This window comes from Dendrobium catenatum, unplaced genomic scaffold, assembly GCF_001605985.2.
Source record: "Dendrobium catenatum unplaced genomic scaffold, ASM160598v2 fragScaff_scaffold_1117, whole genome shotgun sequence".
Classification (NCBI taxonomy): Eukaryota; Viridiplantae; Streptophyta; class Magnoliopsida; order Asparagales; family Orchidaceae; genus Dendrobium; species Dendrobium catenatum.
In genome coordinates, this window is record NW_021319579.1 from 533,166 (window position 1) to 605,254 (window position 72,089).

Sequence of the window (72,089 nt, forward strand, 5' to 3'; positions counted from 1 at the left end):
CTAGCACAACATCGTAGCATTGCCACAATGACACCTCAACACCGCAATACCAAACTTTGTTTCTAAAATTCTAGAGAGCTCAATGTCTCAACACTTCAATTCATTGTTAGCCTTATTGGCCAAAAATTAGGTCATTCCAACGAGCAATTGCAATTGATCCCACTTAATCAAATTATGTTTTTTTAGATATCTTAATAATGTAATGACACTACCAAAAATTATGTCCATCGCAGCACAATTTTTGGCCTATCCCCGCGGTTATAACTGCTACAATTTTCTTTGCAGCGGTTTTAAAACTGCTGGACCTCCGCTGTAATTGTAATGCTCTACAACGACATTCCGCAGCGATTTAAGGACCGGTAGGATAGATCTGATATCATAATTGATATATCCTAGGGTTGTTGGATTTGTCCTATTGAGATGCTTATTTCGATTATAAGCACGTAATATTTGATCACGTAAATGGCATTGTGAACTTTTCAATTATGCTTCAGAGCACTAGATCGATTTAGGTTCATTTGAACATGAATTGAGTTGTTCGTAGTTTTGTTAAGTTCATTTTATCAAAATATTATTTTTAACAATATATAAGTTTACTAATAATGAAATTTGTGTAGTTCTACAGTTAAATATGAAAGTTTATTATTTAAATATTTAAGCATTTTGAGATCTAACAATTATATCAAGATCCTTATATACGTGATTAAATCACATATGATATATTTTTAAATAATTTTAAAATTAAAATATATCCATAAAAATATACTAACAATTAATATTCTGATTCATCACAATATTTATGTATAATAATTTAAACATTTCATATAATTTTCATGAAATAAAGGTGTGATTAATTTATATTTGAATGGATCTTAGTAGAAATATTCCATTCATTAACAAAACATCCACATAGATTAAGCCAATCTAATAATCTATGCCAATACTAACCTAATTGTCTAGTATTGATAAAAAATAATTAGCCTGATTTAACTTGGCACTTGGACCATCTCTTTTTCAAAGGTGCACACCACCCCTCATGTGTTCAGTTCATAGAGCTGTAACCCTTGGGGTAGCTTTAGAGGTTATATAGCTCATTTATTTAGAAAATAGAAACAAATCATATAAAATATCTATGATAAAAATATTAATTTTTTTATACTTATTAAATGTCTTTTATTTTTCTAAGTTTAAACTTGTATTTCATAATTCGGTTTATTTCATAGTTTTTATTTTTTAACAAAGTAGTTTATAATATTTTAATAAGACATTCATTGCTCATTTAGCAAATTATAATATAATTTTTGAGTAAAAATACAACATCCCACAAATAACATTAATACACTAGCCGTGCGGACTAACGGTGGGCTTGTGTTGACCAGTTGAGCGGATTGGCGCTTGGCTGTGGACACTGCTCTTAGTGTCGACAGCGAAACAACACGGTTGTAACGTCGTTGAAGGATGTGTTGGACGACGGACCGGTGCGCGGGACGGTGAGGCGAGGCAGAGCTGATAACCGCAGTCACTCGATCAATAATTTTTATTACGTCCGGTGTCCTGATGTAGCTCTACGTTCGGACGCCAATAACATGTAGCCGACGACCCAACTCAGACAGGAACCCGATATTGCTATGTTCTTGTATTGCTAGGTATTGCTCGATATTGCTATATATTGATCTTGGCATAATGATATTTCTCGTTACCGAGCAATATATCGGTTTGCACAAATCAGCAAATACATAGCAATGCCGGGTCCGTATCCGGGTCGGGTCGTCGGGCCGCGCGGTAAAGAGTATGAGCAGGTGGCATCATTTTACCGACGTCCGAAAGTAGAGCTATGTCAGGACACCGGACGTAATAAAAATTCCTCGATCAGGACGTTATGCAGGCAAACATACCAGCACGGATATGGACGAGACAACATGCATTTGACACATACGAGAATCGACGCGGACAAGCACTCGATGCAAACGTTTTTCCCAAGTTAACCCAGGTTGAGTTCGGGTTATTAGGTCAACCCAAACCTGACATGTTTTTTCAAACATGTCGAATCTGAGAACCTAAACCCAACCCGTTTTTTCAAACGGGTCAAATCTGGGAACCTGAACCCTACCAATTTTAAAATTGGGTTGAGTTTCAGTCATAGTTTAATGTCGTGTCAGATATTGACACCCCTAATTACATATACTTGACAATTAGAGATGACCCTCATCTCATAATGAAGATAGTGCATATGATTTTAGGGTGATTTTTGCTTATTCTAGTATTTCTTTAGAAATGTCCCGCCTCTATTTGTTTTTATTTTTTTATAACTTTGTGGTTTGAGCTTTGCTACTTTTTTTATTTGCAAAGTTTCCATTTGTGTATTTTGCAATTAAACCTATAGTTAATAGAACCGGACTACACCTCTGAATTAAAAAAATAAATAAATTCCCACAAATTAGACTTATTTACATCTTTAATTATGATTATGACGAAACAACAAATACTTTTCTAATTTTTTTATTAGAAAAATTTTCCGCGCCCGTAATTCTAAACGACAATTCGCCGTTGTAAACGAAATATCTGCTGTAGATCCGTCATACTCTCCACGCCGATAAATAGACGATAAATCGGTGCCGGAGCCGATACGTTACCAATATCCGGCATTCCTACCTATTTATGGAGACAGTCACCAACCCTCTGTTTCTCTTCTCTAGCGCAGCCTCGAGCTCTGTGGTTCCTCTCATTCTCAGTTCCTACGCGTTAGGTGTCTGCTTTCCAATTTTTCTTGATTTCTTGTTGCATTTCGTCGATCTTGCTCTGAACTTTTCCTTGTCAGGAACGATAGGATCCGCGAGAGTTAGGGGCTCTTTTTTAGAATCTTTTTGACAAGTCTTGATATATTAAATCATCATCCACGGCGAGGAGCATGATCAACGGAGCTATGAATCTGAGCGAAAAGGTGGAGCCGCTACCGGAGGAATTCGATCCCAAGGAGATCGTCCCTCCCGTGGCACTGGAGTTAAGTGGAGTTTTGAAAGAGTGCACCAATAAGAGCAGGGAGATCGTTCTTGGGAGAAATGTTCACACAATGTGCTACACGATCAATGAGCCGGAAGCGGACGATGATATTACCGGGGAAAGGGAAGCCTACATGGCCAGCGTCCTGGCAAGATATCGTAAATCTCTTATTGAAAGGACCAAGCATCATTTAGGTATGCATTTTCATCTATTTCAATCAGATAATGCTCAAGCAAGTATTGTTTATTAATATGTATGCCGCGGCCTTTGCGGATAATATGTCAGTAAGCTTGGTGATTAAGTTTAGAAGCCAGAAAAATGAATTCTTGGATTGGATAATAACTTAGACCGATATCTAGCATGATTAGGCAGTGTCAACCTAAAATAATATTTAATTATATTTTTTAAATAGTAACCTTTAAGTTTATTTTGTTTATAAAAATTCTATCCACTACTCCATGTTGTTCGGGACTTCTTAAACAGCGAAAGCGAATAAAGCTTGAGGCAAGCTCACAATTCCCTTACTTCATGGTTGTAGGAAGACTGTCTAGTCACAATGAGTTCTCTGGTTACCTCGAAAGCCAGTTAAATGGGTTTGGTGAACTTATTTAAGGTTAAATTATGGCAATGAAGGTTGACTAAGGGCTGATTTGGTTCGTACATGGGAAAAATGTTTTGAAAGTGATGATTTTGTTTTTATTTTGAGTGTAAAAAAATAAATCCTCAATTTTGAGGAATTTTAAAGGTGTTTTTTTTTAACTTCAAAAGACATATTGGCTTTTAATTACATACAATCAAAAGATGGAATGGAAATAATTTTTTCTCGAACATGTTTACCAGCTTCAAGCAACCAAATGATCCCCAAGTGGCATGCTAGCAAGAAGATACAAATTGAGATGGTGCACTTGAATTATTAAGCTTAGCAATATGAAATTTTAGTTGGCATGAAATTAATACTTAGGACTTAATATTATTAGAAGATAGAATCTTGTTCTAATATGATAGTTTTAAGTATCTTAAATCTACTATAAAAAAAGAATGAGAATATGGATGAATATGATTTACAGATTTAAACATGTGTGGTTAACATGGAGAAGTTGATGCAACAACACAAAAACCAAAGATAATGTTGAAAATTAAGGTAATGCGAGATTTTGGGCTGTTCTTTATGCACAACTCTCCAAGCGAGTACATGGATGACCTGTCACCCTTCCAAAATTATTGAGGAATAATTAAAAGCTTAATGTGAGGTCCCTTGATGGTTAGGTTGGCCACAACAATCATGTAGGTGAAGATCTTCAAGGATCATTTGATTTCAAGGCCACTCCCACATGCCTTATTTGGCTTGTCTTAATTTTCATGTTTTAGAAGCTTAAAATTTTGTAATATTTTACCTATTTTATTTTTCATAGCATTAAGACAAATCATCAATCTTGTTGCGAACTAGAATATACGCGGTGGTAGAGTTAAGAAATTTTCGTCTTAGCGTTGTACAGATATCTAACACACAAACAGAGAATGAACAATAACACAAGAATTTTTACGTGGACACCTTGAAAGGGGAAAAATCACGGGGCCTCGTCCAGTTGAAATAGTTCCACTAGTGTTTTATTTGAAATACACTTTGTGGACGATCAGATTACAATGAATCTCTTCTAAGTTGAGATTTAATTACAAAGTTGAGCAGAGTGCCGACGTCACTAAGGAGATTGGGCAGAATTTAAGTGTCGTCCGAAAGTTGGACTGAATTCCAGCGTCGAACAGAACTTTGATGTTGCTTAGGAAGAATTCTGGCGTAGCCCGGATGTCCGACCGAATTCCGGCATTACTCAGGCGGCGGGAAGAACTCCGGCAGTGGTCGAGGAGGAGTTATTCCCTCCTATCCTTCTCTTCTCTCTTCTCTTCTTCTTTTCTCTTTCTTGCTTCTTCTTGCTTGGGGTCCACTCTCATGAGAAATGAGGGGTCTATTTATAAATTTTATGGAGTGGCATAGCTTGTAAATAGGTGTGAGATCAATGGAAAATAGGGAGTGGTCGAATGGACGGTTGATATTGAATCCCTTGATCGTGCACCGTTCGTCAGACATTTGAAGGTCTTAATGATGTCGGAATTCGACGATCTTAGGCTCGTTTGATTCGTCTCGTCGAGCCGTTCGATTCGACTATAAGCTCGTCAAAATCGGAGACCGTTTGGTAACTCAAATTGCGGTATGAACTTTCCAACAACACTTTTGGGTGCTTGATTTGGGCTCTTTTGGGTTCGGATTGAGTTGAATTTGGTGTCGTTGGGTTCGTGTTTCCGATACGCTCAGTTCGACTTTAAGTTTGCTGAAATCGGAGTTTAGGTGACCCCAGATTTAATTTTTGAAGTTTCCGGGTTGATTTTGCCTTGAGATTCGTGCTCGATCAAGATAATTTTTTGATGATATATCAAATCTATATAATAGAATTTTATTGGCTCTTAAGACTTCTTCAAACTTGACTAGGCTTGAAAAAAATTTATAAATAGAATCTTACTTTGTATGTTTTATTTTATTTAATAAAATTACTTTATATTTTTGCAAATTTAGTGTGGAAAGATTTAGTGGAAGCTCCACTTTTTGGCAAAGCTTGCTAGCTTGTTTTCTAAAGCGTTTGTGAGTTCTTAGTTATCCTTTGCCCCTCATAGTCCTCTCTCCTAACAAAATTCCCACTTTACATGAGGCTCAACCAACCCAAAGATACATCCAACCTATTCAAAATTGTCATACACATTCCCTTATCATCACTATAAACTTCTTTAATCCTCAAATTGCCATTAACGTCAAGACATCCTAGCCAAAAAAGTCAATACATAGAGGCAATTTCTTGCTGCGAGTATATATAAAATCCTTAACCATCAATAAAAAATTGTTAAAAACACAATCTTTTGTTTTCTATTTTCTCAAATTTTTGATATGGAGTTTCTTATCCTTTTTCTTCATGAAAAAATTATATTTTAAGGGCCTAAAAGCTTTAGCCTCAAATATGTCAAAATCTTGAACACTTTTTCATTACCATTATAACCCTTCCATCATCGCCTCTAAGGGACATCAATTAAGTTGCCGCCTCATAAAAATCTTATAAACCCCATATCATAAGTATTTTAATATTGTGTAATGGAGAAAATCATAGAAACTTAAGGGTAATTTAATAAAATTGATATTATACCAAATATTTTATAGGAAGCAAAGTGTTAAGTAGTAAAGAATTCATTGACTTGGGGTGCGATATAAATGAGAATGTTATGTTGGATATTTGAAAAAAGTGGGAAATTGACAAATGATTATGGGGCTATTTATTTTGATATACTATGAGTATAGAGTAAACCAAATATGGGGGTTTTGAATTTTTTATATCTAATTGGAAAAGAAATGAATCCAACATAATTTGTTGATGGATTTGTAACTCCCTCATATTTTATTTTTGGTGTATTCAAAATTCACATGAGTAATGAAAATTTGAAAAACATTACCCGTAAGAAAGCATTAATAACCTCCTTGCACGTGAAGAATCATTCACACTGCACTCGTCATATGATTTCGTAGGATCTAATAGAAGGATTAAAATCCTATATTTTAATAACTCAATCATCAAGAAAGATAATCAGAGATACTAAAAGTTCAAATAATAAAATAAACATCTTTCATTTCATTTAAAAAAAAATCACATACACGATAATTCAAGTTGAGAATTTTTATACATCAAAATAGGAAACAATAATTTTATTCATTCATTCCATAAGTCTTTCATTACAATAGGAGAGGTATTATACTACTTTTTTTTTTTTTACTGCTTGGGTAGACCAAGTGTTCAACATAGAACCAATCTACCTAAAACAAGGAAAACCAATATTAGACTAATGCATTACATATTTATAGACTAATTGCTATTGTATAACATCTTGCCTCTATCCTTAATCTACTCCGTTGTGCATTTTCCTTTCCCTGAAATATCAAAAAGAATAGAATGAGTACACCAGCCAAGTAGACTTTTTTCCTGACATCACATATATTAATATCCAAATTAAACTTGGAAAATTCAATATAATTAAAAATGTTAAATAATAAAAGAAGTACTAATATAAAACAATTTTTTGGATTTTCAGTGTATACTTAAAGTTGTCACTTATACTTGTAAATCCACTTTCATAGAAGTTCTCAAATACACCATTTAATACTAGCTATTAGAGGTTCATTTGTACTTGACTTTCATATTTCGTCAGGGTTTGTACATAAATTCAAAAATTTTTAACATTCAATTCAGAATATTATTTATACTTAATTCATTAATACATATGCAATGCAATGATTATAATGCACATGTCATGATGCCTACTTATAACTCCACTTTCACTTATGTCTCCATTTGACCTCCAACACCTATATATAGCTAGTGAGGCCAGAAGCAGAACATAATAGTGTCACATAACCTCTCACCCCAGCTTTCAATAAGTGGGGCTAGAATCCCTCCCACATTCACACTAAACAAATTGTGTCAGAACATAACATCTAGAACCCTTATAACATATTAGAGAGTGGGCTTTTTCACATGTCACAACATCTCCAATATCATGTCATGAATAATATAAATGTAAATGCAACGTAATTAAATTATGAATTCAATGTAATATTCAGATAATGCATTAATTGTCAGTAAAAGCCACATTGCATATATAACATTATACTCACTAAACCTTTTATGTTAAATTTTCAACTTAGAGGGATATTCACATGGGCATTTTAAGACTTTTATATAACTATTGCAATTGTTAGAAAAGCCTCAATCAAATCATATATTCATAAATTTGCATAAAAAAATCAACCAATGAAAATATTATTTCTTATTTCCAAAACATTTAGAATAAAATGTACAATAACATATTATAAGTTATGCAATGAAAATGTCATAGAATTCAAGAAAAATATGTTTTTTATTTCATAACATTTTATAAAATTGTTGTAATTGAAATCATAGATAGGAGTTCAGAAGTTTATCTTATGCTTTATAATATCTGAACAAGCCCGACGGACAAAACCCAAGCTTTAGCCTCCAAAATGTCTCTCCTCCTCTTCCGCTTCTTCTCTTCTCTTCTCTGGCAATGGTTGTGATGTTCAATATTTGAGCAAAGTCTCTACAAAAACATGAGGGTTTCTTCTTTGGAAAAGCTTGAGAGCTTGTTCCATTTCTCTCTTCCTCTTCTCTATTTCATCTTGGGCTTCTAACCTCTTCTTTATTTCGACTCCAATTGTATCTTTCTTCTTGAGCTATTGGAACAACGGAGTTGTTCCGCCTCCTGCGTATGCCGATGTGGTGTTTGTTGGCTGATTTGGTGACATTTGCCGGAGGAGTTTTGTTGGACGTTGGACCTTGTAGATGTGGTGGACCCTTGGTTTGCAAGCCCTTAAGCAATTATTTTACTTTGCCTACTTTTTCGTTGCATGTGAGGAAAACTGCTTGCCGGTTGTTCTGAGGATAGTGTTTTTTAATTTTAATTTTGTTTCTTTTGATTGGCTTTCGTTTGTCTTGGTGTTTGTTTGGATGTTTGCATTCTAGTTTGAATCGAGTTTTGTTCTGCCAGTCCTAGTGTTCTCCTCATTTTGGCTCTTTCTTTCTAGTTTGCTTGCATCAATTACCCTGGAATTTAACCCTATTACACTCCCCCTCTGAAGGCTCACTACTTTGCGTAGCTTGGCTGGACCAGGATATGCAAGTGAAGATAAATATAGGCGAAAGGCTAGAATTTACAGAATAAAATGACCGATGAAGGATTTAGAGAGATCTTGTTGAGAAGATCTGATAGATGACAAGTAAACCAATGTTCAGATTATAGTTAATTGGCACTATGAATGGCAGATTTGTGAATAATTAAGCCATGAAGAAGCATTAATGTTAGGACTTATTCATGGATGCATCTTTATTTTGGCGTCCACCAATTTTCCTTGATCGGTTAGCGTGAAGATGCTTATCAGACCAATGACACATTAGCCACAGGGGGACATAGTTTCCTAAACCTATATAGAACATTGTCTGGTGGACTTTTGTTCTCCAAGGAGGATAATGCACTTTCTTCTCCCTTCAAAATTTTCAAATGAATGGCCTTCATTTGTAAGATTAAAATCATTAGTTTTCTTTAACATAAGCGAATCTACTGAAAACATGATTTCATATGTTTTTATGCGAGTTTTATCGTTCATCAGATACATCAAAATTTCTATATAAATGTCTTATATCATATAGAAGAAATTTATGATTTTCACAAGACAATCTCGCATATTGATGCAAATCTCAAAATTTAGACTCATCGGAACACATGTTGAGACAAACAAATCAACGGACTAATGTCACTGAGCTTGGATTTTTCTTTGTTGATGTTTATTTATTTCAGTAGTTAGGTGTTTTTCTTGATAAATATGTAGACTAGTCCACTGGACCGGTCCAATCGATCCAGTAGGGACCGGCTTACGGGCAAAACAACGGAGTTGTTCCGCCTCCTGCGTATGCCGCGCGAGTCGCAAGCTTTGCGGGAGCCGAATATGAAAGTTTTTTGGGGGAATTAAGAGGGAAATTTGAATGTAGGGACTGTTTAGGGATTTCCTTTTGATTTGTATGTATTAAATAATTTATTTTCCTAGGGTTAGAGCATCTTGAATTTAGCTGAAATTTGAGATTTCCTAGATTTAGGTTTTTCTTTGGGCTCTAGCGGCGTCTAGATATTCGGGAGAGATCGATCCTCATCTCGAATAGAAGATCAGTTGTATATTGTTATTTTTTGTTTCCCTTTCATCAAGTAATACAAATTATCTAATGTTTTCGTGATTTTGTGCGGATTTTTGTGGAGATTTCTAGCTATTTTCCGAAGATTGATAGGAAATACTTGAGATCTACAAGTACTTCATATCAAATTGGTATCAGAGCACGTCGATCAAAGGGGAATCAATTGTCGGAAAGAAAGTGGAAGTTTTGGAGGGAGAACTTGGGCAAATCAAAGCAGATTTTGAGGAAAAGATGGCTGATTTTCAAAATCATATTGCATCCGTCAATGAAAAGTTGGAGGAAAAGTTTGCCATGGTGGAAGACAGTTGAAGAAATTACTTGAAGCCAAAACCAAACCTGTGACATCGGAAGCCAAGGAAACTACCGGCGGCCATGGAAGAGATGGGAACCCTAACATGTCTAGGAGAAGGGAAAAGCTAGAAGTGGAGATCCTAGAGGGAGAAGACGGAATGCCTCCTCTAGAACCACTTTCTAAGGAGGAGATGAGCATTGGATACGCAATAAGGGGTGCTGAATTTGTAAGGATAGAGGATGATTTCGATTGCCGGAGTGCTGATTTTGAAAGAAGAAGAGGGGATTTTGATGAATGGTTTGGGTATGATCACTGGAAGAAAGATTGTGACAATTGGAGAGCACCTCCGCTTCGAGGAATGGGAGGTTATGGAGGATTTATGAGAAATGGGTGTGACCCGAGGGTGAGGAAATTGAAGATGCCAATCTTTGAGGGGGAGGATGAATAACTTCTGGCCTTTTTTTGCCCCTTACCTGATTGGTTCGGTTGGAGGTGGAATGGCTGTTTGGCTGTCCCCTTTTCTCTTATAAATTGGAGATGTTTTGAAGCATAAAAGGTTGTTGAATATTTGAGCAAAGTCTCTACAAAAACATGAGGGTTTCTTCTTTGGAAAAGCTTGAGAGCTTGTTCCATTTCTCTCTTCCTCTTCTCTATTTCATCTTGGGCTTCTAACCTCTTCTTTATTTCGACTCCAATTGTATCTTTCTTCTTGAGCTATTGGAACAACGGAGTTGTTCCGCCTCCTGCGTATGCCGATGTGGTGTTTGTTGGCTGATTTGGTGACATTTGACGGAGGAGTTTTGTTGGACGTTCGACCTTGTAGATGTGGTGGACCCTTGGTTTGCAAGCCCTTAAGCAATTATTTTACTTTGCCTACTTTTTCGTTGCATGTGAGGAAAACTGCTTGCCGGTTGTTCTGAGGATAGTGTTTTTTAATTTTAATTTTGTTTCTTTTGATTGGCTTTCGTTTGTCTTGGTGTTTGTTTGGATGTTTGCATTCTAGTTTGAATCGAGTTTTGTTCTGCCAGTCCTAGTGTTCTCCTCATTTTGGCTCTTTCTTTCTAGTTTGCTTGCATCAATTACCCTGGAATTTAACCCTATTACACTCCCCCTCTGAAGGCTCACTACTTTGCGTAGCTTGGCTGGACCAGGATATGCAAGTGAAGATAAATATAGGCGAAAGGCTATAATTTACAGAATAAAATGACCGATGAAGGATTTAGAGAGATCTTGTTGAGAAGATCTGATAGATGACAAGTAAACCAATGTTCAGATTATAGTTAATTGGCACTATGAATGGCAGATTTGTGAATAATGAAGCCATGAAGAAGCATTAATGGTAGGACTTATTCATGGATGCATCTTTATTTTGGCGTCCACCAATTTTCCTTGATCGGTTAGCATGAAGATGCTTATGAGACCAATGAAACATTAGCCACAGGGGGACATAGTTTCCTAAACCTATATAGAACATTGTCTGGTGGACTTCTGTCCTCCAAGGAGGATAATGCACTTTCTTATCCCTTCAAAATTTTCAAATGAATGGCCTTCATTTGTAAGATTAAAATCATCAGTTTTCTTTAACATAAGCGAATCTACTGAAAACATGATTTCATATGTTTTTATGTAAGTTTTATCATTCATCAGATACATCAAAATTTATATATAAATGTCTTATATCATATAGATGAAATTTATGATTTTCACAAGACAATCTCACATATTGATGCAAATATCAAAATTTAGACTCATCGGAACACATGTTGAGCAAGCAAACAAATCAATGGACTGATGTCACTGAGCTTTGATTTTTCTTTGTTGATGTTTATTTATTTTAGTAGTTTGGTGTTTTTTCTTGATAAATATGTTAGACTGGTCCACTTGACCGGTCCAGCTGGTCCAGGAGGAACTGGCTTACGGGCGAAACAGCGGAGCTGTTCCGCCTCCTGCGGATGCCGCGCGAGCCGCAAGCTTTGCGGGAGCCAAATAGGAAAGTTTTTTTGGGGGAATTAAGAGGGAAATTTGAATGCAGGGACTGTTTAGAAAATTTCTTTTGATTTGTATGCATTAAATAATTTGTTTTCCTAGGGTTAGAGCATCTTGAATTTGGTTGAAATTTGAGATATCCTAGATTTAGGTTTTTCTTTGGGCTCTAGCGGCGTCTAGAGATTTGGGCGAGATCGATCCTCATCTCGAATAGAGGATCAGTTGTATATTGCTATTTTCCGTTTCCCTTTCATCAAGTAATACAAATTATCTAATGTTTTTGTGATTTTGTGCATATTTTTGTGGAGAATTCTTGCTGTTATATGAAGATTGATAGGAAATACTTGAGATCTACAAGTACTTCCTATTAAATTGGTATCATAGCACGTCGATCAAAGGGGAATCAATGGCCGGAAAGAGAGTGGAACTTTTGGAGGGAGAACTTGGGCAACTCAAAGCAGATTTTGAGGAAAAGATGGCTGATTTTCAAAATCATATTGCATACGTCAATGAAAAGTTGGAGGAAAAATTTTCTGTGGTGGAAGACATGTTGAAGAAATTACTTGAAGCCAAAACCAAATCAGTGACATCAGAAGCGAAGGAAACTACCGACAGCCATGGAAGAGATGGGAACCACGTCTAGGAGAAGGGAAAAGCTAAAAGTGGATATCCTGGAGGGAGAAGACGGAATACCTCCTCTATAACCATTTTCTAGGGAGGAGATGAGCATTGGCTATGCAAGAAGGGGTGCTGAATTTGTAAGGAGAGAGGATGATTTCGATCGCCGGAATGTTGATTTTGAAAGAAGAAGAGGGGATTTTGATAAATGGTTTGGGTATGATCGTCGGAGGAAAGATCGTGACAATTGGGGAGCACCTTCGCTTCGAGGAATGGGAGATTATGGAGGATTTAGGGGAAATGGGTGTAACCCGAGGGTGAGGAAATTGAAGATGCCAATCTTCGAGGGGGAGGATGCTCACGAGTGAATCTACATGGTAGAAAGATATTTCGCTGTTAATGAGCTGACAGAGGAGGAGAGACTGACGGTGAAGGGCCTATATTTAGAAGTGAAGGCTTGGTCTTGGTATCAGTGGAAGGACATACGACGACCCATACGAAGTTGGAGAGAGTTCAAGGATTGTTTGGTATAACGTTTTCGAACTGGCAGGGGAGGAGACTTCTATTAGCAGTTCTTTTCCTTGACACAGAAGGGTTCAATGACGGAGTATCGGGAGAGATTCGAGTACTTTACTAGCCGATTGGACCGCCTTTCTGAGACAGTGCTAAAGGAAAACTTCATGAAGGGATTGACACCAAAGATTCGAGCAGCAGTTAGAGTAATGAGGTCTCGTGACTTGGGAGAGACTATGGAGCTAGCTCAATTGGTAGAAGATCAGCTGCATCTGGAGGGAGAGACAAGAGGCTGCAGCTCAGGAGGCTCGTACAAGATGACCACCACCTTATTGAAATCCAAGGAGCCAACACCGGATACTCTTCGGCGGACTTCGAAGGAAAAGAGTGCAGGAGGAAGATTTGGGGACAACTTCAAGAAACTCACAAAGACAAAATTACAGGAGAAGAGGGCGAAGGGGCTCTGTTTCAGATGTGATGAGAGGTATACACCGGGGCGCAAGTATAAGGACCGAACTCTTCAGGTTTTTACCGTTTGTGATGAAGAAGGAATGGAGGGTGTCATCTTTCCACCTTGTGGACAAGGTGGATCTTTGAGAAGGGAGTATTGTTAGACTGGTCCAGCCGGTCCAGGCGGGATCGGCTTACGGGCGAAACAGCGGAGCTGTTCCGCCTCCTGCGGATGACGCGCTAGCCGCAAGCTTTGCGGGAGCCGAATAGGAAAGTTTTTTGGGGGAATTAAGAGGGAAATTTGAATGTATGGACTGTTTAGGGATTTTCTTTTGATTTGTATGCATTAAGGGGCTGTTTGGTTGCCTGAAAAATAAATGCAGTGTAAAGTAAATGCAATTTAAAGTAAATGTAATGCATTCCGAATATTTTGAGACTGTTTGGTTGTATGAAAAATAAACGCAGAAGAATTGTTTCCCTTGTTTGGTTAGGTAGAACCAGAGTAAAGTAAAAAACAAATTTTTTATAATAATTTATTTTGACATTATAAATAGTATATTTATAAAAGAATTAGCTACATTCTTCCTAACTCTGAGAATAGTTCTCAACTGAGTGCTCAATGAGTTGATTTTATTAATCAAGGAAATAAAAAGATACAGGCTTAAAATCGGTTGAACTAGTTAACAACATCCTGACTTGTATCAAACAGACGTGTATCGACGGGGGGTTCATTCATTCAAGATTTATATATCTCTATTCTCATATCATTCATCTTAATAAAATCTCCTTTGGGACTTAATTAATTAATATAAAATTGGAGACAATTGATAATTTTATAGATTTGCTTGGAAGTCAACATCATAAGGACTCTGCCCACCATCTCATCGAGTGACAAAGCAGTGGTAGGCAGTGCGCCAGTCCTGTATCGTTTCTGCTTTTTCATCTTTACAGCTACACTGAAAAAGCTTTACCATTACAGCTATCTGGAAAAGCTTTACCTCTGTCCTCAAAACAAACATGAAAGACAATCCTTACAAAGAACTACCAAGTGAAAGCAATTCCAAAACACTGAGCCATGACTATTTACTCAAAGCGGCAGAAGTAGTCCTCTATCCCGACATTCTCAAGCTTGGTGTAGTTCTTGAAGGAGTGAACAACGCATTTTCCTTCAATAGTGTGAGTGCTCTGGATGTCATAGTGATCGGAAAGAAAGAGCTCTTTGGCCCCGTGGAACTGCCGTCGACCACCGATCGTCTCCTCCGGTCGGTAATACCATCGAACCTTTACCTTCACGTTGTTACGGTGATCCGCCTCGATCTTCTCCACTCGCGCGACGTAGGGTGGCTTGTCGGAGTCCGAGGTCCTCATCAACACGCAATCAACCGCTGCAGAGACATCCATCATCACTATCTAAGAACATGAAAACCCTATAATCCATCATCTCAAGACAAGAGAGCAGAAGCGGGCAAGGTATACATACAGTGCACGATCTTATTGGTTCCCTTGATGGTGTAGGAATCGAGGTCCTTCTTCCCCGGCTTCGTCTTCGCCATCGATTACTGCTGACGTCGAAACTCTTCTTCTCCAGCAAGACCAGCTCCAAGTCAAATCTCACGCACTCTGTTTGCTAGCGACCTCACTGGATGCGCACTTTTATCACTCTTCCCTCGTCCAACTTTCTCTGCGAATCGGCAAAGTTCTACCGCAGCAGGGCGTGTTTTTGAAACCCGCTCAATTTGAGCGGGTTTTGAAGTCACCCAAAACGCCGGTCGTAATACACCTCTAATACTTCGGGGGAATTTTTTATGTTCCCCTCCAAATTAACCAAACGTCTAAATCTAATAAATGCAGGTAAATTATTTACTTTACACTCCTAATTTAGCAAACCAAACAGCCCCTAAATAGTTTGTTTTCCTAGGGTTAGGGCATCTTGGATTTGGCTGAAATTTGAGATCTCCTAGATTTAAGTTTTTCTTTGGGCTCTAGCGGCATCTAGAGATTTGGGAGAGATCGATCCTCCTCTCAAATAGAGGATCAGTTGTATCTTGCTATTTTCCGTTTCCCTTTCATCAAGTAATACAAATTATCTACTGTTTTTTTGATTTTGTGCGGATTTTTGTGGAGAATTCTCGCTGTTTTCCGAAGATTGATAGGAAATACTTGAGATCTACAAGTACTTCCTATCACAAAATATTACTATGGTGATCCTTACAAAGAACAAAATTGGTTCTCTCCCCTTGATTTGGATCTTGATTTTGTTCTTTGTTTGGTCTAGTCATTGGTTCTCAATTGATTCAAGCTCTGTAAGTGTTATTTTGGGCCTTCAGTTGAGCTGGGAAATGAGGTTTTTGTTGGGTTGTTTAAACTGACGATCTTGATGATTTGGTTCCTTGGGTTTTATAGCAAGTTAATATCTGTGGCTCTTGTGTGCTTTGTGTTGGTGGCTATGTTTGAGTTTTTTTTTTGTTAGCAAGCTACGACTTGCTTTAATTGTGGGCATTCTACTTAGTTTTGATCAACAGCTGCTGTGTGATGTCTGTCGTAGTGGATTGTGCCGTTGATACATTATTTTCTTTCTCATTAGTGACTACTGCCGTTCCTAGGTTTGGAACGGGACTATTTATTTTTCTATTATTTGAGGGATTTTGTGACTAAATGAGAGGCAACTGAAGCATATGAAAGACTGTTCCATTAATATTCTTTCGTGTAATTTTATTTTCTTTGTGTGCTTGAGTGTTGGTTAGATGCAGTTCTTTCTAATCTGGTGCAAATGGTGACTAAACACTTTCAGGGAAGCTATCTCCTCGGTACCAGTGTGAGACATGGATTGGTACTTTAGTAATATCTTTTTTTGCACTTTTCCTTTCATATAATTTTAGTTGTGGTCTACTTGTATAAGTGCATTTATTCAAAATTCATTGATGCAAAGATGACTACGGGTTAGGTTTCCTAATGCAATTAATATGGTGTATAATATTAAGCCTCATATCTGTATAAGAAGATAATTTCTGTAGTTGCTTGTACTACACTCTAAAGAGTCATATCTTAAACTTTTACTCAAAAGATTTAAACTAGAAAGATATTTTTTCGAAGTTCTTTTTTTAACATGCCTTGGAACACTTTTTTATAGCATAGTAATAACTTAGTCTAATAGATATTGTAGACATTAAATCAATCAAACTTTGTTATAGAAATTCTCAAACTTTTATCTTCAAATCTCCCGATCATCTGGATTTTAAAATTGCTTGAAACAGTTACTAAATTGTGACCGCATAAGGAAAAACTGCAGCTTCCACGCACGCCAACAGAAGCCGCTGCCACTTTAGGATAAAAACAGATCAAGCCAGCAGAAGCCGCCACCACCTTCGAATAGAAATATATAAATCCAAACATGCACCGCTGCAATATGGCCAACAATTCCAAATTCCGCCTGTAACAACCTCTAAATCATGAATTGCATAATACCAAAGTCCGCTGTATTAGCCAATGTATTAGGAGCCGATGATAACCTAACAACTACATTTTCAGGAAATTGCAGAACAAAAACTGCTGCAGCACTTCACCATCGGCCACATAATATTAAGCTTCGAAACATAAAATAAATTCGAATTGTAAGTGTGAACTTGAGAATAATCACCCTCATGCTAACTTTAATTTAGGCCAAACTATATAAGCTAACCTAAAGCTATGAAATAAAATGCATCTCTCTTAAGGCCATCATCATTGCCATGTTTTTAATTACAAAAATAGCAAATTAAAATAAACCAACTAGTACAACAACAACATCAATCCTTTATCCCACTATGTGGGGTCGGCTACATGAATATTTTTTCTCCACTGTGTCATGTTAAGAGTCAAATTCTCATTTAAATCTAATAAAGAAATGTCATTTCTAAAATTTTCTAACCAGGTCTTTTTAGGTCTACCTCTACCTTTCTTAACATAAGTTAAATCTAATACATTCATAACCGGATTATCAGGTCGCCGTTTTATGTGACCAAAGCATCTTAGGTGACTCTCTCTGGTCTTATCTTCCACTGAAGCTTCTCCAACCTTTTCACGTATATGCTCATATCGTATCCTGTCTCTAAGAGTAGACCCACTCATTTACCTGAGCATCCTCATCTCTGCAACACTTAATATTATGCTTCTTTTTTAATGGCCAACATTTTGCCCCATAAAGCATTGCAGGTCTCACCACCATCTTATAAAATTTTCCCTTAAATGCGACGGAGAATTTTCTATTAAAATAAACCAATTAATGAAAAAAAAAACAAATAAGCTTCATTGAAATCAATGCTTAATGTATTGATTACGATAAGAAAAAAATGTGAAGATTTTATTAATCATACAATCAAAATTTTTTTCGTAAGATGTGAGTTACACTCAACAGGTGATTCTTATGAATTTGAATGTCTATACAAAATTTCTATCGGACAATCATTAAATTATCCTCTAGGTGGATTTTATTTATTTTGTATTTTCATTACAAGAGATGAGTATTTGTTTAAGTTGATAATTTTTTTATCTACATTTTAAATTTGTGTGCTTGATTTTGTTCATTATATAATATAGTTGCATTAAAAATCTTAGATCCTATGAAGTCTTGCATCACATATGATTTTAAATTTAAGATATGGTTGTTCATAATCGGGCAAATTATGTGGTTTTGATTCGTAATCTGCATGGATAAAAATGAGTTTTCTAGGGATATATCTATATGTTGTTGATCATCCTTTTTGACATGAGGTGAATGGTTAAATTTTTATAAATATTAATATAGTTTGATCCTAAGTAATTTTCATATTATAGATTAAATTCTATCATGTTATCATCAGCATAGATATCAACAATAGCCTTATCACAGCTATTTTGATTTGGATTTATGAATCCTAAACTCCAATCATTTCTATTAAGTGTTGCAAGAGGTGTTAAACATGTTTGTATAAATCTTTGTATATAATTTTTATATATATTGTCTTTTGTTCTATTGATTTTCCCACCAATAAGTAGGTTTATCTATCCTTAATGTGGTTGAAAATTTTTACCTTCGATCTAATCGTCCTTATCATATAATTCTATTTTCGACTATCATATTTTTAATAGATGTTTCTTTTGTTGTCCCTATAGCATACACATCACTTTGTCTATCATTCATAGTTTTATTACACATTCATCTTAACATCTTTTATATTATTAGACTCAAGTTGGTTATCATAGATTTTTTTTTTACTGCTCAATATTCAGATTCATACAAAGCACTCGGGTAAATGAAAATTTTATGAAATATATCATCTAGTCTTCATGACATGCCCTAATTGCAACATACTCTTTAAGCAATATTGCAAATATCTGTTTGACGTGTGGGCGGGCTTATGCGCACGTGTGTGTGGAGTGATAAAGTCGTTTCCTGTTACAATAAAGTGGTCAAAGAGTTTCCATTTACAATAGAATCATATGAAGTATCAACATTGAGTGCATATTTTATTTGTATTGCTTATGACAGTGCTTTGAAAGGATATTCAAAATTTGTTATCGTGCTATGTGCTTTTTATATATATCATAATTCTAGCTAATGTGATATCTATTAAAACCAAGTGTGAATAAAATATGTGGAAGATAGAGATATTAAAATTAATAAATTCAAGTCTAAGTATATAATTATATAATTTTAATAGGTGTGATGTTAACAAGTATCCGACAATATTATTAAATGACAAAGTAATACCTAAGTGGGATATATTTACATATTTGGAATCTATTGTACAGAAAAATAAGGATATAAAAAGAGAAAATGATCAAAATGGCCCCTCAACTCCTTAAAAAGAGTCTTTTTGGTACTAACATCAAATTTTGGGGTTAATTGTGTTAAATCAAAAGGTGTTTTAGTCATATTAAATTATTTATTAAATATAATTTTCAAGTCATAGTAATTAAAAAAAATTATTAAACATTTCTTTAATAAAAAAATTATTAATAATTTTAGTTTTAATTTCAAAAGTTATTAATTATTATAGTTTTAATTTAGGATCATTATAGACTTCAGCTCACAAAGAGCTAATATCTAGTCTAGAATATCATTATGATCCATTCTTAATCTCTCGTGCCACTAAGGACGTGGCACATGTCCTCTAACCGGTAGTTTCGCCGCCAAATGGTATGACACCGTGGAATATGCCATCAAATGGTGCCATAAGTAAACGATTATAACCGGGACCCTTTGAACCGGATGGTTCGTCGTGAAATGACACTATTATATTACGGTCATGGTCAGAGCTTGTATGCTCACCAATGAAATTAAAACCTTGAGATATGAATCAATGGAATATGCTTGATATGACACAAAGCCCTCTATCAGCTATGGTGGATTTAAATTTGACGTGAAACATGTATGAAAACAAGAATTGCTTTGGAAATTAATAATAATTTGAAAAAAAACTTTGCCAATTGTAAACCTTATGTTTCACCAAGTTATATTACTGAATTTTCAATTAGAAGCTATGTAATAGCATACGGTTACAAATGATATTAAAAGGATACTTGCAAATAACAACAAAATAAATAAGTAAAACTAACGGCATTGAATAACAAAAATCCATGGCTTAACAATTAGAAATGTTCACCTTGAGTTCCCTAACCCTCGCTCATGAAAGTAGTGTCTTAGCGGAGGTAGAATATAAGTAACCCTAGTGATGCCACTAAGAGACAAGTGACGCTTATGGTATAGCTCGCCAGAGAAGTAGCCAGAGTAGAAGAAGTCGGTGGACGGTGACCAATATCCCAACGGATTGATGCAAGGCGTTGATCGGTGGTGGCGGATAGTTAGTACTTAGTAGAGAATTCTGTTCACGTATTTTTCCACGGATTTGTCAAACTCCAAATTGAAATCAAAGAAAGTTAATCGTGGGATGTCGACGAAGCCTTCTTGATCGTAACGAAGCCGGAATCAAACTCTCGATCTGCCATCCATGGGCAAAGATATCTCCTCCTGCAGTCCTGCTTGGGGACCCTTGAAGGCTGGCGGCTTATGGAGGAGGGAGAGGGGAAGCCGGCGGTTTGGAGGGGCTCGGATAGGGGAAAGGGGCTTTGGTTGTGGGTTGAAGCTCCTTGGACTTAGGTTAGTAAATAGAAAGGAGAATAGTTTTGAAAATCTGAAATTTAATTTCAAATTTCCTAAAAGGAGGGAAGGATTAATTTTGAAATTCAAAATCATCCCAATTAGGGTTGGGGGGGGGGGCATATGAGGAGGAAAAATAAGTGTCTAGGTTCAATTTATGTGGGTCATATGCATTAATTGGAGATTGGAATTAAATTTGAATTTAATTTCAAATTTAATGTAATTGGGAGGCTTCCTAATTAAGGATTATCAAAGAGGAAAGCATTTGAAATTCAAATGGAGAATTGATCTCAAATAAAAACACTTTCCAAATTGATATGAGCTATTAGAAAGGTAATTAATGGAGGTTTGAATTTTGAAATTCAAAATTTATGGAGGGAATTTGGAGGGGCGGCCGAATGACTAGAGGAGCCAATGGGATGCTAGCGGCTATGGGGTTTGGAGGGTCGGTCGGCTGCTAGGGGAGCCAAGGGAGGCCGGTGGCTATGGAGTAGGTAGGGGTTCGATTAGGGAAGAAGAGAGGGGAAAGGTGGTGGTAGGGGAAATCAAGAGGAGGCCGACGATATGGGGGAAGAAAGAAGAAAAAAATTAGGAAGAGAATAGAAGAAAGGTAGAACCGAGAGCCCAAACCTTTCGGTGGCTGTCGGGTATTACGTTGGCCCTCTCTTAGGGTTCTCTCTTCTCTCCGAAGCACACAAGCACAAGAGCAAAGAAAAGCTGAATTTTTTTATTGATTCATCATTAACCTCATACAAAGCAAAGACCTCTATATATAAACCTCAATAATAAATAAAAGAAGAAAGACTCAAATGCCCTCGATGCTACAACAATAACTCACTATTCATAGGGGTAAAATAGGAAAATTGAAATGCAAATTAAACAAAACATAAAATACATCAAAAGTAAAGGCTCTGAATCATAGCCGTCGATTTACAATTTCTCCGATGATACACATGTCGAAACCTCTGGCTGATGTCCTCATCAAAATTTGTCCCCTTAGACAAACATCCATCCCAAGTCTACAAGGTACCTTGGACGACACAACCCATAGCTGCTGATAAGGATCCTTCTGTTAGGTTGGGTCGACTACCTCCTCTAACTAAGTAGACCAGGGACCACGATGACCCATAACGACTGAACCATGGGATCTTGATCAGGCTCATCATCACCCCCCACCAGCAGTTTTAAGTGCAAGATGTTGAAATTTCTAATTTTAAATAGTAAATCTTCAAACACCTAAACCAATGCTGCTACTATATGTCATATATTGTATCCATGGGTACGACGTATTCATCGACGACTACCCTTAATCGAAAGTTCTCTCTCTTTATCGGGAGGGGTAATTAACTATAGGGGCTTGAGCCTATAGGAAACCAGAACTCGAATCATAAAGTCCTTGCAAAATGAGGTCGAAATCTCTGGGTAGTGTCTTATCTACAAATCTAATCTGCCTTCTAAAAATTTACCTCGGAACTTGATTCGTTAAAACTCCCCCCAAAAGCAAAAAGCCGAAGCAAGGGGAGGCTGGGGGCGAATTTTTGAAGTCCGCATCAACTCATGGACTATTTTGAATCAAGTTTGAGGAGTCAACGGGCTAAATTGAATACAATTATAGTTTGGAACTATATAACCCTACATAAATAGTATTTTCTCTTTCTTTTTTCATTCCTTACAATGTTATCATTTTATGTCATATAGCAAATGTCTCATGATCAAGTAATTATGGAATACGGAATACAACTCAACAACATTATACAAAACTTGTCAGTCTTGCTAATCATTAATCTGGCAGCTTCTGTCCACTCCTCTCTAAGATTCAGAACTGGCCAACAGTCGAATCAGCATGGACCTTATACCAAAAATTTGGGTTCCAAAAGGACCGAATTATTTCCTACCTCTAACTCCCGAGTTTGCTGTTTAGTGAATGACCTTTTGATCCACATTTTCATGTTTATGAGCACGATTACAGTAATTCCTTTTTTCATAGTTTACCTTCTGTGTGTTTAAAAAAATTCTAGAGATTCAACAATACTAAAAGAGCAGAAAGTTTTACCCTACAACACATGCGAGAGAACCGATTTTAAAGAAGTGTGGTACTTCACCATGAATGTTAATGTAAATGATGTAGATATGCCATTTTAGAGCTGCTATTGTTTGCGTGAAGGAGGCAATCACATAATGTATTTGCTAATTTATATATTCCGTTGAAAATTGGGCTCACTGCTTTATAACATGCCTTGTGAACAGTAATGAGGACCATTTTTAACTTGGTTATTTTGTTTGTGCAATAATAAAATAGTGATTGAATTATTAATCATCAAACTCACCATGCATTATATTTCATTGTATTGTTCATCTCAAAATTTTATTTTCTTAATGAGAGTGAGGATTTTAGTTTGAGTTCCATGGAGTGAGTTCTTCATTCTGTGGGATGAATTTTGTTAACCTCTAACTACTAAATGCTGTGGTGCAAACTGATTGCTTCTTTTCCTTTTGTTTCTTGTTCTTGAAGTCATTACATTTTATGTGAGGTTGTGATTGATTGGGTGGTTGGGATGAGAGTATTTCCTTTTATTTTCACATGCGCTCACTCTTGCTCCCTTTATTCCCACTGGCTATTTCCTTCGGCGAGGTTGTAAATTGCAATCAAAATAATCTTTCTGCATGATAGATTATGTATCTCTATTGCCCGGGGCGAAACAAAAATAAATGCGTAACTTGAGTTTGTGCTTGAAGGCTCATAAAACATCTTTTCTGCCAGTGATTTCTCTTTTTCCCATATTCATCTAACATATTCAGAAATTGGGAAATGGGTGGAATGCAGGTTACCCTTACAATTTAGACTTCGATTATGGCGCTTTATCCCAGCTGCAACACTTTTCCATTAATAATCTAGGAGATCCCTTTATAGAGAGCAACTATGGTGTACACTCAAGGCAATTTGAAGTTGGGGTTCTAGATTGGTTTGCTCGTCTTTGGGAACTGGAAAAGAATGAGTACTGGGGTTATATCACAAATTGCGGTACAGAAGGGAATTTGCATGGCATACTTGTTGGGTAAGCAAACCTATCTCTACACTTCTTCTTTGACATCTTCCAAATAGCGTTTTGATGTTGGAAAAGGTTAATGCATGTGAGCTGAATTACATGGAATGTACACACGTTAATTGATTCTGCAGAAGGGAAGTTTTTCCTGATGGGATACTGTACGCCTCAAGAGAGTCCCATTACTCAGTTTTTAAAGCTGCAAGAATGTACAGAATGGAGTTCGTGAAGGTTGCCACTCTGGTCTCTGGCGAGATCGATTGTGCAGATTTTGAAAGAAAATTGCTTCTTAACAAAGAGAAACCTGCCATTGTTAATGTCAATATTGGTAAAGCAATCCTCATCCTCTCCCTTTTTTGCTCCATTTCGCTGCATGAATTTAGCTGATATTTGAATTTGACGCAGGAACAACGGTAAAAGGAGCAGTCGACGATCTTGACATGGTTATTGAAACACTAGAAAAATCTGGATTTAGAGACCAATTCTACATCCACTGTGATGGTGCCCTATTTGGTCTCATGATGCCTTTTGTTAAACGTGTATGTTGTGATTCTCTCTCTCCCCGCTTTTACATTTGAATGATCATACTTAGGGCATCTCCAACCGAAAATCTCATTTTTCACTCCAAAATGCCGTGAAACTAAAAAATGCCACAATTCATCTCCAATCGAACTCCATTTTTCCCCTTCTACGAAGGTAACGGTCGTTGGCACGTTTCTTGAGCAATTTCGGTAGAGACAAGAAAAATGACGAAGATGAACAGTGCAACGCCAATATTGGCGTCCCACCGTTCATCCGCAACCAAATAGCATAAGTTTTACCGTTCTGCTGGAGCTCGCAAGCGACGCTATTCAAGCGTTGGAGTTCGGTTAGAGATGCCCTTAGGAAACATTTCTTCAAATATTTTTTTCGTGCTAATATATTTCTTGAAGTGAACAGGCACCGAAGGTCACTTTCAAGAAGCCTATAGATAGTGTCAGTGTTTCCGGCCACAAATTTGTGGGATGTCCAATGCCCTGTGGGGTGCAGATCACCAGATTGAAGAATATCAACGTCCTATCAAATAATGTGGAGTACCTTGCATCGAGGGATGCCACCATCATGGGCAGCAGAAATGGCCATGCTCCCATCTTCCTCTGGTACACTTTGAACAGGAAAGGCTACCGTGGCTTTCAAAAGGAAGTTCAGAAGTGCTTGAGAAATGCTCACTATCTAAAAGACCATCTTCTTGAGGCAGGAATAAGTGCCATGCTGAACGAGCTCAGTAGTACTGTGGTGTTGGAGAGACCTAAAGACGAGGAATTCGTTCGAAGGTGGCAGCTTGCCTGTGAAGGCAACATCGCCCATGTGGTCGTGATGCCGAATGTAACCATTGAGAAGATTGATTATTTCTTGGCTGAGCTCGTCAAGTCTCGCTTGAGCTGGTATGGAGATGGTGAGAGCAAACCTCCATGCATTGCGGGAGATGTTGGAGAGGAAAACTGCCGCTGCTCTATGCACAATACCTGATGCTTTAGAATTGCCGGTAGTATCATAAACTTTTGTAGTTAATGCTCTGCAGTTTTAAACACTTTCATGGTGTTCTTATTGCTAGCGTTATTATAGGAGGATCTTCAGAATGTTTTATTGGTGCTAAGCGTTGAATGGACGCCGGTTTATTCCTTGGAAGCTTACCAGGTAGAGTACAATAATTAATTGATTGAATTGCGACGTGCCTTTTCATTTGTTCCAGTTTGCTTTTGGAAAGAAGTATGGTCGGGAGTTCGGCTTATTTCTTTGTTTGGCATCCATGTCAACTTTATTTATGCTAAGTCTGCTCTAGCACTATTTATTTATTTATTTATTATTATTATTTTGTTTGAGTAAATCATTATAAGTCGTTTAGCAACGTTCCGTTTTGAGCTAAATCTTATGGTGTTTGAATTCTCTTAATGCTTCCAAGACCAGGCGTCCAAACATCTACAATGAATGGAATATTTCAGATTTAAAGTTGAACAATATGTGATTTCCAAAGAAAACGAGTTAAATCAAACCCAAACATCTAAAATGAATTGAATATTTCAGATTTAAAGTTGAACCATAGGTAATTATTATAGAGAATTTTTGTTATATTTCGTTAATTAAAATTTGATTATGATGAATTTTAAAAATAGTATATTCAATCAAAATAAATTTAGAGGTTGTTTAATTTGAAGTAAAATAAATGTAAAAGATTTTACATACATTTTCGAGAATATTTATATTTAATTTAAAGTAAAATAAATACATAATTTTTTATATATTTCCAATCATATTTTGCCGACGGCTGACCACTGTTAACCATCCACCATCACCACGAGCCTTCATTCCTTTTAAAGGCAACCAATGCATTTATTTTATACTCATTCAAACAACTTCAAAACACTTCAAATATTTTACATTCTTTTTATACTAAATTATTTTCATTCAATCAAATAACCCCTTGCTAATTTTAAAATTTATCATATTAATATTCAGTTAGGATATTTTTATCCAAATTTTTTCCTAATTGATGAGAATCATACATAAATCATTATGACAAAGATCATGAACCAAGAATAAATTTGCTGTCTGCATCATGCCTCTTCTCCATACCATTAAACGACAATAGGACCAAAAGAAAAAATGATCTATATATGGCTCTCAAGTAATTGGCTACGCCGTTTAGTTTGATGGAAAAAAGAATATAGAGTAAAAGAAATGCATATAAGAATTTAAAAAAAAAAAAGACTGGAAAGTAAAACTTAATAACACTTCTATTTAAATGAAGACGTTGGTGATCATTTACTTTCAATACAACAAAGACTGCACCTGCTCCACGAGGCCAAGCATGCAATTGCACAAACACATCTATATAAGAAAATAAAGGCTACATTAACAAATTAATTATAAAGGAAGCACACCAACAACTAGATAATATAATTATTAAGGACATCTGCTTGTTGTCATACAAATAAAATCTTAAACTATAATATATTTATGCAAATGACTGCATTTCCCTAAGAAGCACCAGAAGGCATAATCCGATTTACATTTCACATGTAATATACCAACTTCAGCTGATTCGGAAAAAGTGGGTAATTCTTCAACATTTGATTCACCACTATTACATTATGTCCATAGAATCGTTGCCACTCCGATCATTGAACGCTAGACCGTTCGATGGTGTCTGTGGCTGAGATGAGCTATGATGATGAGCTCGATTGTTGTTAATGGAAGCTGAATGTAGCTGTTGAGCCTGATGACCACCCTGGTTTGGGAGCTGCTGTTGATGAGAGAAGAAAGGCGAAGCAGATTGCTGGAATCCTCTGTTAAATGGGTTCCCATTTACGTTCGGTATCTGTCCAGTTGCTATTTTGAGCCGCTGAACTTCCTCCCTTAATGCCTCATTCAAAGCTGTAAAGGTTCAAATTATAATCTCTAACAAAAACTTCAAGTGACAAGGGTATTACTGAACTGAGACTGGCTATCAATCTGATAGGTCGGTTCAGGAACCAACCCAGCCGGCCCCACATGGGCCAACCATTGTTTACAAGAGGCGGTTCGAACCGCCTCCCAAAGACCTTGCTGCCTATGCAATGGGGCCCACGGCCCTATTTGGTTGCCGTCCAAAAGAAGTGGGGTCCACTATTTAAATTAATCTATTTTGGGAAAGGAGGGGGCAGCTAAGGAGGTTTGAATTAATTTATTTGAATTAATCTATTTGGGAAAGGAGGTGGGCGGCTAAGTCTATAAAAAGACATAAGAAGGGAGGGTTAGGGTATGCTTGAATATTGTTTTCTCTTGGAGTCTCTTGGGTTTCTTGGGCTCTACACTTAGTGTCTAGAGATTGGGAGAGAATGATCCCTCTCGAATAGAGGATCAATTATATCTTTGCTTATGTTGCTTTGTTTTGAGTTATCTAATAAAATCTACTGTTTTTTGGTTGTTTCTGGATTATTTTGTGTTCTTCTCGCTGTTTTTGCCAATTTAGTGTTAGGATTGCTTGCGAACTCAAGTATTTCCTATCACAATCATAATTGTTGGAACAATGCCCTCTATCTCTAGTAAAATATGATGGCCATTTGCATCTAATTCATTTCAATCATCAAAAAGGTTATTCTGTGTATGCATTTACACCACTGCTGCCAGTATTAAGTACTAACATTTGGTTTAACTGATTCCCAGAATGAAATTTTAAGGAAATAGCAATGAAATAAGAGGCGAAGTTAAGCGCCACTGGTTAAATGCTGAGAAGCAACAAACTAAAGTTTGCGAAAGAAAGCAAAGTATGGTGCAAAATCTGATGCAACTATTTGTTCATAAATCCTATGCAAATGTTCATTAGCTTTTGTTGTCAACCAGAGTCAAGTATAACTCGTAGGTTAACACAAAATAATCAAGCGAAGTTGAACTTACCATCCCGGAGATGAGCCTGCTGTTCCATCGACTGCAGCCTCAACTTCAGCTCCCTATTCTCAGTCGTTAAACCAGTAGTGTCCCTCTGCAGTGTAAATAACAAAAGCATCACCGGTTTGAGTATTTATCATCTTAATAAGAAATTCATGCAATTTAGGGCTGATGCACAACGATATAGATCTTGTAGGTGCTACGCAGATACTCTGACAAAAATGATTATAATCAATACTTAATACGAGAAAAGCAAGAGCAGAATTCAAAGATCTAAAGAGGAATACTCGAATACATATCTAGGAAGAAAACAACCATTATGGTATTGGCATAATTCAGCCAAATCAAAAATTTCCTTCCCCTGCAATGGCTTCTTGCTTCACCATAACGCCGGTGTTCAAAATAAAATTGTGGCCGATCAAAAACACCAGTATACAACCCCACGCCCTCCAGATTCTTAACAATTTACCTACATGCTGTCATTCATTCAGGAATGTTATTTACATCCGCTATAATTATACCCCACAACAATCTTCGTGCCCTTCCTAATCATTCTTTCACTTAAAGCTGCACTAACCTTTTTTCTCTCATATGACGCTTTGCAACAAAAACTAGTTTGAGCTGAATTTTTTTTTTCTTTGGTTATTGTTCCTAATTCAGGTGGTTAAAAAATATAAACAAAAATTTTACATTAGTATTGTTATAAACTCTCACGCACAAGTTTAAAAAGGCGTCCTTCTGATGACCCGGTTAGTAAAGTGGATGTATTAGATTTGACTTATGTTAAGAAAGATAGAGGCAGACCTAAAAAGATTTGGTTAGAAAATATTAGAAATAATCTTTCTTTATTAGATTTAAATGAGAATTTGACTTTTAATATGACACAATGGAGAAAAATAATTCATGTAGCCGACTCCACGTAGTGGGATAAATGTTGATGTTGTTGTTGTTGTACTCATTCTTATCAAGTGTTTCCTAAGATATTAATATATACTTCACAAATAATTTTAAACAATTTCTAGCTATTTTTAGTCAATTTCTTCTTAATCCCATGACCTTAATTTTAACTACACATGCAGTGTATTTTTTATTCTTTGTTGCACATGTCCAACCAACCATATCTATATTTAATTACCTATATTAAAAAGATTTCACCCAAAACATTTCTCTTAATATAATTATTCCTCAATCTAATCCTCTTAATTTGGCACATATTCATCTAAACATTTTTATTTAATGAAGACCATGGTTAAACCAAATTTTATATGATCCAGTGGATCCATCATGCAACCCATCTTAATATGATCTATTAAGCAGACAAATTGAAGAGCTTAGCCGTTGGATCTTCTCTCCCTTAATCATTATATTGCAACCCATTGCTCCTCTCCGTTCACCCAACTTCTGACCCTATTTTAGATTTTATTTATATTTATTTTGTGTACATTATATTTATTTTTTCATATGTAATATAAACATTATCGTTGTCAGGCCAAAGTCTTGGATGAGAGAAGTAGAGAGTTACGTTAAGTAGTCGACAATCAGTCTAAAACTTGTCAAATAATCATGACATGAATCATTTAATATATTGTGTTAATATTAGGGCGTTCCCTAGAAGCAATGTGTTGTATGACCTGAATACAATCAGAAGTGTGCAAGGGCCGTTGGACTGACGCCCGGGTGTAGTGTTAAATATGCAAGGGTTCTCACATCATGGACAGATGTAGGCAACGAAGCTAGTCCATAAAATTGAAATTATGATAGGATCTTGGAATATAGGTTCTCTTACAGACAAATTAATAAAATTAATAAATATTATAATTCATATAAAGATAAATATTATATACAATCAGGAAACTAAATGGGTTGGAAAGAAAGCTAAAGAGACTGATAGTTTAGGATTTAAACTATGGTATTCTAGTAAGAGTCGTACAAGAAATGGTATATGTGTGATTATAGATAAGAGTTTGAAGGATAATATTGTAAAAATTCATAGAATTAGATAAAAAATTATAGTCGTAAAGATTAAGTGCCTACGCTCCTTAAGTAGATTTAGATATGTGTTCAAAATTAAAATTTTAGAATGACTTGAAAGAATTAATACAAAATATATCTCTATAAGAAAATTTTTATTATAAGAGATTTAAATGGATATGTTGGTAGAGAGGTAGATGATTTTAAAAACATTCATGCTGGTTATGAGTTTAGAAAAATTAATGAAGGTGGTATGATTATATTAGATTTTTCTATAGCTTATGACTTTGCAATTACGAATACTTTATTTAAGAAAAAAGATGTACATCTGGTCACTTGTAAAAATGGATATAGTAACACTCAGATTGATTACTTTCTTATAAGAAAAATAGATCGTTTAGATTGTAAAGATTATAAAGTTATTCAAAATAAAATTTTATGTACCCAATATCGCTTATTGGTTTTGGACGTTAAGATGAAGGGACAACAAAATATAAAAAATAAAGTAAAATATTATTCTAGTATTAGATGGAGGCTTTTAAAGAATATTAATAAAAATATTTTTGAAAGTAAAATTCTAAATCTTAAGATTTTGTTTATGCATGAAGAAGATAATGTTATGTGAGAAAAAATAGCTATTGATATTAAGAATGTTGCATAAGATGTGCTAATAATATCAAAAGAAAAAGCTCATAATAGTAAAAATAGTTTATAGTCGAATCAAAATGTACATGAAAAGATAAAAATAAAAAGATATATTATAAAAATTAATTTATATGTAAAAACTCTGATAATTGAAAAAGATATAAAGATGCCCATAAGGAGCCTAAAAATACAGTATGTGATGCAAAGATTTTAGCTTTTAATGATTTATATAATAATTAGATACTAAGAAGAGCGAAAGATATATGTATAAGTTAGCCAAACAAAGATATAGTAGTAGGGATTTGGTGCAAGTGAAGTGCATTAAGAATGAAAATAAAAAGTACTTTTTATTTGAAAAAAGATATTTAACAAAATTGGATGAGATATTTTGTTAAACTTTTCAATGAAGATTATGAGAATACGATTGAGTTTAGTGACCTTAACATCCTACATGAAAATAAAGATTTTTATTTTTATCAGCATATTAGTAAAAATCGAAGTTAGAGATGATTTAAAGAAAATAAAATGTGAAAAACTTGGACCTGATGATATTCCAATAGAGGTGTAGAAATGCTTAGGAGATGAATTAGCTTACTATTTTGAAGACTTGAAAGATGTTAGATGAGTAGAGAATGAGTGTGTTGATTCATATTTTTTAGAATAAATGTGATGCATAATATTGTGTGAATTATATAGGAATTATGTTAATGTGTCATACTTTAAAACTTTGGAAGAGAGTTATGGAGCATAGGTTACGACGTAATACTAATGTTTCTCAAAATCAATTTGGATTCATGTCAGGTAGGTCTACTATAGAAGCTATATATTTATTGAGAAGTTTGACGGAGAAGTATAGAAAGAATAAGGAGGGTCTTCATATGATATTTATTAATTTAGAGAAAGTATATGATGAAGTTCCAAGAGAAGTGCTATGGAAAGTTATAGAAAAGAAAGGAGTAAATAATGTTTACATTCAGGTCATTAGGGATATGTATATAGGTGTTGTTACTTATGTTCAAACACAAGGTGGTTTGACCAAGTATTTTCCTATTTCTATTGGATTACATCAAGGATCAACCTTAAACCCATATCCTTTTGCTTTAGTCATGGATGTTATCACTAAACATTTACAAGAGGTTGTACCCTAGTGTATGTTTTTCGCTGATGATATTCTTCTTGTTGATAAAATTAGAGAGGGAGTTGAAGGTAAACTTGAATTATGGAGGTCAACCTTAGAGTCTAAAGGTTTTCGTTTGAGTAGATCTAAAACTGAATATATGAAGTGTAATTTTAGTAGTAATAGATATAGTGGAGGGTTTGTAACTTTGGGCGATCAAGTCATTAATAAGAGTACATGTTTTAGATATCTTGGTTCTATTGTTCAGAGTGATGGTGAAATAGATGGGGATATTATTAGTAGAATCAAGTTGGACGGGTGAAGTGGAGGAATGCGTCAGGCTTGTTATGTGATAAAAAAGTTCACCTTAAACTTAAGGGAAAATCCTATAAGATGGAGATGGCTTGCAATGCTTTATGGCATAGAATGTTAGCCATTAAAAAAGAATCATAATATTAATTTAAGTGTTGAAGAGATGAGGATGCTTAAATGGATAAGTGGCTTTACATTTAGCGGCAGTATACAAAATGAGAAAATATGTGAAAAGGTTGAAGTAGCTTCAGCGGAAGATATGATTAGAAAGAGTCACCTTAGATTGTTTGGTCACATAAAACGATAGCCTTCTGATGACCCGATTAGGAAAGTAGATGTATTATATTTGACTTATGTTAAGAAAGGTAGAGGTAGACCAAAAAAGACTTGGTTAGAAAATATTAGAAATGACCTTTCTTTTTTAGATTTAAATGAGAATTTGACTCTTAACAGAAAAATGGAGAAAAATCAGGAGCCTGTAAATACCTCCACTATGTGCACACAAAATAATCAACAAAATTCAAAATAATTTTTCATATTTCTACTTTTTAACATGGAATCAAAGCAAGGTTCGGATTTTCTTCTTCCAATTTGTATTCTCTTTTCTTCTTCTTCCTTATGGATTCTTCTTTCTTATATTAATGTCTGCTTTCTTTGGCTTTCCTTCCCATGAATCAACTATTATGAATGATGAAAATCTGACTAAGGGAGGATTACAGAGGCTACAAGCCTCATATAGTTTGAATGAAAGAAACTATCTCAACTGATTCTAAATTGCAAAGACCTTTTAAAAATAGAAGAGAAAAATTCATCATCCTTTGGAGCTTCCACAGAACTGAAAGACTCAAAGTTTGTAATTTGTGATTGATTCTATAATCATGATGTATTAAATAACTAAACCATATGTTCCTGTCTATAGCCAAAAAAAGTTTAAGATGCTATCAAACAAACATACTCAAAAGGAAAAAGGAGTTGCCCTCATCTATGATATCAAAAATAAGATCTCAACAACCAAGTAAGATAGCATTCTGATTATTTAATCCTTTAATGCAATCTCAAGATGACATTCCACAATGATGCAATAATTTTCAAGTAATTTGTAGAAAATTAGGGTGTTTAAGTCCTTTTTAGAATCAAATTTGTGTCTAAATTTTAAGCAGATAAAACCTATCATCCCTATATGAGTTATTATCTCTTATACGGGCCAAAGAGAAAAGGACAATAAGGCACAATACTCGGCCTCCAAAACATCTATTATGACTACCACCACACTCCAAGACAAGGGATTTCTCGTTCATATCATACAATACGAAGTAAATCATACAATATGATATAATTAAAAATTCAAGTGTTTTAATTAACTTTGTTTAATTTTGGTACTAATTCTGATATGTGTGTGTGATCATTCAACCCACTATATGCCTAAAATATATATAAACCCAAAAAAATAAAAATAAAAAAGAAATATAAGTTGACACTTCTTTTTTGTTTTTGGCCTTCATGACTTTGATGGCCTTTCTTTGTGTTCAATTCTTTTTAGCTTCAACAGGTCCTCATCTTGATTTCATCACCTGTGTGCTTCCTACAATATTAGAATAAAAGCTAATTTCTTGCACACATAACTCACCTTTTGATTGTCAAAGAACATAGATCTTTGTATTCTTCTATAGTGTTTTGATCTCTTTGGTGAAACTTGGTGTGATAGGAAGTAGATACAATTTCCTCGAAATCAACGAACCATAATAATAAATTAGGAATAACACACCAAAACTATTTTTATTCGAAGATATATGAATGAAAATAGCAAGGTACAGTTGGATCTTCAATTGGAGAGGAGATCCGGCTCTCCCAATTTCCTAGCCGACAATTAGAGCCCTCACAACATAAAAAATTCTAATTTCAACAAACTCAAAACATAATCTTGAAATCACCCTATTGTTAGCCTTAAATAAGCTCTCATAATTCCCTCTCAAACCAGCCCATTTTTCCTCAATAATTTCCTCTCATATTTGAATTTAAATTAGATTTTTTTTTTTCAAATTAATTCCTTTCCAATTGTAATTAAAACTTTCCTAAACAATCTCCCATTAATTCCTCCTCATTTTTCTTAAATAATTCTCTTAGATTTTGAATTCAAATTAGATCTCTTGCCCTATATAATTCCCTCTCAATTGTAATTAAAACATTCCTAAACAATTCCCCTTTGATTAAGAACCTTCCTAAATAGCTCCCTCTTAATTAAGAAACTTCCTAATTTCATCCCAATCAAATCAGTCGGTCTATCAATACTCCCCTCCCAAAGCACCACCTTGTCCTCAAGGTGAAATGAACGAAAATGCTGTTGAAACACTTGATTAATAGCACTAAACTAAAAAATGTACTGACACTGGGTCGAATGATCCATGTTTCCAACATCTCCCCGATCAATCTTTCAATCTTATCCTTCTGGATTTGGGGATAACCGTACGGATGAACACTAATAGGTGAGACTACTTCCTTCAAGATGATAGCATGCTCATGTTCCTGCAGAGTAGGCAGCTTCTGAACTGGCGGGAACATCATTTGATACTATTATAGGAGTGGTTGAACTATGTCTGATGCTTCTATCTTCTCCCCATCTTCGCCTTCCAAGCTCTGCAGCTCCATAAAAAATCTCATTCATTCACCCTTTCCCTTCTTTAGAAGTGGCTCCAAAATCACCTTCATCTCATCTGTCAATGTAACCGACAATGTTGTGTTGAATAACCAAATTCTCTTGAGATTGAGAAACTATAGTGGCTTTGGAATCTTGCCCGGTATAAGCAAGATTTATTAAACAAAACATTGCATCATATTCAACAACGTTAGCAAGTTTGTTCATGCTTTGTTGACAGTTCTGCTTCACAAGAATTGAATGTCGTTGATGCTGATAATGTCATTTGATGTGAAGATCCAATAACTTCTTTATCATTCTTTTTATGTTTGAAAAATTTTTCTCCATTGATGATATTTTGTCCTCAAACACCGATTTGAGTTGGCCAACTTTTCCTTTAAGACTCTCTTCCAAGACATCAAATTTTCTTGATGTCAAGGTCCCAAAAAAAGTGCTTTGATACTAATTTGATAGCAGTTGATACAATTTCTTCGAAATCAGCAAATGATAATAAAAAATTAGAAAGAATAACACACCAAAATTATTTTTATTACAAGATATATGAAATGGCACGATACAATTGGATCTTCAATTGGAGAGGAAGATCTGGCTCTCCCAAATTTCTAACAAGTGGCTAGAGCCCTCACAACCTAAGAAATTCTAATTTCAGCAAACTCAAAACATAATCCTGAAATCACCCAATTGTTAGCCTTAAATAGGCTCTCATAATTCCCTCCCAAATCAACATCTTCTCCCTAAATAATTTTCTCTCAAATTTGAATTCAAATTAGATTTCTTTTTCTAATTAATTTCCTCCTAATTATAATTAAAATTTTCCTAAATAATCCCCCTTAATTCCTCCTCATTTTTCCTAGATAATTCCCTCTTAGATTTTGAATTCGAATTAGATCTCTTGTCCTATATAATTCCCTCTCAATTGTAATTAAAACATTCCTAAACAATTTCCCTTTTATTAAGAATCTTCCTAAATAGCTCCCTCTCGATTAAAAAACTTCCTAATTTCATCCCAATAAAATCAATCAGTCCATCAAAGTGTTCATCATATTCATTTCTAATTGTTATCTCTCCATAAAAATTTGATGTTTTACCTAACAAGTAGTAGTATATTATCAAATCGAGGCCTGGTGATAACTTTGATGGCCATAACAATTGATAAGTCAAGGAGTTTCAAACTTAAACAAAATCAAGATGCATAATATTAATAGTTTAATGAGACTTGTGATAGCCTGCTAGTAGGAACCCAATCTCAACACAACAAAAATGGTAATAACGAAGAGAAAATACTGCAGAAATCGGCGAGAAAGAATGAGATATCGACACAACAAAGCAAGATACAAGTTTATCTACTATTCGAGAGGTAGATCGACTCTGTACAAACCCTTGATGCCGCTAAAAACAACTCCAAAGAAAACTACAACAAAAGATAATTCACATAATGAAAATAAAACAACCTAATTAACCCTAAATAAACCTTCATAATTCCCTCTCAAATCTGAATTCAAATCAACTATCTTTCCCTAAACAAACCTTCATAATTTATCTTTCCCTAAATAAACCTTCATAATTTCCTCCTAATTTTGATTTTCTATGGTAAGTTATTAAAGATAGAATTAATCCTCTTTGAGCCCCCCTCTCTCCTTGCCCGCTGCCCACACTAGTGGGGCCCACAAGGCTCAGCTGGTCCATCAACCACATAAGGCATTCAAATATGCCAAAACAAGAAGTAAAGAAGATAAATTTGAGATGGATGTTGAAGATCTCTTGATGAACCAACTTTATTTGATCAATGAAAGCTTTAACACAAGTCTTGGAGGAAACAACCATGAAGGGGGTGTGGCTTAAGATAGATCCTTTATACATGACCAAAAGCCTCAATAAAAAAACTTTATCAAAAAGCAAAGATTGTTTTTATTTCACATACCAGGATGCACGTTCATTAAATCACATCTTAACGACTATAATTCCATTGTTTCAGATATAGCACAACACCTAGACAATCTATGTAACTTGAAATACAAAAGAAAGAAATTCAATTATGGTGTTGACTTTGGGACTACTGAACTAGAAGAGAATAGAAAATATTGTACGGTTATTACCAATAATATGAATGTTAATAGAATCTTTATAGAAACTTTCAACAATATTGGTAGCCTATGGTTAGAAGCAACCAATGATCCAAATCAAATTCAAATTAGAGATACACCTCCAAAGTTTGAAAATGGAATTAAATAAATAATTAATGAATTGAAATAAGTTAATTTGAATACTAAAATAATCTATGCCCTGCTTTTATAAGAGCATTGTTACATAAAATGGATGCCAATAATATGATTCAACTTATAAAAGAATTAAAAGATGGTTTTACATTGACATATGAAGAAATGTCAAGCGTACATCTAGATATAGTAATCCATGAACTCACAATTCAATTAAATGTTGTTCTTGCTAAATAACTTCCAAAAGAATGCACTTGGAAATAAAATAACAAATAATCAATGAAGTTAAGGAATAAATTGATGCAGGTTTTATTTGAGAGGAAAAATGTCCTTTTTGGTTGGCTAACATTGTCCTTGTTAAGAAAAGAAACAGATAGATTTGTATATATACTGAAAATCAAGATTTGAATAAAGTATATCCTCAAGATGAGTTTATGTTGTCTATATTCAAACTTATGATTGAAACTACTTCTCTTTATAGTCTGTTTATCTTTATGGATGAATCATTGGATTACAATCAGATAAAAATGTGTAATATACTGCTTTGAAATCACTTTTGGAATACATTGTTATAAGATCGTACTTTTTGAACTTGAGAATGTTGGTGCAACATACCAGTATGCGAAGACCAAAATATTCAACAAAATCATACATAACCAAATTGAATGCTATGTCGATGATCTTATAGTCAAAAGTAAAGAAAGAGAAGATCACATGTATAAATTAAAAGTTGTATTTGAATGATTTTCTCATTATGACCTTATTATGAAACCTTTGAATGGCACTTTTGAGGTGACTTTTGGAAAATCTTGGGTTTGTTATTCGATATTGTGGCATTGAAATTAATATTACCAAGGTCATAGCAGAATTAGAAAGGAAAACTCCTAAAAATCTTACTCAACTAAGAAATCTTCAAGGCAGGTTGACGTATCTAAGACACTTAATATCAAATTTCTATGGTTGATGACAACCCTATACAGTTCTTTTGAAAAAAGTGCAAATTCTATTGAGTGATAGCTATTAAAGCTTTTGATAGCATCAAGTGTTGTCTTAAGTCCCTATTAGTTTTGGTTGCTCCTATCCTAAGGTGATAATTAATTCTTTGCACCGCAAAATTAGATGAGCCTTTTGAAGCTCTATCAGCCTAAACTAATAATGAAGGAAACTATAATGTCTTATACTATTTAAGTAGACATGTAATTTTTATAAAAATGAACTATCCACCTCTTGAAAAATCTTGCCCATGTCTAATCTTTGCTTGTCCAAAAGCTTAGACATTCCATATTTTCTCGTATGTTCAATTTGATCTCCGAGATCAATCATTTTTAATTATCTCATGAACCCTCCAATGTTATCAAAAAGTTTAGCCACATGTGCTATGATATTGTTTCAATTTGACATCACTTTCACTACCCAATGTGCTATGAAATGATAAGAACTCATTGATTTTTTAGCAGCACATCCTATACATGTGAAATCCCCTTAAATAAATTTACCTGATGAACAAATCATTCATTTAGAGGAGCACAAAGACCCCATTTAGGAGTTATATTTTGATGGTGCGACATTTATTCAAAAAGGTACTGAATCATAATATATTATCTCATGCAAAATTGAAATTTATTAAGTTACATTGCACTATTCTAACAGTTTATCAAACCTTTGTATAAGCAATGATGTGGAATATGAAGCTCTGATAATTTATTTAGAATTAGAAATATTAATGAAAATTAAAAATATAAAACTATAACAATTCACATTTGGCATTTAATCAGGTTGTGGGAACTTATAAAATTCAAAAACCCAACTTGTTTAAATTCCACCCATATACCATTAAATTATTCGCATGAATTCTCAATGTAACTTTGCTTAGAATACCGTGTGGATGGAATGCTATAGCAGACATTTTAGCAAAAGCTTGCTTAGGAAATATCTTATCACAAAAAACCCTCAATACAAATCAAAGTACAAAATAACCAAATTTTATCTTCTATCAATTTTCAAAATTTAAATTAAACTTTTGCAAGTTGTGGGTTTTCATTTGTAAAAGATGATCAATATGAATGGAGATAACATTTCATTGAATACCTTTAAAATGGTAAACTCCCTCAGCATAAATATTTTTCCCATCAAATTAAGAAAAGAGCGCTTTCATATGCATTTATCAATAATACCTTGTATCGATGGTCTTTCGACAAAATGTGGTTGCATTGCATCGAAATAAGGACATACACGAGATAATGACCAATGAATATGTCAAATTGTGTGGCATCCATCGCTCATGTGTGAAAATGAAATGGAAAATTAAAAGACTTATATACTATTGACTTTCGTTAATCAAAGATTGTGTTGAAATTGCATGAAATTTTCATCAATGCTAAGCGCATAGGGTAATTTTGTATCAACAACCAAATATTTTGCATCCAAAAATATCAACATGACCTTTTGAAAGTTATGGTGCTAACATTGTTGAGTCTATTGATCCTTTCTAAGTGTCATAAATTTATTATTACTATGACTGATTATTTCTCGAAGTAAGTCGAAATCATGCCACTAAAAAAGTCAAAGCTAATCATGCACTACAATTTTTAAAAGACCATGTTGTATATAGATTCGATGTACCATGTCGAATCATATCCGATAATAATTTTACTTTTAGAAGTACCAAAATAGATCAACTTGTTAAGAACATAATATTAATTAGAGGTATAGCACGATATAAAATCCTTGGGCTAATGATTTGACTAAAGCTTTCAAAAAGATATTAGTTAACTTATTAAAAAAAGTTTAGACGATAATAAACATCAGTGGCAATGAAATGTTGGTTGAAACATTATAGGCCTGTCAGATCTTATATAAGACCCGACTTAGTCTAACCCCATTTTCTTAAGTCTATGGAGTAGAAGTTATCATCCCTTTGGAGGTACATCTTTTCTCCCTAAAAGTTGCAATTAATAATGAAATTACAAGTGAATGGAATGGCCAAGTGTGGTTGAAAAAACTTGATGGTTTAGATGGTTTAGCTAACAAACGTTTGTAATCTCAACAAAACCTGTATGGCTGAAGCCCATAAAAAAGGGTCCATCATAAGATTTTCAATGTTAGTGACTTGGTCCTCAAATACTCTTCTTTCTAAAGTGATAGAAAGAAATCCCCTTATTTTGTAGATCTAGTCTAAAGACCTAATCATTCTTGAAATTCTAAAGACCAAATCTTTGAAATGCAATTCTTAAAAATCATATAAAAATATGATCCATCATTTTGACAAAAGAAATTATAAATCACTATTTTAATCAAAATTTTCTCAAGAACCCAACATAATTGGGATGTAATTAGTCATAGAACCTTGCCCTTATGGGGAATTCACACCCAATAATAAAATAAACCCTATTTAATCAAGCATCTTGTGTAAAAGAAAATCTCTATAAACACCGAAAGGTTAAATCTCCTTGTTGAGTCGAAAGCAAAATAATATTTGTCCTTCACAATAATGTATTATTTTATATGTAATATCCGGTCACAAAATATTTCAAATATGTTGATAAAATGTTCCCATCTCTAAAATGAACCAAAATCAGGCATTAGTGTACGACATCTTCTCAGATGCTTTGCTTATAATAAACAACAAATGCAACTTGTTTTCCTTTCCTAGTTCAAAATGCGACTTTCCTCTCAATAGTGTAATATACAAATGAATTTTTCATTTAAAGCCTCTGAAATTTTTCACAAGTGGCATTAAATAATAGAAATTTATCTAAGTAGTTTGTCTTTTAATGAATTGTTAATGAAGATCCTAAAACTTCATACACGTTATTTATTAATAACAATTTTTTTAACACAGCTAGTTTTCCATTGATACAATTAACTAATTGAACGTTTTGTAATCAACACTAAATACACTATTTTAAAAACACTCTTAAAATTATTGGAAGATATTAAAATAGCCGGGTTATGTAAATTTTCAAAGCACAATGTGGTGCAAAATTCAAATTATACATGCTGATGATAATTATGATGAATTAGAACAATAAATAAGCTAATTCATCTAAAGACCTAAACACACTTTTATATAAAAAACTACCTTCTCCCTGTCTATACTAATCATTTTTTTCAAAACAAGAGTTCGAATATATTAACAGATCTTTTTTAAGTAAACCTATGATATGGCAAGAGGAACAGTGGAATATCAGGATGATTCAAATGAACCAACCAACTAATCTGGTTTGAATTTGTTGGTTGACAGTAAGTGTGCTCCGATTTTGAAAAGTGGGAACTGGGAGCATTTCTAAGTTTCAAAAACCAAAAGATGAGCTGAATCTCTAATTTTGATTGGTGTTTCCATTACTTGTGAATAATGTAAGCTGAGTTAATTAACAATTATACCCTTGCATAATAATGCATTTGAAACTCTTATTGCTACTGAACAAAATCATGTAGACACATGCGAGCAACCAAAATCTAAACTATCTTTTTGTTTCGTTTTAGAATAAGGTTGTTCTAAACTTCTAATTCCTAGTCTTCTAAATAAACTAAAAAAGAACCAAGTTAGTTCTTTGTTTGGGCAACCAAATCTTACCCTTTACATCCCAATTCATAAAGGACCTCTTACAAGTTGTAAATACATCACAGGTGATACATTTCCACTGTGTTAATGAACGTGCCTATTCATTTAAGTGAACAGAACAAACATCTCCATGCGTACCTATATGTGTTCATACGAATGTGATTTGCATCCATATGATCAAATTTATATGTACATATCAAGAGCACACAGAATCAAAGTGATCTGCATGGACAAGTCAAAAGTGATTGGTAGAACATCAAAGTAGACATATTTTTAATCAATGAACACAGTTTCCAACATAGTATTAACTTTGCCTAACTCATCATTTAACTTATAATTATGTGTTCTTCGTAATCATCTAAATCTTTCCCTTATTAATGGTGAGCTTGGTTAGTGTTAGCTGACCCTAGGTAGCATGGTTGTAGGGCGAAAAGGAGGGGAGATGAGGCAAAAGAGAAGGAACAGATGTAAGAGATAGGAAAGAAATGAAGAACATGAAAACAATGCCCCGTAAATACTATTAGTCGAGCAAATCCGATCATTAGACTACCATTTAAAACAAGGACCTAACTACCAAGTTCAGAAAACCAAAGGAACAACACAAATTTTTTGGGTTCAAAATGTAATGTACCCTAAAAAATGACCGTCAACAAGAAAATGCCTGCTACATATCAAGATGAACCATCTCTAACAAAGGTGCACATCAATATAATATTAGCAAGAAGGAATTAAGAATTAAAGCAAGTGCTTCTTCTAATAGAATGCTCAAATTAGAAATCACATTTTATGCTGCAGTAAAATAGTACTACCATGTTGGATATGCTTGGAAAATATAATAGCAACCAACATTGTTTATTTCAAATAAAAAGGTCACGGCTCCCCCTAACTTCCAAAATGTGCTTAAAGACATGCAAACCAAATCATCACCTAAAAATTTGTTCCACTCATATGGAGAAACCCCATTTGTTGAACGAGAATACTATTCCGAGAGAGATTCATCCACAAATGTTATTGAGAATGAAACATGTACAATCTTTGAGATTTCCGGCAACTTAAAGCTTCATTTATTTAGCAGGTATAGATTCTTTATGTTTGCAACCGTAATGCTAGGACATTCACTACTAACCCCTCATTGTAATCAAGTGAGCCAGCATGAAGATAAGTCAATATCTGCTAGCTCAACAGAAGTCATAAGGCACAACCATAGCTAAAGTGGTAAGATAACTCATAGAATATATGAACTAAAAGCAAAAAAGATTTACTACAAAAAAACATTAAAAAAAATCATAATATTGCACAAAGAGTTGTGGTAAGGATAGAATATATTATTTTGGTACTAATAAATCAAAAAAATCATTATATTGCACACAGAATTATGTTAAGGACATAATATATTGTCATGATACTAACAAAACCAATATAATAATGCCAATAAAAAAAAAAGTTAACTTTGTGCAAAAGTTTGCATGAACTATTGGCGTAATATGCCTCATCTAGGATTAAAAGAGAGCATTCTACCTTCATAAGACGCCATGAAACTTTGTCATCGATTATAACATGATATGGAAAAAGCATACATCATCTTGGCAACACCAACAATATCAATAACACACCACTTCAACGATTGTTTGCAATAATTTGGTGCTGCGTGTAAAGATTCTATTGGTTGGATGAAAAAGGAATGCAGAATCAAATGATAACGGTGCAAAAAGAATTCAGTTTATTTGAAATGTTTGGAGTTGTTTGGATTAGTATAAAATAAATGTAAATGATTTTTTTTTTTGCTTGAAATAAAATTAATATATTATAAAACTCAACAATGACAACATTCAAAGGTTGATGAGCAACGAAAGCCAGCAGTAGGCGGTCGCAGCAAGCCACGGCAAGTAAATCGGCGGCGGCCAATGGGCGAGCGACAACGACAATCAGTGGCCAATGGTGGCAATTTTATAGGATTTCTAGTTTATTTGAAAATCGATCAAATCTAATACTTCTTAAATATGTCAAAATTGAACTAAATGGTGAATTCCAAATAGTTTAAAATTTTACTTTGTGTTTCTTTTACTTCAAACCAAATACCAATATTTTCAAAACCCCTACATTTGGAGTACTTTACACCCCTTTTTACTTCATACCAAATAAACCCTAAATAAAGTAAGTAGATGTCTGACATCGCACAAAAATTCTATTCAGGATCTTTATAGATCTAATATCACACAATTACCTATAATATCACTATATTAGCATAATTAATAGATAGATGCTTAATCACTTTGGATCCTAAAATCAACTTGTATGTATAATTAGAATTTATACCAAACGTACTATAATTTGGAATTTAAATAATCACCTTAAAATTTTTAATTTAAATTGATACAAGTAAAAACAATTGAAACAACATATATAGTTGGTTTGAATTGAAAATTTAAAAGACTGTGTTTGGGATTGACTTGTTCAATTTAAATTGATTTTTTTATTCAATTGCTCGTTTTTATTTGATTTTATATTAATTTAAATTTGAGAAAAGATTTACTAACGACCAACCCTATAATTTTAATTAGACAGTTTAAATTACATCATGTATAGTAAAGTTCAATGAAGTTCAATTTTATTTGTCTTCTCAAAAGTCAAAAATTCAAACTTCAATCAAACCAAACAACCAGTTAATACAGTGCATCTAGTTAAAATAATTGATGGATTTTGTATGATTTCAGTTTGTATTATTGCGTGCATCAAGACAATTAATCGATTTGGTGTTGATTCCAATTTGTAGTAATGCATAACATTTTTGTTTTGTTAGGTTTGGAGTTCTAAGAAAAAAACTGAAGCACATATACGCCAAATTGTAGCATGTAAGATACCTTTTAACCCCTGGTCAAAGTTTAAAGATTGATTTTAAATATATAGTTTGTAGAAATAAATTTTTCAAATTTCAAGTTATGTTTTACCAATAAATCGAGCAATCGAACACAAGAAAATCAATTTAAACTGCAAAAAAAATCAGATCAAATCATAATTTTTAAGTTATCATAAACTCATATGTAAGTTTGATTTAAATTTTATTAAAACAATAAAATTTTAATATAATTGATGGAATTTTAAATTGTGATTTTTTTAATTAGATTTGAATCATACTCATATTTTTCAGAAACTGAAATGATCAACTTTTTTTATATATAATTCTTTAAGGTGATGTTGTTGATAAGGGTAAAAAATAAATTTCTATTAACAATGATTTATCAACAAGCATGTATTATAAACTCTACAAAGATTCCTTGAAATATTTTTCTTCCTAGATAGTAGTGGAGACCCTTTCCAATTTTGAAAAAATATATATCCCAAAGGCATGTCGCATGTTTGCTACATTTGTTATATGTGATAAACTTACAAGCCGCATCTTAGGTATGGAGTTCCTAAATTTATGCTAAGATCAGGAAGACCACACACAACAGTAGATGACAAGAATTAGGTAATGCGTCAGGAAGAAAAATCTTTCAAGGAATCTTTGTAGAGTTTATAATACACGCTTGCTGATAAATCATTGTTAATAGGAATTTACTTTGCACCCTTATCAACAACATCACCTTAAAAAATTATATATAAAAAAAGTTGATCATTTCAGTTTCTGAAAAATATGAGTATGATTTAAATCTAATTAAAAAAATCACATTTTAAAATTCCATCAATTATCTTGAAATTTTATTATTTTAATAAAAATTTAAATCAAATTTACACATGAGTTTCTGATAACTTAAAAATTATGATTTGAACTGATTTTTTTTGCAGTTTAAATTGATTTTCTTGTGTTCGATGGCTCGATTTATTGGTAAAACATAACTTGAAATTTATAAAATTTATTTCTACAAACTAAACATTTAAAATCAATCTTTAAACTTTGACTAGGGGTTAAAAGACTTCTTGTATGCTACAATTTGGCGTGGATATGCTTCAATTTTTTTGCTCAGAACTTCAAACCTAACAAAACAAAAACAAAAAGGTTATGCAATACTACAAATTGGAATCAACACCAAACCGATCAATTATCTTAATGTACGCAATACTACAAACTGAAATCATACAAAATCCATCAATTATTTTAATTAGATGCACTGCATTAATTGGTTGTTTGGTTTGATTGAAATTTGGTTTTTTGACTTTTGAGAAGACAAATAAAACTGAACTTTGTTGAACTTTACTATACATGATGTAATTTAAACTGTCTAATTAAAATTATAGGGTTGGTCATTAGTAAATATTTTCTCAAATTTAAATTAATATAAAACCAAATAGAAACGAGCAATTGAACAAAAAAAATCAATTTAAATTAAATAAGTCAATCCCAAACCCAGTCTTTTAAATTTGCCATTCAAACCAACTATATTAATTGTTTCAATTGTTTTTACTTGTATCAATTTAAATTAAAATTTTCAAGGTGATTATTTAAATTCCAAATTATAGTAAGTTTGGTATAAATGCTAATCATGCATACAAGTTGATTTTAGGATCCAAAGTGATTAAGCATCTATCTATAATCCATTTAAGCATGGAAAATTCTTGAGTAAGGATATTCGAATCAAAATTTGATCGTAATTGGTCTCAAAGCTATTCTTACTTTAAGTTGAATGCACTACATATGTAATCAATCAAAACTGAGTGAACACATCTTAAAATAAATATAATAATTTTGACTTCCATCTTAACTAAAGCTTTATTTGAATATCCTGGACAAAATTTTGATCAAGATATCCTGACCCTTTTTTTTCATTTAAGAAAAAAGATTGACATTCTAAGACCCCAGCTTTTAGTAAACATAAAAAAAAATTGATGCCTAATAGGTGTTCATTGGTGGAGCCCAACTGTTAACCATAAAAGGTGGAGCCCAACTGTTAACCATAAAATTCAAAATAAGTGGTGATTATATACATTTCTATAAAGGGAAAAAGCTCAAGATAGCTCCAAACTATTTGCATGCAACCAAATTAGTCCAACAACATTGCATTTATGCAAAGTAGTCCCTCGACTGTACAAAATTGATGCCACATATTCCCTTAGAAATTAAATTTAGATCAATTTTTTATAATCGATGGACTAAATTTGGATCAATTTTGTACCCCAATTTCCACCAATTTCTAGATAAGGGATCATTTAAAATCAATTTTACATGGTCGACTAAATTAGAGGAATGTGATACCCAGAGACTAAATTGGCCGCATATAAATAATCAGGAGACAATTTTAGTCTTTCATATATATATATATATATATATATATATATATCTTTGATATGTTATTAATTCTATTATTATGGATTTATTTCAATTTTAAATTTCTACTTATTTAACTCTAATAAATATAAGACTTGAGTCATTTTTATGGAGAAAATGACCAATGGTCTATTTACTACTTAAAGACTAAAATGGGCTCTGACTATATTAAAGAATCATTTTTGATCCCTCAAGTCCTTAAAGAGTAAACTTTGGTTCCATTTTAAAGACTTGAGGGATCAAAATGGTCCTTTAATATAGTCAGGGATCATTTTGGTCCTTCATAAAAAGTTAATGGATCATTCTGGTCTTTTTTTCCATTTTTTATGTGAGCTTGAGCCTGGAGTTAGTGCTTAATGGGAGGAGAATATATTGGGTTGCTTATAGTTTAAAATAAAAAGGAAACAAATAAAAAAAAATTAAGGTTAAAAAAGAGAGAGAGCTACAGCTTCACCGACACTTGCATGCAGCAGACTATTACTTAAACTCTCAATATCAATATGCAGAGAATAAGTCTACAAATCAAAAGAAAAAATTAAGATTGTATCATTGCATGGATCGACTCATAGTTGATACAACTGAAAAATCAAATACTGACATGCAATTGGTACCTTTTCGGAATAAATAAGATTTTTTTTATTACAATAGGCAAAAGATGCTATTTTCAAACTATCTCCGTGTAATTTTCTTTATTTTTTTACTCATTTATTTAAAAATCGTTCTTTGAGTACTGTCTATATTCATTTATGTAAATCTTAGTTGAGTGGTGGATTCAATTTGATGATGATACTCTATAATTGTAGTGTTTCACTATGAAAACTTTGGGATTAGCATGCTTTTCATCTGGAGGTAAATAGAATTGGAGCACCTACAACCAAGTACATACAAGGTGGAGAAATCATTCGTCAGCATTGAGGATGAATTCGTTAGGATATATTATGTACCATAAGAGACTCAAAGACAAGAATTTGAAGAAAAAATGGTTAAAGGATGAGGAAGATCCTTTGATTTGTGAGGATATGACATATGATGATGAGTGGATTGTAAATGATGAAGTGGAGGTGACTCCGTTTGAATTACGATAGGAAGATTTAAATGTTGTTTTCTTTGATAGTCATAGAGCATATGTATCCACCACAACTCAAGAACAAACCAAAAAAGATATATAAATAACATAATTTTCTTAGACTACTTTTCTTAATGTATTACTCATCTTCATATTTTTCAAAAATATTTAGGGACGAGGAAGATAACTGATATAGAGTAATAAGCGAATTGGGAGACATTGGACTCCATGGGATATGAGGCAAGGGAGAGAGCAGTTCATCATAACGATGATTCAAATGAAGACCCCCTTATTGATGATAGCGCTGATGACTTCTGAGTTGTTATGTCATTACTATTTATTTTTTAAATTACATGTTAATAAACAGGATATTGGGATTTGGGAAAGATAGAATTTTGAGTTAAACTATATTTTATGTTGTCTTATTATTGTGATGTTTGGGTTTCACTTTAATATCAAACAATTTATTACTTGACACTTCATATCTTGTGCTTTTTTATATTTTATATATATGACAATTTATTTCTTATGTCAACTTCTAATATATTATTAGATTAGTATAAAAAAATTATCATTTAGACATTATGCAATTTTCTTATTTTGAGGTTTACGCCTCGCCTCACAAATGAAAAACGCCTACAAAATTTTAAACATTGAAATAAACTATGTATTATGTCATCAATGATTATCAGAATTATAGAAAATGAAGTAGTCCTGTAAAAAATTAAATTTACAGAATACATTGGAAAATATAAAAAAGAAATAGTAAGCAATATTAAACTATTCAGTTGGAGACAAGTATAAAACTAGACTACCTGTAGCAGAGTAAGCTGTGCTGAGAGAGTAGTTGCCTCTGTCTGAAGCGTTTGCACCTTCCGCTCAAGTTCACTTGTGTACCGTATCTTCCGCTCCTTTGATCTTGCAGCAGATTGCCTGTTTGCTAGAATTCTATAGCACAAAAAAGAAAAAGAACATTAGTAAAAGCAGAGAACCAAAGAATATGTCATACCAACCTTTGAAAAAAAAAACGAAATCTAAGAAATGAAACATCTTTTTATTTGCCAAGGAAAGCACAACACCGCCGCAAAGAATGTATAAGCAATTTGAACAAATACTTCAATGAAAGAGATCAAAGCAGCCACAGTTCACGTATTCAACCCAGAATAACACCGAATGGATCTCTCATATAAGAAACTCCAACTGAGAAAATCAAAATCCAAAGCATAAGTCAAAGCATCCAATCTACAAATGGGATTTCCGCCTTCCCAGAATATAAAACCGATATCCAACTAAATGCACTGAAAGTATGGCGGTCAAAATCGAATAGAGCTCAAGAAAAAGTCGATCCCAACAAGTATCAGAACTCCTAATCATCACATAAGCATGCAGAGCTCAAATAAAGGATTTGAGAAAAATCAGGCCTTTTGGCTCTCTTCGGATCGATCAGAGCAAGCTCCGCAAGCTTATCCGCCGCTATCGCCTTCTTTGCGTAATCCGACTGCGACGGCGGAGACTCTACTTCGAACGAAGAAGACGCCCCATCCATGGAACTGCTGTGCCGATGTTGTGGTTTCTTCTCCACGGCCGTAGTAACGCCAGCCCCTTGAAACCCCAAGCCCTCGAAGAACGCCGCGTCCACCGATAAGCTCCTCAAGTGAGCTCCACCTCCGGCAGTCCTTGCCACTGGTTGCGCCGTCGAATGCTCAACTCTTCCCCCTGAGTCTGCAGAGATGGCAGGAGCGGCGGTGGAACTGCTGCCGGAGATGTTGTCATCAGAGAGAGACGGGAACTCGATGTCAGCGAGGCTAAAGTCGGGGTCGGAGTCGAACAGGAATTCTTCGGGGAGGCGATAGAAGGTCTCGGATTGGGCCCTCCGGTGGCCGGAGCTCCTAGGGTTTGGCTGGATCTGGCCACCGCCAAACCGCGGGTTCGTTGGTAGCATGTCGGGCGGCCGGTTCGGATCCATGGGCGACGAGCTTGCTCAAGAGTCGTAGCAACTGGACTCTTTTAAGACGGCCAATAGATTATTTACAGCACCCAAAAATAAAACCTTATTACTACGATTATAAACGGTCAAAATTTGGCGTTCCTGCATGTGCGTTGGTATTTTACAAATTTTAATTAAATATATAGGCAATAACTTTGAAATCGTGACATGCTCCGCAGTTTTCTTCGCGGACCAGCACATACTAACTTTTTTTAGGACTTTTGTAGAATTAAACTTAAATTTACACAGATAACATATATAAACTTTAAATTTCAATTTTTTTAATTAGTATCTAAATTCTCAACTAACATGTAAAATAAATTGGATCGCATACCAACAAAGTATTGAAGGGAGGCCAAATTACATCATTTGATTTGTAAATTTGTAGAATATTTATAATAACCTACGAATATTTTGAAGTTAGATTGCATTAGATAAGAAATAGGGGTGTCAATTTTTTACACGAACTGATAACTCAATTTGAAGCTGATCCGAAAAATTAGGTTTTGGGTCGACCTGTTTAATAAACAGGTCAAGCTCATGCTCTAATTTTCAAGCCGTTTAAAAAATCGGGTCGTGTCCGGGTTAACCTGCTAATCTAAAAACCTGCATGTGCAATCATGCCCGCACCATGTCACTTTTGTAGCTCGCCTGCAGCCTACCTGGCCCCTGGGCTCCCACACTCTCACTGGCAGCATCGAACCAACCCCCGCTTGCCCTCTCGCAGCCTTGCCCTCGCCCTTTCCCGCTCTGGCTTGCCCCGTGGCCCACGCTTGCCTGCTCTGGGCTTTCCATGGTTAGCGTATTTGGTTGGGTAGACTCAGGTTTTGGAAGGGTTGGGTCCGGGTTCAGATTTCTGATCCGTTTGTGTATTCGAGTCGTGTTCATTTTAGATCAATTGATGGCATATCAGTATTAAGTTGGACCCGAACCAGAGCCGAAAACTCACTTTGACTAGTGAGGGTTAGGGCCACTCCTTAAAATTTTATATATTATATATTGATATTAAATAACAATTTTTGCATATATGTTTACCATGAATTTATCCCAACAAAAAAAGCACTTCTTTTCATGTTAATATCCCCAATACTATTTTAGATTATAAGGTATCTTATATCTTAGTGCCTATGGTATAGCTTAAGTAAAATTGGAGAATGATTTGTTGAAATTTAACTTGTCATAAAAAATTATCTGGTATTATTTAATTTAACTTGGCATAAAAAATTATCTGGTATTATTTTTTTTCATTAGTTTTTTTTTTTTTTTTGTAGCAACTCAATATAATGTTATTTACAATCATGTCAGAAAATAAAAATAAGTTGTGAAAGTCACCAAGTAGTCATGACATGTTGTTAACACTTGGTTGCAAATATTATATGAGTGCAGTGTAAAGGGTGGAAGCAACGCCCACAAATATATAGGATGCAAAGTCTCCCCACTCGAACAGTGGCGGATCCAGAAATTTTATTCAGGGGTTGGGGGCCTAAATTAAAACAGTTATGTTTATCGTCTCATCTAGAATATTAGAATACATTAAACTAGTTATATTTGCCGTCCGGAGCCAAGAGGTGCTATAAGATCAAAATTAAAAATGCAAATAACAATGCCTTTAGAGTTTATAAGACATAAATATCTGCCTTAATGACTGATAATCAACTCAAAAGAAAAAAATCTTAGCAAATGCTTCTATCATAAACGGTCTTTATAACTTGTGATATCCATATTTTTTTACAGAAGTATGATAAATAGTAATCTTTACTCGTATTCTTTCCAAAAGAATGTTACTAAAAAAAAATTTTAGCCATGCTTTTTAAAAACTGTGACAAATGCGTTTGTCCAGTTTTTGTTTACACAAAGGTTAGAGCTTTTGGCATACTAAAACTACTCACGCTTATAGTCGTTGATTTAGGCTTCATTTGGGGCGGCTTTCTTGTTGCTTCTAAAAACAGCTTTTTAGTACAAAAATTTGAATTTTTGTACTATAAAGCTGTTTTAAAAAGCAATAAAAAAGTCATTCCAAATGAAGCCTCTGTCACAATTTTTATAAAAAACCTTCTAAATCGCATTTATTGAGAAAGATTTAATTAACATTTAGTAGTATATATTTGAATACAATATACGAATTCTTCACGAGGTTATTTTCAACCATGCATATTCTTGCCATTTAGGCATTTATAGAGTTCCTGCAGGGAATGTAATATACGTGATCATTTCCAAATGATCTAATGTGATCATTAAGTGATCTTTTGTGCTGGAAATCTGATCCGCAGGAGCAAACCAGAGCTTCCCACAGTTCTTCTCTTGGGTCCTCCAGTCTCCTCTAGAAAAATTATTATGTGAGGAGTGCAGACGGGGTGAGAACCGTCCGCAAAGACACAGGATACCGAGCGGTACCCAGTGGTACCGAACCGTACCGAGCGCGGTTTTATACTAGTGTGCGGACGGTTCTCCCGTCCGCACTCCGCACCTAATAATTTCTCGTCTCCTCTAACAGCAAATGATTCTCTGCATTTCCTGGACATGAAAGGCTTCACATCATACTTTCTCTTATAGTGAGTTTGCAGAGTTCTAAAAATATATATAACTGATTTTCTTTTTAAGGGGGCATTATATCCATGGTTGAAAATACGCAAAGCCTCTAAGGTTGTCATCACATGATTAAAGATCCATTAATTACTTGTTAATGAGCCAAATTGTATTTTTTTATATTCCTAAATTTTTAACTGAGAGCATTGCTGCGTCGTGCTAGCAAGGACAATAGTGCTTAGCTCTCTATTTAGAGGGTTCTGGAATGGGCAGCGCGACGGCACTATAGAGTGGCACAACGTGCTGGGATCTTCGTCTGAGAGCGTTGTGCCACTATTGCTCCAATTATGAAAGTTGCTCTGATCATGATAGGTAATATTTACTCTATGCCTATTTTCAATGGTTTCGATTTTTATAAATTTCTCTATCTTAGTTCGATACAAATACATTATCTCATGATTTAAATAATTTTCACTATATAACTTTTGATATGTGAACGATTTCATCATTCTAAATACTTTGAAATGATCATATTAACATTTCACCGGAAGTTTTTCATGTGTAGTATTTTAACTAAAATAATAAAAATAAATGCACAAAGAAAATATATTACATATTGTATACTTGATATGATATGCATATTAACATCAACACACTAATATAAAATGCATCCTGATAGCATAGCATTAAATGATCTATATGTTAATTGCATTGGATGCATGATGCATGTTATTGTAATTGGTGAACATATAATATGGCATGCATGTGTAATTGTAAGAAAGGCTAGCTTGTTATTGATTGATTTTATGTTATTTGGAGTAAGATACCATGTATAAGAGGGGAGGGTTAGCTAAGATGTTTTCCTTTAAATAAATGGTTTGTGGTGTAATCTCAATATAAGATATAAGATACAAGATATAAAAAGGGAGTCATGAGTGAACAATATATGTTAATGGACAAGAGTAACGATTCTTATAAGAAGCCACTTGTTTATGATTGTACGTGATTATGACATGACTTATTCATGTAGCTTGACCTGCAAGATAATATATAACAAGATAAATGAAAATATCATAATAGAATAATTTGAATTCCCCTAGACATTTCGAAATAGAGATCTTAACGATGTAAAGTTCTCCCTCCAGTGCCACATAACTCCCCGCCACTGCCATAACAATCCCCCAACTACCATTCTAAGATAGATAGGATAGCGCTGCAAAACTGCCATGCCTGACAATGCTATGCTCCCACCACTCTACATTGTAGACAATGAGGAAAGCGCCATTACGCTTCATGGCTCAGCGTAACAACACTCCTAGAAGAATTTTTCACTTTAGATTTTTTTTTCATTTGTACTATAGGCTTCCTAATCTCAAATTTAGAACATATAAAGATACGAAAAAGAATCTTACTAGGTTATGTATTTATAGGTTTTACACATGCATTGTTGTATGGTGTTAGTTATAGTGTAATTACATCATAGTCTAAGTTAGCATATATAATAATTAAACTATTAGTCTATAGTGCTTGTAAATTATACCAATATACAATACACTTAAATTACTTTTTATCGATTGAATTATCAAATGCATAGCTCACTTACTGTAAATTGACCAACATTAATCAAGTTATAACATTTATTTTAGCTACAAATCATCTAATTATGCCTCCCAATGGCTTGTTTGGGCTAGGCCACATGTGACATCTATAAATTCAGTATATAATCCTACCTACTTTGATCCAACCTGAGTCAAGGTAAACAACTAAACTTCTGTTTTTTTGAACCACAAGGCGAATTTAGCATTGGGGGGCGGGGGGGCACGGGCCCCAGGGCGGTGGTGTCTGCGGTGGTTGGTGGTGCTCAGCCTGTGGTGGTGGGCGATAGTGCTCGACCAAAGGTGGCCAATGACTGGCGGTCGGCAGTGGTAGACAACGACGATGGTCGGGCGGTGGTGGCAAACGGTGGAGGTCGGTGGCGGCGGGCAGTCAGATAGTGACAATTGCGATGAATTTCCGACGTATTTGGAACTCTCCCAAATCAGAAGAAATATAAATACACCAAAAAATGATTTAGATGATAATTTTAAAATGCACCAATATTTTACACTGCATTTAGTTTACTTCAAGCCAAACATTAATATTCTCAAAACTCATGCATTTCAAATACTTTACATCTTTTTGCCAGCAACCAAACAACCCCTAAATCTATATTGCTAAGTGGAAAAATTCTAAAATTGAATTATCGAACAAACATCAACCACGCAACACCTTCGTAAATGACACATTTGCCCTTCAAAATTTGCTAATGAATGAAAGTAGAGCTAATATTCTTGTAATTTCATTCTTTGGCCAATAAATTAACCTCTTTTAGTTGACTAAGGAGAGCAATGTCTCCTTATAGCAGTTACTTGTCATGTGGGCTACAACTTTTCTCTCCCTCACATCATTTTTTTTCCTAATAAATAATAAGTCTCCTTGAATTTGAGTAAAGAGGAAGCCATCGGTCTAGAACATGTTGTGATGTCGATGATCTAAATTTATTTAAGTTTTATTAATCGTTGAGAGTCAAATTTATTAAATTAATCTTCATTAAAAAGAGTTAAACATTAATCTTAAATTAAGCTAAAGTCTGGTTCTAAAATAGATAGATTTTTAGTTAATAGTATTTAATATGGCAAGCATAGAATAAAAGAGCCGACTACTGCAGATTGAAAGTTCTATTTTTTTTTTAAATATCATTGCCGTAGCTGAGACGTCACTGTTGTAGTGACGCTAACGACTGTTAGGAAAGGATTTCGATTACGTCAGGTGAATCGTTGAGGCGACTAAAGGGTCCTCCAATTGTAAAACTTTTTAACAGCATTGATGGAGCTCCTTTTTTTTTTTTTTGGGAAAATTGATGGAGCTCTTTTTATTATTATTTTCTCAATGTTGATATTACATAGTTCACATTGGCATGTTGGTTGAAAGCTTATGCTTTTAAATAAAAGGTCTTGAGTTCAAATATGTTGTTATTATTATTATTATTATTAGCACGAAAATTTTCTTTATAAGCATAATAATTATAAAAAATGATTTATTTATACAGAGATTTATCAAAAGTTTTATTTATGATAGAATTATGCAATTATATTAGCGGATTGTTTTTTCAAGTTTGTCACGGAGAGAACCGTTCGATTTGTTGAGTTTTTACTGTCATTTTGTTGTGTTTTTGCAAAAGGACATCAAATATTTAATATTTATCAAATAATTAAATTTTTGTTGCGCTTTTACTAAATATTTGTAAAAACATAGCAAAATGTTAGTAAAAACACATTCATAGTTGAATATATTCATAATTGAATATTTGTTGTTTATTTGCTGTTATTTTTCAAAAGCACAGTAAAAGGTCAGTAAAAACGCAACAAATCTGGATGGTTCCCTCCTTCCAGTGTCAGCACAGAATAATTTTTCGTCATTTGAACATTGCCCTCTCCACATGCCCGATGTTGGGATGCCTTTCCCATCAAAGTTCATTACATGTTTATAGTCCCATAGTGCTTTCCTCAACAAGCTTTAATGGCCATGAATCCTCTTCTGCTCGCACTTAGTCTGCACTGTCGAAGTCTGCATGCCCCAAGCAAACTCTCATCATGAACTTCTTTTATCCTTCACATGTCGTCGTCTTGTGACACCTTTCCTAGGAAGCTTCATCCATGACCCCTCTTCTCTTCACACACACAAACTCTATCGAAGCTTAGCAAAATAGAACTTGCTGCAGATTTCTGTTCTCCTTAATAGCCAATGAATACTTTCACACAAATAGTTAAATTGTGATTCAATTTAATATTTAAATAAATTTTCATATAAAGTATCCAGTTGAAAATATTTCAAATAAAATTTCTTTGTGATGAAATTTAATAGTGAATACATTGATAGGGGTAAATATTGTCTAAAATAATAATTTGATCATATTCATCAAATAAAGCAAATTTTGATATGTAGTCGATTAAGTACATTATGAGCAATAAAGGGGTTGTTTGAATACATGATTTGAGGAGAAATTAAGTAATATTTAGCTTAAATCATGCTAAACAGTAAAAATGACAACTTTAAATCACATTTCTTCTATGTTTTACTGTAAATATCACATTTACTAAATCGAAGAGTTTGATAGATAGATAGGCGATCTTAGAGGAAAATACCGCCACCCCTCTGTCAACTTTGTTGTCGCTCAAAATTCTCTTTTTTTTATTTTTCTTTAATTGCTATAATAATAATAAATCATATCGATAAGAGAACCGAGTCATTCAAAAATAATGATAATAGAAAGTAGTTTGACAATATAATGAGATTGAAAAATGACATAATCAGTGTTATCCTATGATCATAGATTTCAACATGTAGCTCCTCTATCAATTTCCGAATGATTCATATTTAAGCATTCATTTAGAGATTAGAGATTAAATAAGAAATTTTTATATTTCAATAATTAGTTATTATATCAATATATAATTATTTTCATATTTCTGGAACTTTGACATCTGAAAATAAGGGGGCAATTGATATATCAGTAAAAAATTATCTTGATCGGACTCGAATCTCGAGGCAAAATCAAGTTGGAAACTTCAAAAATTAAATCGGAGACCATCTAAATTCTTATTTAAGAAAACTTATAGCCGAACTTAACGTCTCAAAAATATGAACCCAACGACACCAAATTTGACTCAATCCGAGCCCAAATGAGTCCAAATTAAAGACCCAAAGCACATACATTTTTTCATGACCCAAACCCGACCCGACCCGAAAGTTATGAGATTTCAAAAAATTAATTTGAAATTAAAATAAATGAAATATTACAAGGTAAGTATGTTATGTATGCTAAAAAGTAAAAACTTGAAACTATTGAAATTACAATGTTGCATTAATAAATTTCTTACAAAATGGCTTTACAAATTGAAATTACAATGTTACATTAATAAATTTCTTGCAAAATAACATAATAAATAATGGCTTAATACATTATATGATTCAATGATTGCAATTTTCAAATAAACTCAAACAACATCTTGCATTCTTGCAAACTCGAAGTCTCGACCACACCTACAACAGTACAACTATACTCCAACTTGAATATATCATTAAAGTATTATATCTCTCACAGTTCAATTTGAATTAACTGCAAAAGAAAGATGGACAAAACTTAAACACTTAAAAATCCTAAACAAATAAAAATTATAAAATGCTAAACAATGAGAATAACTAGAAAGCTTTAACAAAAAGCTTAGGTAAACCTTTCAACTCATTTGGCAACTATGAAGTAAGTGAACGATGTATATTTAATTTTTCTAATTCTCTATCACCATCCAAGGCGGCGCATTTAACTGGATGTAGTATCTTATAAATGTCACCTAGTTGCAATAGTGAATAGTATTTTCCCCAACGCCCAATGGCAACATCTCTCACTTTCGGTTGACAAGATTTTTCATCATTGTTTGAGCTTTCATAACTACACACTTTACCTTAACTCATTATTCATCAAACATATGAATTAATTAAGCATTAGAAATTCAAATTCTTTGATTCAGCTAGAAAATCTTCAATCCAATGAATACAACCATATAGGTCCAGCAAGAAAACCGTAAAACAGACACCAACAACAGGTTAATTCAGAACAACATAAAGTATATAAATATATACTGAATACCAACATATATTATTCGGTCCAACCTCTAGCCTCCAGCAGGCAAAACCAGCTGAAAGCAGGTAGTTCTTAGAAGTTAGAACTTCTTTCCCAACATAAAACATTACATCATAAATATTAAAGGCTGAAAATAGGGGGGCAATTGATATATTAGTAAAAAATTATCTTGATCGGACTCGAATCTCGAGGCAAAATCAAGTTGGAAACTTCAAAAATTAAATCAAAGACCATCTAAATTCTTATTTAAGAAAACTTATAGCCGAACTTAACGTCTCAAAAATACGAACCCAACGACACCAAATTTGACTCAATCCGAGCCCAAATGAGTCCAAATCAAAGACCCAAAGCACATTTGGAATGATCAAACTATAATTTGAATTATCAAACGGTTTCCAAACGTGACATTCTTATAATCGAATCGAGCTGCTCGACGAGACAATTCCAACGAGCCCAATATCACTGAAATTAAGGCATTCAAATTACCATTAAATTGTCCATGATCAAGGGGATCAATATCGGCCGTCCATTCAAACCACTCCCATTTTGACCTTGATCATCCACATATTTACAAGCCATGCCACTCTAAAAAAATTATAAATAGCCCCTACTTATCTCATGTGAGGGGGGGGGGTAGGAGTGTCGATTCGGGTCATCAGGTTGTATTCGGGTCAAACTCAAATCTGACCCGATTCAAGTTTCGGGTCATTTTTCTTGACCCAAACCCGACCCGACCCGAAAGTTATGAGATTTCAAAAAATTAATTTGAAATTAAAATACATGAAATATTACAAGGTAAGTATGTTATGTATACTAAAAAGTAAAAACTTGAAACTATTGAAATTACAATGTTACATTAATAAATTTCTTACAAAATGGCTTTACAAATTGAAATTACAATGTTACATTAATAAATTTCTTACAAAATAACATAATAAATGATGTCTTAATACATTATATGATTTAATGATTGCAATTTTCAAATAAACTCAAACTACATCTTGCATTCTTGCAAACTCGAAGTCTCGACCACACCTACAACAACACAACTATACTCCAACTTGAATATATCATTAAAGTATTGTACCTCTCACACTTCAATTAGAATTAACTGAAAAAGAAAGATGGACAAAACTTAAACACTTAAAAATCCTAAACAAATAAAAATTATAAAATGCTAAACAATGAGAATAACTAGAAAGCTTTAACAAAAAGCTTAAGTAAACCTTTCAACTCATTTAGCAACTATGAAGTAAGTGAATGATGTATATTTAATTTTTCTAATTCTCTATTACCATCCAAGGCTGTGCATTTAACTGGATGAAGTATCTTATAAATGTCACCTGGTTGCAATAGTGAATAGTATTTTCCCCAACGCCCAATGGCGACATCTCTCACTTTCGGTTGACAAGATTTTTCATCATTGCTTGAACTTTCATAACTACACACTTTACCTTAACTCATTATTCATCAAGCATATGAATTAATTAAGCATTAGAAGTTCAGATTCTTTGATTCAGCTAGAAAATATTCAATCCAATGAATATAACCATATAGGTCCAGCAGGAAAACCATAAAACAGACACCAACAACAGGTTAATTTAGAACAACATAAAATATATAAACATATACTGAATACCAACATATATGCTTCGGTCCAGCCTCTAGCCTCCAACAGGCAAAACCAGCTGAAAGCAGGTAGTTCTTAGAAGTTAGAACTTCTTTCCCAACATAAAACATTACAACATAAATATTAAAGGCTGAAAGCAGGTGCTCAGTGTTCTGAAATCTGAAACAGCAAGCCACTAACAAGACAAAACGTGGGTTCAAAGAAAAAACATATAAATATTAAAGCATGTAGTTTTTAGAAGTTAGAACTTCTTTCCCAACAGGATAACTTAGGGTACTCTTTTAACTGAACCATTGTCGTCTTCGCTGCCAATGTCTTCCACATTTAAGTTCATGATGTCCTCAGTTATACTATCAAGTTTTGTATCATTCACAGCTACAAAGAAAATATGTATTACTATAAAGTTATGAGCGAAATCATGTTCATAAAAAATCTCAAATAAATGAACTATTACCATTAGCTTCCATATAACCAATCTTTATTGCAAACCAAAGCTTCAACAATGGCATGTTTTAAAGCATTTCTATATTGATCCAGTACTCTTCTACTGTTACTGAATGCACTTTTTGAAGCTACTGTGGAAATGGGAATGCATAAAACATCGCGTGCCATAGCAGCCACTTAAGGATTCCTGTATTGATTACCTTTCCAAAAATGTAATATGTCTAACTTAACCTTCCTATCAATTTTGTTGTTCTTCAAGATACATTTCAAGTTGTGACTTCTTAGGCAGTGTAATTTCCTCTTCAAATGAGTCGTAATCCTAATTATAAATTTAAGCATACAATGTTGAAGTTAGTGAATAGATAATATTAATGCAGTCATAATCTCATAGATTAAATGAATGAAAATGAAGCATACCTGAAGAAACTGTGATTTTATAATTATTGGAGGAACAATCATTGAGCTTTCAACTTTAGAACTATCTGAGCCTACTGACAACTGACCATTAGACGTATGTCGTTCAACTTTTTCATAGTTCGCAAATAAAGCAAATAGTTTCTCCTTAACCTTTTTGGTCTCAATAATGTAGTCACCTCCATATAACTTTCTATAACACCACTCAACAAATGTAAACTTGTACTTGGGATCCAAGATAATTGCTATTGCCAATATATCACTGAAATCAAACCAATAATTCTCAAATTTGACTAACATCTTTACAGCAATATTTTTGATGCAATCAACCATAAGAAGTTTCATGCTTAAGTGCAACATAAGCCGTAGAAACACAAGGGAATAAGAGATTTGATGTGGGATATTTTGTTCCAGAAAAAGCACAAGTAATCTCATAAAAAGGAGCTAGGAACTTGCAAATGCTCTCCAATCTCTCCCATTCAGTGTTATTGGGGGAAGTTTTAAAATTAGAATCTAGTAGTTCCAAATGCTAGAAAGCACGTCTATAGTAAATAACAAAATCTAACATGATGAATGTCAAGTTCCACCTTGTAGGAATATCTTGTCGTAATCCTTTTTTAGAGTCAAGATAGCTTTGCTTGACACATTCTAAAAGTTTTTGCTTTCTTACTGGTGAACCTTTCACATATTTGATACTTTCTCTTACATTATCAATAGACACATCAACCTTCTTCATTCCCTCTTGCACAATAAGATTCACAATATGAGCACAACATCTTATATGAAAAAATTCACCCTTACATAACAATCCACCACACAAGTTTAATTGATTTCTTAAGAATTGAACATAAACATTGTTAAATGAAGCATTGTCTAGAGTAATACTAAAAACTCTATTTTGAATTTTTCATTCAGTGAAAAAAGAATGGAGTTTTTCACACAAAGCAATTCCATCATGCGGTGGTGGCATGAAACCAAAATTAATTATTTTTTTTCTCCAACACCCAATTGTTATCAATGAAATGGGTAGTCAAGCAAATGAAGCCATCAGTGTTAATTGATGTCCATAAGTCAGATGTCAATGAAACTCTATTGGTACATTTTAAAATCTCCTTTTGAATAATAACTTTCCATGTTGTTAACAACTTCTTGCAGTTACTTCTAGCAGTGTTTCTAGAAACTAATTGTAGATCACGATGGAGGTAATGTAATAATGCATGAAGACCACCCCATTCAACACATTAAAATGGAAGATCATGCATAATTATGCAGGCAGTGAATAACTCACGAAACTCATGTATGTCAAACTTAGATTCAGACATGCTGATGGACGAGCTGGCATTTGACTGCAAAATAAGCTGCCCAATGTCACGGTTACCTCTTTTTTTACCATTTTGTAAATGATGTCTTAAATTTCCAGTGTCGAACTTGCTATCACACTTATATATTGCCCCACATTTCCTACATTTACATCTCTGATTGCCATCACTAGGAAGGGGTAACATCTCATAATAAACCCAAACTGTTGAACTCATTCTTGTTCTTTTCTTCACAGTATATGGGCTATCTAAATCTTTTCCATCAATATTACAGAAATCATCATCATCATTTTCTATGTCATTTGGACTAGAAGCATTGGCTACTTGAACATTCTTATTGAAAGGAGTACTTCTAACAACTGTGTTAGAATCCTCCATCTAACAAATAGAAGGATGAGTTCAACATTTATTAAGGTTATTGTAAATTCATCAAGAAGATGAATTAGTAAAATAGATAGAAAATAGAAGTACACAATATCATAATAACTCTAAAAAATGCACCCTTTTTAATGAAATGGACAGGACAGAGGATCATTAAATCCCATAAGAGCAAAAACCAACTCAGAGATCTTCAACTTAGAAGTTAAAATTACCACATATAGCACACAACTACTCCAGATTCCAGAAAATGGAAAATAGAAGACAACATTGGCAATTTTCCATAACATATAGGCATATAGCACACAATGGCTCTAGCAAGCAGAACAAATGGAGAAGCACTAATAACCCCATAAAATAGAAGATAACATTTCCTGATTTCCATAACATATAGCAAACAATGTCTCCAGCAAGCAGAAAAAATTGGCATAACGAGTAACGACGAACGAAAGATGACGAAGATAAAGCAAAGGGATTTTGCCTTCAGATCATAATTAGATGTAAATCATGTAATCATATGTGAATAAAAATTAGTAAAGAATAAATGATATATAGTGATAAATCATCTCCTCTATATTTTGTTAATCGCGTACGCTGCACACAACGTCTACACCTCTAGGGTTTCCATTTGAGAAGCTCAAATATGAAAAAAATTGTGAAAACTCATAATAAAGAGTTAAAGACTAAAAATCTTGCAAAGTAATCATCACATTATCTCCAAATGCAAAGCAGCAAAAGGTTTACAATTTACCGGGGTCTCGACTCTCGATACACGTCGAAAGCTTGCAAGGAAAAACCTAACTAACAAGGGAGAGATGGAGATTTGAATTTTGCACCCACGATCGAAGAAATCGAGCCTATAAGTCTACAAACAATGCTCAATCACGAAGAATGCAGACATAAGTCATAGAACTAGGGCGAGGGCACGGAGCGAAACAGAGAACAAGAGTCGAAGTCGAAACTCGAAAGCCGGGCCTGCCCCTGCATTCCGTAATATTAATGGGAAATCAGGTTAAAAATGGATCAAAATCATGTTTTTTTGGTTAACCCGAACACGACCTGAAACTCAAATCGGGTCAAATATTTGATCCCCGAACCCAACCCGTTTTCTAACCGGGTCGACCTGAACCCGGAATTTCCGGGTCGGGTTTTCGTGTCGTGTCTAATATTGACATCCATAGGGGGGGGGAATAAAAGGAAGTGAGGAGTTTGGGAGCTCTCTTGCCACCGTCCACCGCCGAAGTTCTTGCCTACCATCGTCGGAGTTCCTCCCAATCGCAGTTGAAGTTCTTGCCGACCACTGCGGGGGTTCCTCCTGACCACCGCCAGAGTTTTTGTCAACCACCACCAGAGTTCCTCCTAACCGCAGTCAGAGTTCTTGCCGACCATAGCCGGAGTTCTTGCCGACAACATCCGGAGTTCTTGCCGATCATCGCTGGAGTTCCTCCCGATCACTGCCAGAGTTTTCTTCTAGACCGTTGCTGAAGCTCTTCACAACCACTGCCTTATTTCTACCGGTTCATCTATCATCACCAGATTTCTGTTTAATTAACCTATTGTAATTCCGACATCTCTAAGTAAAGGAGCAGATCAAATTTTGTAATCAACCCAGACTTAGTGGAATTTTCTCACCTAGGCAAGACCCAATGATTTTTCCCTTTTCGGGTTTTCTATGTAAAAAAGTTTATCGTGTTTCTATCCTTTAATTATCTATTAGTGTGCTGTATGTACGTACATTGCTAAGATGTTATATTTTTTATTCTACCGCCGCGTATATTCTAGTCCTTAACAATAATAAATATGATCAAGATTGAAAGAAAATCATTTTTAAATTAAAAATAGTAATATTCTATTATGTACATTAGATAGATAAATTAATTTTAATAGCTAATATTCATAAATAATAAGTATTTTGGTTTTTTTAAAATTTAATTTAAATTAATAGACTTAAATTAAAAATTAAATTTTATAATGTCAAATAAATTTTAAATTTTAACTGCCTCAAAATTTACAAAATTCGAATTTACAGCTAAATCTCAACCTGGGTTAAATTCTACGCAGCCAAACCACCCGAAAGGCGAACTTCCCATTCCAAATTAGCAGCCAAACAACCCTAAAATCACTTCCCTTTCCCGTTCCGGCCATCTTGTTACCGCTCTCACAGTGTATTTAGCCCTTGACAGTTAGCCCCTGCAGAAACTTGGAATATGAGATACTCGCCGACTTATGGACTTACATCAAATCTGGTAAATCAGTTTTTCACTTGACATGCTTTATGGATTTCATACTCTTTTTTAACTCAGCACGATAGCTAGCATTTGAAGTTTGCGCATGGTTCATTGTATAGAAGAATGCTACTCTGCTAGTTGCTTTAGGGGAATAATTTTTTTTTCCTTCTTCTGTTTTTTTTCATTGTCAGGATTGAGGCAATAAGAGAATGCATTGATTGGTGAATTCACGCATGGAGAAGCAACATTGAGGTGCTGCTTATCTATCGCTTTTGAATGTTTATTATTTTGTTAGAATGATGTTTTTGAACATTTTTTTTCATAGTGGTTGTAATTTCTCTTGGGTTAATCTTTCTCTTTGGGCTCATTTGGTTGTTTGTGATAGAAAGCATGTTTTAGAAAATTATGATTTCGTTTTCACTCTTTTTGAGTATGGAATTAAAATCACCATGTTTGAGAGATTTTAATGGTGTCCATAAAAATGAAAATCATTATAAGTTTCGAATTATGGGATCTTACAAATTCATCGTTTTGAAAGCTGTGTTCTCTAACTTTAAGCAAACAAATGGGGCCTGATTGTAGTTGAAATTCAAAACTTGCTTGGAAGAAGTAAATATATTTAATAGATTTATTTATGGCATTCCAGGCAGCTTGATGGATGGCTACATTTTCCTCTGGTGTTTTAAGAAAGTTTATCATATGAGCAAAGAAAATGAAAATAAGTGTTATTTGGTTTCCTTGTATCTAATGTTGCAAACAAGTGTTGGTACTATGCATGGTTAATGAAGGATCAGTAGCCCTTTCAAAGTTCACTGGAGAAATGCAGAGTTTTTTTTTATTATTATTGGAAGTTTTGGAATTGTTTTTCGGCTCATATATTTTATAAAAAGTATCAAAGTGGTGCTTATGCTAATTTCATTTCGTTTGTGTGCATATTTTTTTCTGATATGCTTGTAATTTGGTTACTTTGACCAATTTTTAAGAATTGTAAGGCTGTACTATTTTTTTTTTCAAAATGATTTGAGAAGACTGAAGAGTAGATTAACAACATTGGTTGTGCTTACTAGGTATGAATGGAAAGTGAGGATTTATAAAGTTGACCTCAAATAGTCATGAGCATGCTAAATGATGATGTTTTGTCTCCTCTTATACATCTTTAGGCTTCATTTGGGACAATTTTCTTACTGTTTTTTTAGCAGTTTTAATATAAAAATTTGTTGAACTAGAAGTTTTTTACTAAAAAGATGTTTTAGAAAACAGTAAGAAAGCTGTCCCAAACGAAGCCTTAATTTACCCTCACTTAAAAAAAGTAGCACAATATTCAACCGCTTGTGTAGGCATGGTCAAGTGTTATTTGTCGCATATTGTATGTGGGCCAAAGAGACTTTGCCATACCTATTTGGATGGTGCTCACTGGCATGGACTAAATTGTGCTATTAAAAAAAAAAACCTAACCCACTCTCTCTCTTTAAAAAAAATTCATTTTACAGTGCTTCCTCTCTAATTCCTTTCTCTTTCTTACCTCATTTCTCTAATCCCTCTCTTTTCATAGACTTGCTACCCCATCTCCTGCTGCCCGACCTTTCTCTATCATGCTACATTGTCAACTTTGCTCCACTCCTTTTATCCTTTTTTTTTTCAACAAGAATATTTCTATTATAAATTTTAATCAAAATACTTCTTATTACTTCAAATTGAGTGAAATTTACCTAATAATGTTATGTGTTGTGTGTATTGTTATACATAATTTTATTGCATAAACAAAAGGATGGATCTTTCTTTGAAGCTGTAAAGCGTTAAACCTCCAGCTTTCAAGTTTCAAGAGATGTACAAACCCAACCAAAAAAATTGACATTATCTATTCACACTTCAATAATGTTCACCTCACCCAAAAATTCTTAACGCAATTGATACGCCATTTTCTGCTCTTGTAATTTCCAATCCGCTATAAAAACACCATCCAGCTACAAATAATCGAAATTAGACCATTCATCCTCAACTTCAAACCATGCTGCAGTATATGAATTCCTTGCAAATCCGATGAGCTTTTCAACCACTTCATTTATATCCTCTTCCATGTGAAACAATGAAGGCTAAACCAAAACACATACTGTAACCAATTCACTTATATCTCCAAATAAACGAATCAAAGAAAGATCAATCAAGCCTTATTCATCCGATTTGGAAACCAAAGGGAAAACAAGATGCAATCAATGATCTTCAGCTCTCATTTCAGCAACCAACCAATCCATTCCGCCAATAACTTGCTTCTCCAATCAAATAATCAAAAAGCTCAGCCAAACATGTACAATCAATACCAGATTAAGGATGCACCATGATGAAGTCTTTCAGGACAACATCCCCTCATGTCATCGACCACAAATATCCCCTAATCTCCACTCAAAGAAATACTATAGGGTCAACCAAACTATTCCACCAGCACCAAAATTGGGAACCAGAAACTGAAGCCATATTGAAACCACTTGACCGTTAGAATCATCAAGCCAATTCACTTTATATCTGAGGTGTGCAGTTTTCTTGGTATGACTGATTATAGAAATTTGTTAAAGACTTCGCCTATTTCCAACTCCTTAGACTACATTGATACAGAAAGCAATATCATTTGAGAGGATGGCAGATTGTGAAAATAGTTTTAGAAATTGAAGAATTGCCTAGTGACAATATCTATTTTAACCATGGCTGTGAAAACCAGACCGGACAACGAACCGGAAGAATGAGATATTCATGGTTTAACCGTTCGAACCGAGGTCGAACTAGATGATGTAATAAATAATAATATTATTAAAAATGAATAAAATTAACATAATGATTATGACAGTCTAACCTTAAAACTCATAAGTCATAATTCTAAGAATTTAAACTTTGTAATTTTTGTAGATTATCTCTCAATATGATTAAATTATTAAATAATATACTTAAATTGAAATAATGAATATAATTATATACTATAATTAAATTACTAGACATATAGTTTAATTATATTATATTTATGAATATCTAATAATTTAACTATAATTAACTTTTACATTTAATTATAGTGATAATAAATGAGATTCTTATATTATACATTATAACAACTTTATAATAAGAATAATATTTAATATAATATATAAATTTATATTATTAATTCTTAAAATATACACTATAACAAATTTATAATACAAATTAAAAATTTTATAGCCCAACCAGTCCAAATTCATAGCCAAACCAGCCTAAATTATGCGGCCCAACTTGCCCAAATTTGAGGCCCAATAAAGCCCAAATTTAGTGATGTATCATTAAAAAATTTTTAAAACCTTGATTTTGACTTTTTATTGGTTAGTGAAGGATTTCATATATTTAGTGATGTATCATTAAAAGGTTTAGGTTGTGTGTTGATGCAACATGATAAAATAATTACATATGCCTGTAGACAATTAAAGCCACATGAGAAGAATTATCCTACTCTTGATTTGATGTTAACTGCCATTATTTTTGCAATGAAGATTTGTTGGGTGCTGAAGGATTTTAGGTATTTAGTGGTGCTTCATTAAAAGATTTAGGCTGTGTGTTGATGCATCATGATAAAGTAATTATGCATGCCTCTAGACAATTAAAGTTACATGAGAAAAATTATCTTATTCATGATTTGGAGTTAACCACCATTATTTTTGCATTGAAGAATTGAAAATATTATTTTTATTGAGTCAAACTGGAGTCATACGTGAGATTTATACTAATCATTAGAGCTTGAAATATATTTTCACATAGAAAGAGTTGAATTTAAGGCAAAGCAGATGGCTATAATTGATAAAGGATTACGACCTTAGTATTCAATATCATCTAAGGCTAATATTGGAGTAGATGCATTGAGTATAAAATCTTCGGGAATGGCTAGTTGGATGATTACATCTGATACATCACTTATTCATGACATGGAGAGGTTATAATTGGAAGTAGTCAGATCAATTAATATAGATGCTAGTGTGTTTACTCAGATGATTGTATAACCTTCCTGACTGGAGAAGTTTCATGAAGATCAAACGACTGACAAGGAATATGTGAGATTGATAGATTATATTCAATTTGTAAACAAACCTGAGATGTAGGTGTATGATTGTGAATTGCTAACCTGTAGAGGCAAATTATGGGTTCCTAGTGGTGCTAACTTAAGGAGAGAGATTACACATAAAGTTTAATATTCTGGATATATGATTCATCCATAACAAGGTGTATCATGATTTGAAGTTGATGTTTTGGTTGTCTGGATTGAAAATAAAGATGATCAAATTTGTTTCAAGATGCAAAATTTATCAAATGATCAAAGCAGAACATCAACAACTTAATGGTTTACTGCATCCTTTGCTCATTCCTGAGTGGAAGTGGAAGGAAATCATGATAGATTTTGCTTTGGGATTCGAGGTCTAGGTATGGACATAATGCAGTTCGGGTCATGGTTGATCGATTGAGAAAGTCTGTACATTTTTGTCTTATATGACAAACATATTCATTTGAGAAGTTGGTATAGCTATATGTATATGAGATTGGTATTCATGGGATCCTAAATGTTATTGTGATGGTAGATTTACTTCTAAATTATGGAGTGGTTTCCAGAAGAATATGAGGATTAGATTAAACTTCAATACAACTTTTCACCTGCAGATGGATGATTAGTTCGAAATGACTATTCAGATACTAGATGAGTGTACTTTATTTTGGAGGAAGCTAGGAGTCATATACCTTTGAATGAGTTTTCTTATAATAACAGCTTTCTAGAATTAAAATGACAACATATGAGGCTTTATATGGTTGCAAGTGTAGGAACATTTTGTCTTGGACAGAGGTAGAGAAAAGAAGACTGTTAAGGGCAGCCTTACTGGATGATGGTACAACAAAGATTAAACTGATCATTGATATATTGAGAGCAGCGCAAGATAGACAGATGAAGCATTTGATTCGAAGCATTGGGCTTCTTTCTATCTAACTTAGTCTATCTTACAATTGAAAAGAGGGGTGGCTAAGAGTAGAATGCCTAGCCTATGGAACTAAGAAAGGATTCTATAAGATGATTTAAGATTATAAAAATTGTGAAGGAAGGCAACTTAAAATTTTTAGGAGCGGGCTAGGAATCCAAACAAAAGATTGATGCATCCAAGCTCCTAGGAATAAGTTTAATTTTAGATTGGTGTTGATATTTTTGATGCCAACAAATGAACCCCAATATTTGTTGTATAGTAGTAAAATATCTCATGAATGTTAGAAAGAAATTTTGTTATAATATTTTGAGGTTTGTGATGGACCGGGTGAACCGGTTCCGCCTGCACCCGTGCGGGTCTACAGGCGGAAGAAGGGGGGGGTTGGATTGTATGAAGGGGGCCATTAGGGTTTGGTTGGGGGCATTATGAAAAGTGTATTCTCTTTCTAGTTTCTTCCTCTAGTCTTCTTCTTGTGCTTTTCTAGGGTTTTCTTGTGGGAGATCTTGTCCTTCTCGAAGTGGACAAACTTATCTTGTTTTCTCTTGGCTTTCTAATGCAAAGGTTCTCACTTTTCATCTCAACCCTTTTGTGATTGTTTCTCATTTGGTTTTGGTGGAGAAATTTCTCTATTTTGGAGGAGAAATTAGGGCAAACCCTAATTTGTGAAACCTAAGGCGTATCAGTTTGATGGTTGGACTCTAGTAACAAGTTCATGTCCTTAGATGCTCTAGTTTTGAAAAAGTTGGAGAGCATTTATAACTGTACTCCTCCAATGGATTCATGTATGGTAACCTCCAGTGACTAATATGTGATTTAATATTTTTGAACTTTTGTCAATCAGACTAACTTGTTCCTATTGTCACTAGCTTAGTGAGCAAGGCTCAAAGTTCCTATCCTATAGGGATTCAAAAGTTCATCCTATGTGTAGAATAATGCCTACAAGAAAGGTTTTGGTAGCTAAATCTCTTAAATAGGCTCTGGAGGTGTTCTTGACTAGATAATCTTTTTATTCGAGCATGATTGAAAGATTTATTATTCCACTTTACACTCACTTGTCGATAGTGAGTGACTATTGAACGGAGTAGCTCAGGCTATGATTTAATCTCGTCGAAAGTGGAAAAGGCTAATTCCAATGTGCTTTTGTCCTATCTTTTTTGAGACTAGATTGAAATTCTAAAACTTACATTCATTATAGTTTAGAGAGGTGCTTGTTAGAAATATAAAGCAATTGATTCTCTTTGTCATGCATTTAACAGACATACAAAATAAGGACTTTTATCCAAAAAGTGTATGGGAGAATTTTTTTACCACTTTGTCCTATAAGCAAATATTTGGGTGAGCACAAAGTTTTTTGTTTGAATTTGGTCTACAAATCAGTTAAGTAGCCATTTATCTAGTATGGATTTACATTCATTTTATTTGATTTTCTATGACTATAGATGTTCAAACTTATTATTCTTGAGGAGAGGTATTGCGTTGCCTAGTTAGAAATAGAGCTAGAGGAGTAATAGAGAGTTAATATATACTTGAAAATTTATGTTCTATTTATGAGGGCTAAGCAATCATTTTTCAAACAGTTTCTTAATGCTCTTAACTTGTAATTCTCAGGTGCCTTTACTAATCAGCTTCTCTTAGGGAAGGTCTATGATGTGGAGAATTATGGTTACTCCATTATGTTCAACATTAGTGATAAGAATGCAAATTTTGACATATTTGAATTTACTTTAATAATTGGATTGAATTTGGTAAAGTGCTTATTGATGAGAAGTTTAAGGAGTTGATTAGTAGCAAAAGGCTAATACATAATACCTGTATGAACATAATTTCAAGCTTATAGATCTTAAAAATGCATTCATGAAATACACAATTAAAGATGATGTATAGAAGATAAGTTGATGTTTTCTTGTTGATTGATTGTTACTTGATCATGAGAAGCACTGTGATATATTTACTTAGATACTAATTGTTGTGGAAGAAGAAGATATTTTTAGTATCCATATCAAAGACTTTAATGGGAGAAAGTATTGATAGGGCTTGATAAGGATGTGACACATATTGAGAGGAGTCTAAACATTGAGAAAAAGATTGAATAGAAATCGCTAGCCTATTATATAGTGGGCATGCCATATCCTTGTAGTACTAGGCTTAAGAAATTATTCCAGAATTGGAGAAGACATGCTAATTTTTTTATAGAGAAACCTCTTCAAGTGTTGAGTTGGAAAGCAATAAAGTATTAAAAAATAAAGATTTTTTGTCATTATTTTATAATAAAATGTAAGTTCTATGCACATTTTTATAGTTTAAATCTTCTTTGTCATAAATTATTGTTTAAATTTATGTTACACACACACACACACACACACACATATATATATATATATATAGATAATTATTAGCCCTACACTGAAACATATAACTAATGAGAAAACTTTTATGTTATTATATATAGCCATCATTTATCTTTCCCAGTGGTGGAGAG

General features: G+C 33.9%; 2 protein-coding genes and 1 long non-coding RNA gene across 5 annotated transcripts; 2 read left to right on the plus strand and 1 right to left on the minus strand.

The window, feature by feature from the left end:
- The first annotated feature begins 2,640 nt into the window (after positions 1-2,640).
- On the plus strand, positions 2,641-25,721 carry LOC110102642 (serine decarboxylase 1). Of its 3 annotated transcripts, none has more exons than XM_028698614.1 (6): positions 2,641-2,746; positions 2,819-3,194; positions 23,595-23,826; positions 23,949-24,142; positions 24,220-24,353; positions 24,754-25,721. In XM_028698614.1, exons 2-6 carry the CDS (start codon positions 2,909-2,911, stop codon positions 25,321-25,323), a joined length of 1,416 nt encoding a protein of 471 aa, XP_028554447.1. In that variant the 5' UTR covers positions 2,641-2,746; positions 2,819-2,908; the 3' UTR covers positions 25,324-25,721. The 3 variants fall into 3 exon arrangements, with proteins under 3 accessions (XP_028554447.1, XP_028554448.1, XP_028554446.1); XM_028698615.1 differs by having other exon boundaries at positions 2,672-2,746; positions 2,828-3,194; XM_028698613.1 differs by lacking the exon at positions 2,641-2,746 and having other exon boundaries at positions 2,909-3,194; positions 24,754-25,339; positions 25,420-25,721.
- A 997-nt stretch (positions 25,722-26,718) lies between these two features.
- LOC110102661 (transcription factor VIP1) lies at positions 26,719-50,049 on the minus strand. Its single transcript, XM_020831099.2, has 4 exons — positions 49,450-50,049; positions 48,844-48,976; positions 28,231-28,315; positions 26,719-27,228 (listed from the first exon to the last, which is right to left on the minus strand). Exons 1-4 carry the CDS (start codon positions 49,992-49,994, stop codon positions 26,939-26,941), a joined length of 1,053 nt encoding a protein of 350 aa, XP_020686758.1. The 5' UTR covers positions 49,995-50,049; the 3' UTR covers positions 26,719-26,938.
- Positions 50,050-64,468: 14,419 nt separating this feature from the next.
- LOC110102929 lies at positions 64,469-65,547 on the plus strand. The gene is made up of 3 exons (XR_002303897.2): positions 64,469-64,652; positions 64,826-64,886; positions 65,281-65,547. It is a non-coding gene; the product is annotated as an uncharacterized LOC110102929 (long non-coding RNA).
- The last annotated feature ends 6,542 nt before the right edge of the window (positions 65,548-72,089 follow it).

Bases quoted from the DNA above. Each gene is read 5' to 3' on its own strand.
- LOC110102642 (XM_028698614.1), top strand. From the start codon at position 2,909: ATGATCAACGGAGCTATGAATCTGAGCGAAAAGGTGGAGCCGCTACCG. The intron at 24,143-24,219 runs GTAAAGCAATCC...AATTTGACGCAG, and splicing joins CATTGTTAATGTCAATATTG to GAACAACGGTAAAAGGAGCA. The intron at 24,354-24,753 runs GTATGTTGTGAT...TGAAGTGAACAG, and splicing joins TGATGCCTTTTGTTAAACGT to GCACCGAAGGTCACTTTCAA.
- LOC110102661 (XM_020831099.2), bottom strand. From the start codon at position 49,994: ATGGATCCGAACCGGCCGCCCGACATGCTACCAACGAACCCGCGGTTT. The intron at 48,977-49,449 runs GCCTGATTTTTC...TTTGTGCTATAG, and splicing joins GATCCGAAGAGAGCCAAAAG to AATTCTAGCAAACAGGCAAT. The intron at 28,316-48,843 runs GTAGTCTAGTTT...TTTACACTGCAG, and splicing joins CACAGCTTACTCTGCTACAG to AGGGACACTACTGGTTTAAC.